Below are 72,089 nucleotides of genomic sequence, written 5' to 3'. Positions count from 1 at the left end.
TAATTTCCCAACGTGGTTGTTCCAGTCCAACACTGCTAACGACCGTCTCAGAAAATACGCCTCTTTTCCATACCGAATTCTTTTATCGAGATAAATTAGACATGCATTATTATATGATTCAACGTAAAAAGAATCACGTGCGTTCGTAAAGTCACTAGGATTTTTATATACCGTGCTCGGTTTTATAAATTTTTCCAACATATTTGCGGCTCTGTTATCTTTTATGATTTTCACTTTGGGGACATAACCGCGTGCCTTACATTTAGAACCGGGGAAGCAGAGAGAATGATCGTTTTCGGAATGACGAACTACGTTCACAAGGCTGTCTTGCAGAAGCTGGGGGTTTGGATTACAGTTCGCCATGGCCCAGTACAAATGGTTCCGAATAGGTGCCCTCTAATCCGACAGTTATTGTAACATTCCACTTGATAAAAATCCTAAATACAGACTGATATTAGCGGAATAATGTTTACCAACTTTTTCGGATGACGACATAAGAATTTTATGATTTCGGTCGCATTGAATTACCATTTCAAGGACGTGCCCCTTATATTTGTGATTTGAAATTTTTAATGGGCGATTGCATATAGAAGAATGGTGTTGTACTAATTGAAAAACTGGTTCTTCTGACCAGGCAGAAACCCTCTCCGACCTGTCATAAATTCTTCGTACGCGACGTCATTTCAAGAACTGATTCTCTGGTGCAATTGGGAAGCGAAAGCCGTATAAATATGGAAGCGTCAAGTTCTTGACTTCAGTTTTTGCTCAACAAAGGGTTAAAAAACCCATCACGTCGAGACAGGGAAGCATTACTCGTACAGGTCCATGAACGAGGAAAGTGCCTTCCGGAATTGCACGCGACTTGGAATGTCCTTCAGGTGTTCCGGATGGGAATTTCACTCCTGGACGGAGGAGGGGAGAAACGAATGTTTCCGAACGGCGAGACGGAAACCCGGGAGGACCATGGAGGCTACACGATTCCTTCGGGAGAGGTGATGCCAATCGGAAATGACCGTCGAAAGTGGAGCAAGGGCACCAGAAGCGCGATGCACGACACAGTTGACAATGACAAGCCTCTTCAGACGGCGGTGCGCAATAATGGTGTTCCACTTATAGTTATGAAGAACCCTCGTCATGGAGGTACTCCACGCGAAGCCAACGCTGGCAGCGAAGCGGAGGTCTTGGCGCTGGATTTTTTCGACTGCGTGGGAAGCCCCTGGTCACTCCACTTGCTAATTGTATCTAGGTCAGATGGTATAGTGTTGCAGTCTTGCGACGAGAACATCGTCCTGGAGAGGGCTACATCATCCGCAAAAACATATATCTTAGAGATGACGTTGTCTCCAATGTCATTGATGTAGATGATGATGATGATGATAGGTCCCAGGACCGAGCCCTGTGGGACCCCAGACGATGCTGGGAGCCAATCGGAAGTGGCACCGGGCAGAACAACCCTAAATTCCCTATTTTCAAGGTAAGCAGAGAGCCAGTTTAGCGTGTGACCCCGGACCCCATAAGAGTGGAGCTTGGCCTTGAGAATCTCGTGGGGGACCGAATCAAATACTTTGCGGAAGTCAAGGAAGATGATGTCGGCACGGCCAGCCTGCTCAAGGCCAGATGTCCAATCCTCGACGCAGCAAAGGAGCTGGGTTTCGGTGCTGAAGCCACTCCTGAAGCCGTGCTGGAACGGATTCATCGGATTGTGCTGGATGAAATGCGTAGAAATGGCAGACGCACATACATGCTCATCGACTTTCAGAACAATTGGGCGGTACTCAGTAGGATCGGATTTATCTCCACCCTTGCGTATTGGCGTGACGTTAGCCCGACTCCAATCACACGGAATAGCACCGGCGTCATAAGACAGCTGGAATATGGTCGCAAGCGGAGCCGCTAATGCATCGGTGCACTGGCGCATTACAATTGACTGGATGCCATCAGGGCCAGGGGCTTTATGCGGTTTGACTTTGGTCAACAGCTGGTGTATTCCTTGGACTGAGAATATAATATGATTGCTGGCATGGGCGGCGCAAGAGGCGCCAAGAGTGGAACTACGGCTACATCATACGTCGGAAAAGTACGCCGGAAGGTAGACGCCAGGAGATTGGCTTTGTCTACTGCTGTGGTGAACGTCGTTCCAGAGCTGGAGAGATCGGGAACTCCCACTGACTTCGCCTTCTTGGAGACTAGCTGGTAGAACTTTTTCCTGTGGGTTGAGATATCCGACGCTACTTGGTCAATATGATGGGTGCGCGCAGCTCGGAGTGCAAATTTGACCATAGCACGATGCCGACTGAAGGCTTGTACATTGACAGCAGACGGGTACTTCCGGGAGTGGTTGTACCTACGCTTTGTGATGCGCATCAGACGTCTGAAGTAAGAGCCTACCCACGGGAGTTTATGCATCGGGGAGGTGGATATCAGAGAGCGAGCGTGTCATGGACGCAAAGTCGGCCTTGTTTAAGTCAGTGACAGATCGAGGAGGATTCCTTGGTAGGGGGCGGACCCCACGAATATTGAGCAGGAGAAAATCATGGTCACGGATGTGCGGAAGATGGGCGACAGTTTCAAGAATGTTGTCATCAGAAACCAGAACGAGGTCAAGGATGTGGGCAGCAGAATCACGTACCCTGGTGGCCTCAGTGACACGCTGGCTGAGGTGAGAGGCCAGGAGATTATGTAGAAAGCTCGTTGCCACTGACGCGGAAATTGTGTGCATAACCCAGTCAATATTGGGAAAGTTAAAGTCGCCGGTGATGATGAGATCGGACTTCCCCCCGGCAAGAGATCCAAGGAGGGAATTAAGTCTCTTGGTGTACGTGAGGGTGGCTGACGGTGGCCGATAAATGCATGAGGAGCCGATGGTCACCCGGGCGGCGACCGTTTCGACTTCAGTCTTCAGGTCCAATGGGTAGGACTTGAGCTCCTTGTGGACGGCCAGGCAATCACCACCTCCGTGTAAGTTCCTGTCTTTCCGGCCATTTTTGGAAAATGTTGTACAACCTCGATGCGTGGACCGATCCAAGATACTTAGCTATGAATAGTAGAGAATTGACCCGGAACAATTTGAACACTGTGTTTCATCGGAGGCAAATTATGCCCAAATGTGTTTTAAAATGTGTAAGGAATAGGTATCCTAATCAAGACGGGGTGGACTCACAAATGGCAGTCATTTTTAACATGTTTTTATTGAATAATTGTAGTAAACCAATTGTACTAATTAAATAAAATTTAGCTGCTATTCAAATTGTGTTCCTTTCAATATCTTAATTCGATATTTTATTTAATAGTGAAACGTCCAAAACGATTTAAATTTACATTAAAATATTTTTAAAATTCCAAATTTTTAGGAAATGATCCTTTTATACGTCGAAATATCAAACGGATACACTTTAAAAAAATAAGTAAAATTGCAATAATAAAATATATATATTTTCATGTTTTATTTTAGAACTAAGAATATAAAATTCTCGCACAATATTACAATCTAGAGTTTCTAGACTCGCCCTTTCTTTTTCCGATTTAACTCCTTGCGAAATACGGGGTGAAAATCTTAACCTGCCCAGCATATGGCTGCGCTAACAAGTTATCATGTTATTTGTACACGAATTGCTATATCCTTTGCGACAAGTTAATTTGGTAGTGCAGTTAACGCAAAAGAGCGCGGGAGAGATAAGCCGATAATTGGCGAGAGCGGGACGGTCACCGTGCGTCCGAGATAAATAGAGGGGTCAGAAGGGGTAGCCACATACCCGCCTGAACCCTTTTTTCCAGATTCAAAGTGAAACTAGGCCTTTAATTAGCCGACTGAAAAGCTAACTAACATTTAAATCTACGCCTACATTTTAAGAGACTTATTTTGTACTCCTTTACCAAACTTATTTTATTTCTCCATTTGGGAGCGACCTAAATTTTTGAGCCCTTTCACTTGGCCTTCTCGAGTTTTAATTTCCACATGTGTTGAGTCCGTTGAAGACCCACAAATTCGACCCCTTCTACCTGTCCGTCAATGTAGATAAGCCCTTCCCGTCAAAACCTCCAGCAAAGAGGCGAAAGTCCAAAGTCGAGTAAAATAAAACTGAATTAGATATAATAAAATTGAATTAGATTAATAACCATGTCAGGTATTTGGAATTAGGTGCGTTTAGTTGCAAATCAGGCCCTGAACATTGAGTTAAAATTTCAAAGCTCTAGAGCTAACCGTTCTCGAGTTTTTATGAACATGACATTTACAAATAACTAAATAAATAAATCTATATAAATAAAATCTGACGTTTGTATATATCTATGGCTACGTTCAGTAGCTTGCAACAAATTAAGCGTTGCAGTATTTCGGAACCGGTTTTATACTGTACGCTTTTTTCCATTTCCGGTGTGACGTAGCGTTGCTGAACCGTTGCTGAAACATTTGAACCTGCTCTACCAGCTGGTTTCTTCGTTGTTAAACGGAATCGTGACGTCACAGCACGCGGGAAGGCTAGCTGCGGACGATACAGCAGACGATATTTTATAAAAATTACAACAATCGTAAGAAAGCGTTCAACAAGACAGGATAAAAAGTCTCAACGGAATCAACGCAAACGTAAAACGGTATAAGACCGTTAAGCTTCACTGAACGTAGCCTATATATATTGGTTTGTCACCTTCTATGCACGCCCAAGATAATTGTCCGATTCGCACGAAATTTGGCCTGAGGCATTGTGGCCCCTGCCGTTAGGTTTTAGGGGTGTCTTGAGATTGCTTACCTTTGTAGTTTTTGAACACGGGACCAATAACCGGGGACCCCAAGACCGAAACCCGTGACCTCACGCTGTCAAGAGACGCGGGTATTAAGAGACACGGGAGTTTATCTCTCTGGCTCTAATCAAGGATCCTTTATGACATAAAGGATCCTTGCTCTAATTGCCTCACTTAGCTGCTGCATGCACGGACTGTAAATTTACAGTCCGTGCTGCATGGCACGACCTTCGACTCTTTTCGCTTGCGTTCGTTCTCTTTTCTCAGCCCCCCCCCCCCTCCCCATCTGTGTCACGCAGACACCTTTGCCCGGACCGTATTCATTCCATGCAGCTTCGCAAGGACAGCCACTTAAAACTGCGGGAATTAATTTAGAAAACCCATGCTTTATGTGGCGTGTTCAAGAGTTGGAGCTGCAAATAACCTGTACATACTTACTCAAAACGGATAAACTAAAAATATTGTGTACAAAAACGCTTTATCATAATTACATCTTAAACTAATCAAAGAAATCAAATATATGTTAATATTACAAGATATGATATTTTGGACTATTAAACGTTTGCAATTTTAATAAAATGCCTATTTACTATTTAAAAATAATTTAATTTGCATATTTAAAGTAAACCCCAATTTACTCAACTAGCTGAAAGCACGGCCGGAGGCCGGGCTTCTCAGCTAGTAAATAAATAAATAAAAGGACAAACTTTAAGACTTATAGTTGTGGGCGAGGGGCTAACCACTCTCTGAAAATCTGTACACCGATTACCAATGAGTACAGCCTTTGGTAGTGCTAAATCTGTACTCATTTACGTAATCATTTTAGTGCAGTCAAAGGTACAGGCTTGTACACCGATTACGGGGAGTGGTTAGCCACTCGGTTGTGGGTTGCTCTGTATATTAAACAAACTTACTACATCAGGAGGATTGTGTGTATTCATTTTTACGGCCCCAAATGATCATTAAATTATACATACTATATTTTGAAAGCTTATATTTCAATCTACAATATGGAAAATTTAAAAAAGTGAGTATTAAGCCTGATTCCCACTTAGCGCGAAATTTAGTTTTCGTGAGACGAATTGACGGTCGCGGATAAAATTTACTACGGCAAAAATTAAATTCGTCGCGAAAATATAGTCGTTAGTTTTCTTCGTAGACAACATTTAAAAACTACAAAGAATTTGGAGCTAAAAATTTAGTTTTCTCACTAAAATTATATATGTTAATAACCTGTACATTTTCATCAAAATTGGTTATGGTGCCGAGGGGAACTTTTTCCAAAAACGGACGATTTGACGTGGAATTACCCAATTCCAAAATTCGATGGTTTAGTAAAATAGTATACACATTAAATTATCAGTTTGTTTACACATAAATGTTTCCGGTTAAATCGGAACAATTAAACCATAAAGATCAAGTGAAAGTGTTAAACAACCATAGCGTTACTGGAACAAGGGGAGGGCTAACAGTACAAACAAATAACACTTATACATGCCACCATATATAACATAATAAAAATATGTATGATTATTATAAAAAGCATACTAAACTGATTTCCAGAGTTTTGCCCTAATTCACGTTTCTTTCAGCACCGAGACCCATAGTGCCTAAAATATGTTCAGGCCGAAATATATATTACGACTACTACCCAATGTTCTGTCAGGAAATTCGTATTAACATTTTAGAAAGTGTCATACTGGTTATGTTACTTATGATACCTCTGTAGCTAATCACTATACAACGATGAATATTAAAAATATAAATGTAACAATAATGTATCTACATCTGCCTAGATATTTTTGATGTTAGAGTATACAAATCGTTGTGAAAATAATACGTAAAATAATTAGTCGAGTAGAAACTGATTAAAAAAAGAATAGACAAATCGATGAGAAAAATAAAATATTTTCAATGTAGGCTCGCCACCCGGTGAGCGATTTTTGAAGAAAAAACCAGCCCATTGCTCAACGTGATCAAATCCGTGGTCTACGAGCTTTCAAAATTGAAAAAGCTTCCAAGCCGCTAGAGGCAGTATCGCGTAGAAGTGAGCAGGCTAGCCCGTCGATCGGCCGATCTTGCTCACCGCGTCGTGAGAGCTTTCATCTGAACAAAGCGCGACGCCGCTAGAGGGAGTATCGCGTAAAAGTGAGCAGGCTATCCCGTCGATCGGCTGATCTTGCTCACCGCGTCGTGAGAGCTTTCATCTGAACAAACCGCGACGCCGCTAGAGGGAGTATCGCGTAAAAGTGAGCAGGCTAGCCCGTCGATCGGCTGATCTTGCTCACCGCGTCGTGAGAGCTTTCATCTGAACAAACCGCGACGCCGCTAGAGGGAGTATCACTTAAAAGTGAAAAGACTAGCCCGTCGATCGGCTGATCTTGCTCACCGCGTCGTGAGAGCTTTCATCTGAACAAACCGCGACGCCGCTAGAGGGAGTATCGCGTAAAAGTGAGCAGGCTAGCCCGTCGATCGGCTGATCTTGCTCACCGCGTCGTGAGAGCTTTCATCTGAACAAACCGCGACGCCGCTAGAGGGAGTATCACTTAAAAGTGAAAAGACTAGCCCGTCGATCGGCTGATCTTGCTCACCGCGTCGTGAGAGCTTTCATCTGAACAAACCGCGACGCCGCTAGAGGGAGTATCGCGTAAAAGTGAGCAGGCTAGCCCGTCGATCGGCCGATCTTGCTCACCGCGTCGTGAGAGCTTTCATCTGAACAAAGCGCGACGCCGCTAGAGGGAGTATCGCGTAAAAGTGAGCAGGCTATCCCGTCGATCGGCTGATCTTGCTCACCGCGTCGTGAGAGCTTTCATCTGAACAAACCGCGACGCCGCTAGAGGGAGTATCGCGTAAAAGTGAGCAGGCTAGCCCGTCGATCGGCTGATCTTGCTCACCGCGTCGTGAGAGCTTTCATCTGAACAAACCGCGACGCCGCTAGAGGGAGTATCACTTAAAAGTGAAAAGACTAGCCCGTCGATCGGCTGATCTTGCTCACCGCGTCGTGAGAGCTTTCATCTGAACAAACCGCGACGCCGCTAGAGGGAGTATCGCGTAAAAGTGAGCAGGCTAGCCCGTCGATCGGCTGATCTTGCTCACCGCGTCGTGAGAGCTTTCATCTGAACAAACCGCGACGCCGCTAGAGGGAGTATCACTTAAAAGTGAAAAGACTAGCCCGTCGATCGGCTGATCTTGCTCACCGCGTCGTGAGAGCTTTCATCTGAACAAACCGCGACGCCGCTAGAGGGAGTATCGCGTAAAAGTGAGCAGGCTAGCCCGTCGATCGGCTGATCTTGCTCACCGCGTCGTGAGAGCTTTCATCTGAACAAACCGCGACGCCGCTAGAGGGAGTATCGCGTAAAAGTGAAAAGACTAGCCCGTCGATCGGCTGATCTTGCTCACCGCGTCGTGAGAGCTTTCATCTGAACAAACCGCGACGCCGCTAGAGGGAGTATCGCGTAAAAGTGAGCAGGCTAGCCCGTCGATCGGCTGATCTTGCTCACCGCGTCGTGAGAGCTTTCATCTGAACAAACCGCGACGCCGCTAGAGGGAGTATCGCGTAAAAGTGAAAAGACTAGCCCGTCGATCGGCTGATCTTGCTCACCGCGTCGTGAGAGCTTTCATCTGAACAAACCGCGACGCCGCTAGAGGGAGTATCGCGTAAAAGTGAGCAGGCTAGCCGTCGATCGGCTGATCTTGCTCACCGCGTCGTGAGAGCTTTCATCTGAACAAACCGCGACGCCGCTAGAGGGAGTATCGCGTAAAAGTGAAAAGACTAGCCCGTCGATCGGCTGATCTTGCTCACCGCGTCGTGAGAGCTTTCATCTGAACAAACCGCGACGCCGCTAGAGGGAGTATCGCGTAAAAGTGAGCAGGCTAGCCCGTCGATCGGCTGATCTTGCTCACCGCGTCGTGAGAGCTTTCATCTGAACAAACCGCGACGCCGCTAGAGGGAGTATCGCGTAAAAGTGAGCAGGCTAGCCCGTCGATCGGCTGATCTTGCTCACCGCGTCGTGAGAGCTTTCATCTGAACAAACCGCGACGCCGCTAGAGGGAGTATCGCGTAAAAGTGAAAAGACTAGCCCGTCGATCGGCTGATCTTGCTCACCGCGTCGTGAGAGCTTTCATCTGAACAAACCGCGACGCCGCTAGAGGGAGTATCGCGTAAAAGTGAGCAGGCTAGCCCGTCGATCGGCTGATCTTGCTCACCGCGTCGTGAGAGCTTTCATCTGAACAAACCGCGACGCCGCTAGAGGGAGTATCGCGTAAAAGTGAAAAGACTAGCCCGTCGATCGGCTGATCTTGCTCACCGCGTCGTGAGAGCTTTCATCTGAACAAACCGCGACGCCGCTAGAGGGAGTATCGCGTAAAAGTGAGCAGGCTAGCCCGTCGATCGGCTGATCTTGCTCACCGCGTCGTGAGAGCTTTCATCTGAACAAACCGCGACGCCGCTAGAGGGAGTATCGCGTAAAAGTGAAAAGACTAGCCCGTCGATCGGCTGATCTTGCTCACCGCGTCGTGAGAGCTTTCATCTGAACAAACCGCGACGCCGCTAGAGGGAGTATCGCGTAAAAGTGAGCAGGCTAGCCCGTCGATCGGCTGATCTTGCTCACCGCGTCGTGAGAGCTTTCATCTGAACAAACCGCGACGCCGCTAGAGGGAGTATCGCGTAAAAGTGAAAAGACTAGCCCGTCGATCGGCTGATCTTGCTCACCGCGTCGTGAGAGCTTTCATCTGAACAAACCGCGACGCCGCTAGAGGGAGTATCGCGTAAAAGTGAGCAGGCTAGCCCGTCGATCGGCTGATCTTGCTCACCGCGTCGTGAGAGCTTTCATCTGAACAAACCGCGACGCCGCTAGAGGGAGTATCGCGTAAAAGTGAAAAGACTAGCCCGTCGATCGGCTGATCTTGCTCACCGCGTCGTGAGAGCTTTCATCTGAACAAACCGCGACGCCGCTAGAGGGAGTATCGCGTAAAAGTGAGCAGGCTAGCCCGTCGATCGGCTGATCTTGCTCACCGCGTCGTGAGAGCTTTCATCTGAACAAACCGCGACGCCGCTAGAGGGAGTATCGCGTAAAAGTGAAAAGACTAGCCCGTCGATCGGCTGATCTTGCTCACCGCGTCGTGAGAGCTTTCATCTGAACAAACCGCGACGCCGCTAGAGGGAGTATCGCGTAAAAGTGAGCAGGCTAGCCCGTCGATCGGCTGATCTTGCTCACCGCGTCGTGAGAGCTTTCATCTGAACAAACCGCGACGCCGCTAGAGGGAGTATCGCGTAAAAGTGAAAAGACTAGCCCGTCGATCGGCGGATCTCTCTCACCGCGTCGTGAACATTCAACCGCTGAAAAGAAAACTCGGCGCTCGCCTTGAGCTTGCTCAGTTGCAGAGAGATAACATATTATCGCCTGCGTTGAGATCAGGTTCCCTTGAATGCTCACGGAAAAAAATTCTGAGCGTTCACTTTGGAAAGCTGCTCAACATTTTTGCCCACCTCTGCTCCCTGGCGGCCATTAAGTGAGGGAAGGGGGAGCACTTAGGACGGCGAAAAACAAAGGCGATTCTTATCTTCGCCGACCGAGTGGGTTCAAGAAAAGGGCTCCACACAACTTTATCTCAAACCTGGAGAGGGGTTATTCTACTACTTTTCCTCCCCGTATACAATAACTCTATTTAATTCAAAAATTTCGTTGCAGCAATTGGCATTGCGACATACATTCAGCCCATTTTAGTATCATTTAAATAATCTTTTAACATACCTTAACCTTGGATTAATAACAAAAGCTAAACAATAATAATTCATCATACTTTTTTATCCTAAGCTCGTATAAGTCATAACTTATGCCCCTGCAGCACAAAAGAATTGTTTCAGAGTCGGGCCGACGTCGACGAATTATTAAAAATCTGTGGTCGGCCGACTGTCGGCCGACCGTACTATTTTGAGTCGAAATGTCCTACCCGAAAAAGGGTCGGCCGACGGTCGGCCTACCTTTAACGTTTGACTGTATGCCAACTTAAAAAAGTAATCCCATGTAGCAATTTGAGGTCGGGCCGACGTCGACAAAAAAGGTCGATCAGCATGGTCGGCCGACAGTTGGCCGACCTTCCTTTTTTTAGTCGAAATGTCCTAGCCGCATATGGGGCCGACAAATATTGTCCTAGTAGAATAATGGTCGGACGGTCGGCTAGAAAATTTTACTTAATATGGATATATAACCGACTCTTAAATGACTACTGGCCGAATCTGAAATAACTCTGAGCCGACTTCAAGTAGACAGTTTAGCGACTCCGAAACGACGTTGGGCCGACGACCAATTTAACCGTATTTCCGACTCGACCTAAAAAATGTACCAATTTGATTTCCTAAAAAATATTTAGCTGTGTTTGTATTGGTAACATCTTTTTCTAAGTTTGTAAACATGAATCAACGATTTATCGTAATTTCAGATTCAATCCAAACAGTTTAAGAGGCATAAAATGTTTTAGCAGTGCTCGCAGAACATTCCCTCGATTTGAATTAACAATGTATTTCCCTAAAATATTTAATTACACGAATATGGCCTACTTGAGTTAAGAGATTTTTGAAAAAGCAAACATTTTCAGGCTGAATATATGATCTTTTTCGACAAAATAGAGTAAAGAAAAGAAATTATTTAAAAAACTGTTTTAATTTGTTTTATTAAATCGCTAATTTTCACAGTTCTGCGCGATTAATTTAAAAATAAACTGTTGGATATAAGTCGACCATTAGTCGTGTTATAAATGTGCAATGGCTTTTTCAAGTCACGACTGCAATTACAATTTAAGGTCCACGTTCGGACTCTAATTAATAGTTGCATGATAAGACTTATTGGGTCGGTAAGTGGTCCAATCTATTAGGTCACCATACCGACTTTAAAAGGGATAAAAAACGTACTTAACTGCAATTATCGCAAAAACGTTTACGACTTTTAGAGTCGGCATCTGGACTAGGACCGAAAAGCGACTTTACGACCAAAGCCCGAGCCTAAATCAACTCTCTGTAATTAAGGCGCGGCGTTACAGGGTTAACAGACTTACCAAAGATTGTCAAAACACGTGGAATAAAAGTGACTACTCATATTTTATTCTACGTGTTGGCTGGGTTCGAGTAACAATCTTTTAAACATTGGCGGCTATTTTCCAAGATGGCGGACAATCCTACTAGAATTGATTCCGGTGTCTTGGTTTTTCGTATAAACCCTCTAGCATCAGAATCGATACGCAATAGAAATACGCAATTTTAGGCAGTCGGCCCGACGACGTTTTGGAGTCGGTTAACCATCACATTAATAGTCGTTATAGAGTCACGGTTTGAAATTGGGTCGACTGTGGCCCAACGTCGTTCTGGAGTAAGAAACAGGTACATTTTTAGTCGGCACAGAGTCATGCTTTAAAGGCCGGCCGACCATAACTCCCTAGGGCATTTCGACTGAAAGACCAAAGGTCGGCCGACCGACGGCCAGCCTAGCCATTTGAGGGCTTTGTCCGACGTCGGCCCGAATTAAATGTGCTACAGGGCATAATAAGAAAGTTTGTTTCTTATTTACTATCTGAATTTCGTTACTCTTATAAATTAATAATAAAACTTAGTAAGGCCGTTTTTGAGTCGGCAAGTAGTCCAAAATATATGGTCACCATACCGACCTTAAAAGGGATCAAAAGCGTACTTACGCGAAATTATCTCAAAAAGGTTTAAGACTTTTAGAGTCGGCATTTGGACCAGGACCGAAAAGCGACTATTCGACTAAAGCCCGACCCTAAATCGACTCTTTGTGCTACAGGGGTGGAAGCCAGGGATTTTGGATTAAAAATATAACTTTATATTATTAATCCAAGCTGAAGCATTAAAGCAATGTTTATAGCCAAGGCTTACGCTGAGCTAAGAGTAGTACGGACTTCGAGTAGTGTCTAATCCTTCTTGGTAGTGCGAACTTCACCAAATAATATTATTCGGGTGCCGCCACCATGCAGATGTTGGACAAAATTCTGGAGTCACCTCTACAACATATAGTTTCCTATCTATATACGAAGTTATTTTATCTGTGGCGTAAGCCAACCCTACTCGATAATTCAGTCGTCGCAATCCCCTCCAGATAGTATGTGTAGTTGCATTCCTTGAACAGACTCTCAATTTATGATCTCAGGGTAATAGGAATAGCCTTGGAGGAAAGACATTCTCACAGTTTAGACCTATCGACGCTGTCATAAGCTTTCCTCAGATCCAGGAAAGCAATTTCCAGGCGTAGAGCCATTTTCATGGTCAATTCAATTAACTGCATGATGACAAACAAATGATCGCCTATTCGTCGGTCCTTTCGAAAACCTCCTTGGGGCTCACAAATTATTTTATTTTCCCCAGAAAGTTAGTACGGCGATTCTTCAGTAACATTGCATACAACTTATACATTACTGAGGTGACAGCAATGGGGTGGTAGGAGTCGAGCTCCAGAGTATTTTTGCCTTTCCGTTTGTAGATTAGAGTCACTCGTGCACAAAGCCAGGATAGTGGCGCCACTTTACTTCTCTTAATAGAATTCAATATATACTACACAGAGACAGGCGAGCGTTAGGACCCAGAGCTTTCAGACTTTCAGAGTAGACTCCGTCCGGGCCTGCTGCCTTCCCCGTTTTTAAAGTACCAAGCACCTTATTCAATTCCATAACTGATAATTCATCGTCACAAAGGGGATCTTTCGCTTCAGTGCCTGAGCAGCTAGTTGAGGGGGCCGGAGTAGTGCGGCTGAGTAGTTCATTCTCTAGATATTTGATATACTCTGTGGTTCTCAGAGCAACCGCCTTCTTTTCCCACAAGAGGGACCCATTCTTCACTCTAACTCATTTAAAAGCCCCCTGCTTCCTAATTTTTTTCACGAACCGCCAGAACTTCTTTCCTTTGTCTTTGGCTGCCCTTTCGATATCCCGTTCCATTTTTAAGTTCACCAGTCTAATTTCACGTGATACTACGGATTTCGCGTTGGCTTTTGCGGCTTTATAGGCAGCCAGAGGTCTCGTACAGAGTTAGTATCTGCTCCTCTAGCAACAGCTAGTCTGTGGGTCTTTGCTGCCCTTTTTCTAAGTTTGATTGCTTCCCCAACTGACTTGTTCCACCACTTCTTTTTTCAGTATCTTATTCTTAATGAGCGGGGCTGGCTGTCTCTTTTTTAACGTGCTATCCATTAACTTTAGCAGTAATTGAACGAAATTCTCATACGACTGATCACTCGTTCCCATAGCCTCTTCAATGGCCAACTGGAATAGTTTCATATTTTCTTCATTATCCAATTCCCAAAAAGTCCTTGAGTTGGGTTCCAGGGCGAGGCAATTGGATTTTGTAACTTCAACTTGTGGTGACTCACGAATTGCCTCCAAAAATAGATGGTTATGGTCGCTACCTACACTCTTTACACCAAGCTCATCGATTTACATTTTCGTAAAGAAATTTACTAATTCTTCGCTGTAGAGAATGTAGTCTACTGTTGTACGATATCCATCATTGTTCCATGTATACATTCCACTACAAATTGGAGCCAAGATACCCATTATTAGGCCGAAACTTTCAGCAAACAGCTTCACCTGCCAGCCCTTTGGATCTTCCTTCCCACACTCCGCAATATGGGCATCGAAATCGCCCATTATACAGACTTTGTAACCGTTCATGACTGCTTCTGTGACGTCCCTACTGAGGCATTCATAGATAAGACTGTCCAACGTTTTGGCTGCTGTAGAAATTACCACAGCAAAATACACTAGAGCAAAAATAATATTTGGCAAATTTTCAAAGTGGTCCGTTTTGTGTAGCATAAGGGGCTCAGAAACACCCTGTATATTCAGGTAGCCAAAACTGAAAAAAAGGGATGTTTTTGTTTTCTGGCGACGCCTTTTCCCTCTCTTCCTATTTTTTCTCTGAACCAATTTTTTTGCTACAGAAACTTCAAACACTATGATCTCGGTCCACAGGGTCATTCACAGACATATTAACATTTCCGAAAAAGCTATTTACATATTTACGAAGCCCCCCCCCACCCGGAAAAAGTCTATCGCCCCCCGGAGCTTCCCCTTATTCCAACGCCACTGCCAGGCGTGCATGGAGTGCTACGCTCGCCACTGGATACCGGCACCCACGGATATCTGGGAAACCCCCCTAAGAAAATTCTCTGAAAGAAACACTGGTCCTCCTGCACTCGCATTGGTTGCTGGGAGGAGTCTTTTCCGTGTCCTTGGGTGGCATTACCGGAAGGGCCTGATTCCCAGAATTCAGGCCCACCTTCAGGTTTTTTTTTGCATTGGGACCCTTAGCAGTAGCTTTTGGGAAGGCCCTCCGCTTTTTCCATAGAAGCATTCGATAAAACATCCTCTGCTCCAAGGATCGATCGGGGGCCAGCTGAACTTTACTGAATTCTAAGACTTGATTAGTCTTCAACTTAGGAGCTGCTTGTAGTATGACCTGTCGAGATTCGTGGCTATCCAAACAAATGAGTACCGGTTTCTCCTTTCTTTCTGTGCCTCTGCCAATGCGCGTACAGGTTTTGACGGAAAAAGATAAATTATCCTCTATATAGTTCCAGATTCTTTCTTAGCCAGTTTTCTGCCCCTTCTGGCATGTTCATGTCTTCAAAATCCACTCCGAAGGCCACTAAGTTTTCTATTGGGGCCTCATTCGGTTTTTGGCCAGCAATCTCCAGACTTGACTTGTGTGCAGAGTAGCAATCAATTTATTTTGTTCTTCAACCTTTAGCTGGAGGGAATCCAGCTTACTAGCCAGAAGTGCAGCGTTCTGTTTCTGGACTACGGCCTCTACTTTACATAGGTTATGTTCTTTTTTAATATCTTTAAAACGCTTATCAAATGCCACATCTCTGGCCTCCCGCATATTAGCTACAAAGCTCTGCATATTCTGAGATGATAGATTGAAACCGGGTAAATCGATATTGTTTCAACATATTACAATTAAAGATTTTGTACAAATGCGATGTTTAAATAGTACGAAACGCTCTTCTATCACACGTTTAAAGAAGAGTAAAAAATTCGCCATTTTGGAAAATGACGACCAAAATTATAAAAAAGCTATATATTCACATACTGAGTAATACCATAAGTAACATAACACCGTAAGTATGACACTTCCTATTCTCCCAATGATAAATTTCTTAATGATAGTACCATTCGTCGTGATCTCGAATTTCGAAATCTATTTTTCGATCGAGAACTGGATTTCAAATGCTTACAGAATAGACCCCCAGTAGCAAACGGGAGTCGGTCTTGGGTCAGAACGTCGTCTTAGGTCCATGACCAAAAGCCGACCCAAGATTAAAGATAAAACGAGCGGGCGAACGCCGTGATCGAAGAAATGACTAAAAATCTTTCTCTTCACAGCTTTCGACTGACTTATTTTTCTTTAATTCTTAAACATCACTCGTCTGGTTCTAACACCTTTAAGTAATTTTTGGGTCGAAAATAAGTGTTATTACCAAGTCGGCCCACCGATGTTTCGGGGTACATACGACGGACATTTAGAGTCGGCAGATTCTGAAGTCGAACATACGACGTCGGGCCGACCCTAAATCAAGTAGGACATTTCGACCATAAATAGTGCAGTGGGCCAACGTCCACCCGACTGCGCGAATTACGTCTGCCGCCGACCAGTGTTACTGCTAGGTATTTTCTGAATGTACCTTTATAGAATACGGAAACGTACTTTTTGTACTTTTGCTATAAAAAACAGGGCGCCACCTATTTCTGTATATTTTTAAAGCCAACAAGTTTTAATAAATGGCGCTTAACTTTATTTATCCCAGAAATGTTTAAATTTTAAATTGAAATGTGGTACAATAGAAATGAGACTAGAAGCAGGATTAGTTTGTATTGAGATGTACGAGTTAGAAGGCTGCCATGAGAGTGGAATTGCCAGTAATCTTCGTGGGAGCACGCCATCTATTTAAAAAAAATTAAAGTTTCAATCTTTTTTAGATGGCGCACTCCTTTGTGGATGAGTAGCGATTCCACTCTCATGGCAGCCTTCTAGCTTGCCTGTTTTCCTTGAGATTACCGGATAGCGTAGCGGTTCTAGTCTCATTTCGATTTCTAGACTATGGTTCACTTGATCGCCTCACTGGTCTAAATGCTGTTCCAACTAGTCTAGATATTACGGAATCAACCCTCCCAAAAAGGTTTCTTCCACTCTATTGTGTATACATCTACTTCATAGTTATCTTGTGCCCATAAAATTCATTCCTATTTACAAACGTCAAGATAACTTGCAAGTTTAAATTTAGTTTGCTTCGTCACTCGTGACTTTCGGTTTCGTCGCGCAGAAAAGAACGCTAGGTTTTTTTTTTACTAACTTAGTGCCCTCTGGAGGTAGTAATTTTATGCAAATACCAAATAATTGGATAAATTTGGATTAGAATCGACAAAATCAAATTATTTTTTAAATAGTCGGTTTTCAAAGTTCACTATCTGGTATTCTAGAATTTTAAAAACTAGAATTCGATTTGTCGGTGCGAATAGTTTAGCCTAAAAATTACCAAATAATTTGGTCAAATCGAGTAAGGAAACGTACTAAAATCCTCCTTAAAACTTTAAAAATGTACTTTAAAATTTGTAGTTGGTTATTTCAAATCGTACCGAAAAAGTAAAAATGTTTAAAATATTTTCATTGATAATATCATCAAATGACGCATTAATTTCAGGTAGAGATTCTGAATCAGAACTTGTATGAGGTTTCAATTCCAAATTTCTTCAAACTTAATTTGGCATTTCAGTAAATCAGGAGTCTCAGAACTCTCAGAACAGCTTGTAATGTATTAAGTACCTGATTGTATCATAGACATAATAAAAGGATAAACCCCCGATTTTACAGGGGGGGCTCGCACGCTAGGAAGAACTAGCAGAAGCGGAGGAAAGCGCCTGGAAAACACCACCTATGGGAAACTAGTAAAACTATAAAATGTCACGTGGCTTAACGAAGTTAACGATGGCGTGCCAGGCAGGGTCGAGAATCATATGTTCTTTCGTAAAGAGTTTATAACACTAAAATTTTATTTCAAGTCATGAATAAGTAGATTGATTTAGTGGAAACGTATACGAAAGGTATGTAAATGTTTAATTATATACATTAATATCTTTGGTTTAAAATAATTCATTTGGACAAATAATGATAACTACAAACAAAGTCATTGTTGGTTGGGTGCCAATCATCGCGATTCACAGCTTTTATCCACTTTGAAAGCGTTTCAGGTTTAGAGAAAGGAAACCTATAGTTTAAAATAATTATAGGCCCACGTTTATTATAAATAATTACAAACTGTTACAACCTATGGAAAGAAACATTTGTGCTCGGATTTATAATTTTGGCCATGAAAAAAAAAGCACAACTTTTAACCATTTTGAAAAAAAAAATAAAAAATTTCGCGTAAAAGTAACCGTCACACTTTTTGCGTCTAGTTAGGCTTAACCATTGAGTTGGGAATAATACTATCTAGAGCCCCATTTCAAATTTTCCCCATAGGCTTTAACACAGCATTAGTGAAGATACGAACGAAAATCATGGAAGGGTTATCAACTACGACAAAAGCCACCTATGAGCGAAAAATGCAACTATTTAAATGAAAAATTCTTTGATGGCCCCTGCCGCCACCTATTAGCGACTTTGTGAACTATTATTATTTTAACTTTTGAATTGAAGAGGGAAAGCGACGCGTTTTTAAGAAAAATTTTGAAAACGCGTCTTTTTAAATTAAAGTCATGTATATCTGAAAACTCTTTATTAACACAATAAAGGTTTCTTTTGTGAGTTATTTACTATTTTGTAATAGATTTTGAGTGAAAATTTAAGCACAATGGGTAGGAAATGCGCAGTTTCGTCTTGCGAAAATATAATGGAAGAAACAAAAAAGTTTCTTGGCATAAGTAGGAGCAGCACTAATATTCCAAAAAAATAGAAGACATTTTTATTCTAAATTATTCAAAATTACAATAAGGTTTCCAGGTAAAGTGAATCCTTTGTTGCAAAAATGGCTCAAAGCCATTGGAAGATCCAACTGGGTTCCAAACGCAACAGATGCAGTTTGCGGTGACTTCAGGAAAATCACCACTTTTAAAATGCTTACAAACACCGCAACACCTTCACTTTTCTTAAATACAAATTTTAGAGCTGGCATGGTACTATATAAGAAGAAAATAAATTATTAGACCATTACTTAGATAACTTTTTACAGAAAACGTACAGTAGAAAGTGGGGTGGCGGAGTCGTTAGCACTTTCGCCTCGCAGCAAGAGAAGCCGGGTTCGATCCCAGCTAGTGACCCTGGGTGAAAATCCGGTGCTACTCCTTCTGCGTAAAGTTTGTAAGTTCTCTTCCCACGGGTTAAAGGGCATTTCCCCCGAGATCTTCGGTTTCCCCTTCCCATAAAAACTTGCTGAGGTTAACGGTAATAGTTAGTGTATTATTTATATTCTTTACTTATATTAATTATTTATTTATTTATAATCATTATTTATTTATTTATTTATAATCATTATGTATTTATTTATTTATTTATAATCATTATTTATTTATTTATTTATAATCATTATTTATTTATTTATAATCATTATTTATTTATTTATAATCATTATTTATTTATTTATTTATTTATAATCATTATTTATTTATTTATTTATTTATTTATAATCATTATTTATTTATTTATAATCATTATTTATTTATTTATAATCATTATTTATTTATTTATTTATTTATAATCATTATTTTTTTTTTTTTTAAGCTAGACTAAACCAAGAGTCTAGCGTTTATTTTCCAACAAAGTGTACAAAGCACGAATTAAAATTCGGTAACAATTTACAATCGCATTTTGATTACAACTTTCTTTCCATCCAAGCTGCAAATTCCCACATTTAGCAGTTGATTAAAATTTAGTTTCTCATTTTTTTTGTAAAATTCATACTCTGTTAAACAGCATAGTAGTAATTTCTTATTAAAATAAGATTTTAACATTTCTAGGGCATCTACATCTTTAACATTCATTCGTGTGTGATAACTAAAATATATTGCTAATTTGGAAATTAAAACTAAAATTAAAGTGACCTTAAAATTTAAAACATTTTCATCAACATGGAACCAATATAGTTTTCTTGACAAAGTAAAATTTAAATTAAATTTTGAAACAAAATTTTCCAATTCTTTTAAAAATATTTGTGTAATTTCACAATTAAAGTATATATGGGGGATATCGCCAAGTTCTTTTTCACAAAAGGGACAACAATCACTAACATTAAAAAGTTTTTTTGCCAAGATTGGAGTGGTTATGTTTCCCATAACCGTTCTCCATAAAATATTGTTTTCTTTAGGGAACAGAGCTGGGTGCCAAACGGCGTTTAAACGAGGAGTAATTTTTTTTATTTGAGTGAATGTTTTAAAAATTTTGGTTAGTATATTTTGAGATTTTGGCATTAAATATTCATTAAATTGAGATTTTGAGACTCTACTTAGGGGCGTTAGAGTATTTAAAATAAGTATTTCTAAGTTTGGAATTAAACTATTTGCGTCACCATTTAAATCATTTGGATCATTTTCTATTTCAAATTCTCTTTCTATAATATTTTTAATTTTTTTGTATTGGTTACTCAATGAACGTTCAGTTGAGGCCCTTAGATCTTTATCAATAAAGGGGTTTTTAAAATTCATAGTGTTAATATCAAAAATATCTCGAATTAATCGATAACCAGGGGTTTTCCACTTTGGGTGGTAAAAATCCAATTTAAAAAAAGGGTTATATAGTATTGGTAATGTTAAAATTTGGTTAAGTTTCTGAGGTTTTTTCAATTTTATGGGAATTGTGTGCCAAAAATTAAACAAGTCCGCGTAATATTTTGGCAGGAAATCGTAGTTAAGATTCATGTCTGTAAAACCCAAAATTTCGTAGCTAAATCCATAAACACTGGTTTTTTTCAAGTAGTAAGCTACAAATTGAATTTCCGCCGGGTGGCCTTTGTTTTGTAACAGTCTATTTAGTTTTGAGAAGGCAAAGCTCTTCCACTTTAAAGCCAGTGTTTGTAGACCGAGACCCCCATTTCTGATCTTTTGTTTTACGTCTTCCGCATTTAGCCAATGTTTCTCTTCTTGCCAAATTGCGTCCACACACTTACTCGCTAGTAGTTCCGATAAATTTAGTGGAAAAAATAATATAGGCAGAAAGTAATAAAATTTGCTTAAAATAAAGTTGCACAACTGAGTTCGATTTTTATACGATAAAGTTTTCGATATTAAAGCGACATGATTTAAATTTTCAGTGATGTCTTTACTAATTTTTTCCGCGTGATTTTTTAAAATTTCCGTTTCCGTAGTAAAGGTGACACCAAGACTTTTTAAGCTGTCTTTGCTCCAATTAATATTGAGTGGCGTATCTGTTCTGTGTTTCCAACTCCCTAGCCACAGGCCGTTGCTCTTTTCAACGTTAAATTTCGCATTGCTTACAGCGCTATATTGTTCGCATTCTCGATTTAAAATACCGAAACCTTCATTTGTCGTTATTAAAGAGCCTACGTCATCAGCAAATGACATCACTGATAGCGAATTTTGTAAAAAGGGCAGACTTATGGAATGGTCAATTAAATTTTTGCGTAAGTGGCACAAAAATGGCTCTATAGAAATATTAAACAAGAAACTTGACAAGGGATCACCCTGACGAATTCCTTTTGCTACCTTGAATTTTGCCGATAGAGTGTTATTAATTTTTATACAAGCTTCAGCATTTGAATATACAGATTTTATAAAATTTTTAATTAAGTCGCCGTAACCGATATGGTCTAGTATTTTATATAAGTAACTGTGCTTTACACGATCAAACGCTTTGGCTTGATCTAACGACACAATAGCCAAAGGCTCGCTCGAATTTAAATTATAGTGATGTATAATATCTCTCATGATATTTAAATTTGACATAATATTACGTTCTGGTATACCATATGTTTGATCTGGGTGTATTATGTTGCTTATAGTTTTACATATTCTGTTGGCTATTAATTTTGATATAATTTTAAAATCTACATTAAGTAGGGAAATCGGTCTCCAATTATTTAATAATTTAGGATCTCCGATTTTATAAAGAAGGACGATTAAAGCGATAGTAAAAGAGCTAGGTATTTCCTGTAGAGTTAAAATCGTATTAAAAACTCTAAAAAGCTGAAAGCCAATTAGGGGCCAAAAATGTGAGTAGAACTCATTCGTAAGTCCGTCTTTACCCGGTGACTTATTATTTGGTAAAGCTTTCACTATGTTGTCTAGTTCTATTTTCAATATAGGGTTGTTACTCTCATTGCATTCTTCTCGCGAGAGTTGGGGTAAAATTTTTACATAATCATCGCAGTTATTAGTCTCTTCGTCGGAAAAAAAATTTCTATAAAAATTCGTAACTTCCGTAAAAAGTTCTTTTTGTGTAGTGGTGCAATCTCCATTCGGTTTTTTAACACTTTTGATGGTATTTATTGTTTTATTTTTCTCTTGTCTCAATAACTCCTTTGATGGATATTTACTCGCGACATTTCTTTCTATATCAATTCTGGTGAGTATGCCCTCAGCTTTAGTGTTTTCGATTTCTTCTAGTCTCTTTGAAAGTATAATTTTTTCATTTTCAGGTAAGTTTGGTTGATTTAAAAGTTTATTCGATATTTGTGTCGCTTCACAGGTTTCATCTACTCGGGTTTTATACGTGTATTCTTTCGTGGCGCATTTTATTTTGAATTTTGTTTTCTCCCACCAGGGTAAGAGATTTGATTCATCCTCGGGTAATTCTTGTACACAGTTTTTCCAGAGATGCTTTAGTGTGTTTTCATAGTGAATGTCGTTTAGTAGGGAGTTGTTAAAGCACCAGGTGTCGCTTATTTTACGATTTATAATTAAAGGGGCTACGGTTAATTTTAACATTATTGAGTTATGGTCGGAACTGCTTCCTCCGAAGACCATTTCCACATCTTCCACCATTGGCCAAATTGTAGGGGAGACATAAAAGCGATCGAGACGCGCCTGATGACTTGAGTCCGAGCTACTTTGCCATGTCATATCTTTACCCTCAGGGTATAATGTTCGGTAGACATCGAGTAATTTGAATCTGTTTACCAGCTTGAATAAAGTTTGTCGTACCACACTCCTCGCTTCTGCGGTATTTATGCGATCAATGTTTGGCTCTAGTGTACAGTTGAAATCACCCAATAAAATAATGTTTCATATATTATTATTTTCTATGTGTGTTAAAATTTGATTAATCAGATTTATGGCTTCAGTATTGGACTGGGGCATATAAATATTGTAGATATACAAATTAAAATTTGTATTCACGAAATTTAAAATCGAGCATTGCAGAAAGCCTTTGATTAAAACTTCCGTTTCAAATTGTATACCGTTTCGTGATAGAAAATTTTTATGATAAATTGTCGAAACACCCGCCCTATGGTTTGAAAGGCTGCTTGAATCATGTTGGAAATCCTTATTAATAATATCTGTGTTAATACTCTTTTTTAAGAAAGTTTCTTGCCAAAAGGCAAGGACTGAGCCCGTCGTTTTTATGAGATTACATTCTTTTATAAATTCTGTGTTTTTATTTACTCCTCTTATATTGTGCGTTATTATTTTCAGCGCCATGTACTTCTTTTAAAAAAAAATCCTAGTTATTTACTTCTGGTTTTAGTTTTTTCGTAGGTTTTCTATTAGTGTTTTTAATCGGGTTTTTTCTGCTTGGTCTTTTTCATCAATAAGTGCTTTTGCTATCAATTGCACCAGAGCTTTTAAATCAGTTGTATAATTTATAGCGAATTGTTTTGGTTGTTTTTTAAATTTCACTTTTTCCAGGAATTCTTGAAATTTGGATGGCGTTAGTGCATTTTGATTTTGATTTAAGCCTGAAATTATGGTTTTTGGTTTTTTTACGGCGTCTTTATCTAGATTAATAATTCCAGGGGGTGTTTCATGATCGGACGCTGGACGTTTATTATTTGTTGAGGTGGTTTGTCTATTTGGTATGGGGGTGTCTGACCAATTTATACTGGTGTTCGGCGAGTGGGTTTTTCCAGGAGTGGATATAATTTTCTTTGCTTGGGTATTTTTTGGTGTAGAAGAACAGCTATTTTCAGTAGGGCTAGAGTTTTTATTTTCGGTTTCTGGATTAGCGATGTCAGCGTACGTGTTTGATTTATCTAAATTAATTTCCTCAGTATTTGCTCTATTTTCTAGATTCTGGTTTTCTTTTTCTGAGTTTTCACGATCGTAAGCCTTCTTTTTATAACAATAATCCATGGTGTGACCCTTTTTATTACAGAAAGTGCACATTTTGCTATGCGCTTTTTCAAAAAAGATAAAATGCGATTGGTTATTTAATCTAAAATTGATTTTTTCAGGTAACTCCCCTTCTAGTAGAACAAAGACTTGTCTCTTGTAATTATATATTGAGTGGCCTAATAATTCTTCTTGTTCTTTTGTTATATTTACATAGACATCGGTGATTTCCGAGGTTATTTTTCCATATTTAGATATAATAGATTTTAGATACTCATTAGTTACTTCAGGAAATACATTTGATATAAAAATTTTTTCGGAGGATTTGGTGGTTTTTTCTACATTTATTTGCATATTGTTGATCTCGAAGCCCGACATCGCTAGTTCTTCGGCCATCTCTGGGGTTCTTAGGTACGCCATAACGCGACCTTTCGAAATACGACCGCAATGGATAGTATTGCACTTACCCACTACGGCGGTGATTGCTATCGCATATTCGACAGCAGTTATTTCAGGGATAGCGTTGAAAACCACAGCGTGCTCCCTGGTTAACGCTGGTGGTCTCGGTCTTTGGTATTTGCCTTTGTCCGGTGGGTCTTTTCCTGGTCGGACAACTTCGTCCGCAACTTTCGAATTGGACATTTGTCCCGATTTAATAAAATTTAAAGTGAACTTTTAAAATTTAGATAAAATTAATTTAAAATTTAAAAACACTTTACTGAAAAATAAAACCTTATGCGGCAGATAAGATTTTAGGCAACAAACATTTATTTATAATCATTATTTATTTATTTATTTATAATCATTATTTATTTATTTATTTATTTATAATCATTATTTATTTATTTATTTTTTTTTTTATTTTTTTTCTTTTTTTTATTTTTTATTTTTTTTTTTTACAAGTATTTTACATTTCAATTTTTTTTTTTTTTAACAAAGAAAAGTTTCACATATGAAAATTTACAACCACCTTTTGGCCCTCCAATCTGCAGACGCCGCTTGTTAACAGTTCATTAAATACAGCTTTTTCATTTTTTTTGTAAAACTCTAATTCGGTTAAACACACTAGTAGTAGTTTCTTGTTGAAGTACAATTTCAACAACTCTAGGGGGTTTGATTCTCTTTTGTTCATTAAATTTTGATAATTAAAATATACAGACAGTTTGGTAATACTAATAAAAATGGTAGTTATTTTAAAAAATGGGATTTTTTCCTCTGTATACAACCAATAAAACTTATCTTCTAAATTAAATGACGGGTTAAAATTATGTATAAATAAAACCAAGGCTTCTAAGAATTTCTGAGTTATTACACAACTTATTAATATTATTAATTTATTATTATTATTTATTTATTTATTTATAATCATTATTTATTTATTTATTTATAATCATTATTTATTTATTTATTTATAATCATTATTTATTTATTTATTTATTTATAATCATTATTTATTTATTTATAATCATTATTTATTTATTTATTTATAATCATTATTTATTTATTTATTTATTTATAATCATTATTTATTTATTTATAATCATTATTTATTTATTTATTTATTTATAATCATTATTTATTTATTTATTTATAATCATTATTTATTTATTTATTTATTTATTTATAATCATTATTTATTTATTTATTTATTTATTTATAATCATTATTTATTTATTTATTTATAATCATTATTTATTTATTTATTTATTTATAATCATTATTTATTTATTTATTTATAATCATTATTTATTTATTTATTTATAATCATTATTTATTTATTTATTTATAATCATTATTTATTTATTTATTTATAATCATTATTTATTTATTTATTTATAATCATTATTTATTTATTTATTTATAATCATTATTTATTTATTTATTTATAATCATTATTTATTTATTTATTTATAATCATTATTTATTTATTTATTTATTTATAATCATTATTTATTTATTTATTTATAATAATTATTTATTTATTTATTTATTTATAATCATTATTTATTTATTTATTTATAATCATTATTTATTTATTTATTTATAATCATTATTTATTTATTTATTTATAATCATTATTTATTTATTTATTTATTTATTTATAATCATTATTTATTTATTTATTTATTTATTTTTTTTTATTTTTTTTTTTTTTGGTTTAAGCCTACTTGTCAACGCAGGTAAGCGTTTAATGAACTCTTAAATTACAAGTATTTTTTTTTTTAACAAAGAAAAGTTTCACATATGAAAATTTACAACCACCTTTTGGCCCTCCAATCTGCAGACGCCGCTTGTTAACAGTTCATTAAATACAGCTTTTTCATTTTTTTTGTAAAACTCTAATTCGGTTAAACACACTAGTAGCAGTTTCTTGTTGAAGTACAATTTCAACAACTCTAGGGGGTTTGATTCTCTTTTGTTCATTAAATTTTGATAATTAAAATATACAGACAGTTTGGTAATACTAATAAAAATGGTAGTTATTTTAAAAAATGGGATTTTTTCCTCTGTATACAACCAATAAAACTTATCTTCTAAATTAAATGACGGGTTAAAATTATGTATAAATAAAACCAAGGCTTCTAAGAATTTCTGAGTTATTACACAACTGAAAAATATATGATTAAGATCCCCTCGGTGATCATCGCAAAGCGGGCACATTGGGCTAACACCAAACAGTTTTTCAGCCAAGGTAGGGGTAGTAATATTTTGAGTAACCATTTTCCATAAGACGTTATTTTCTTTGGCGAACAAGCCGGGATACCAAACATGATTTATCTTGTAATTAATATTTTCGCTGGTTGTAAACAGTTTTAGTATTCTCCTTTCCAAATTTTCTGATCGCGGTTGTAGGTATTCTTTAAAGCAAGTTTTATCTATTTCTGTTAACGGTTTAATTTTATTGTTAATGTTAATTTCGAATTTATGATTAAAATTCACGGTTTCGTTACGCGCGACTCCTAAGTTTTCGAGATCGAATTGTTCCCGAAATATTTTTGTAATTTGATGGAATTGTTTATTTAACGCACGTTCCGTTTGGGCTCTTAAGCCCTTATTAATAAAAGGGTTCTTGAACCTCATTTCTTTTCTATCGAAAATATCGCTCAAAAAGCGGTAGCCTGGTGTCTTCCATTTCGGGTGATAGAAATTTAAAACGATAAAAGGATTGTATAGTATCGGTAGATTTAAAATTTCACTTAAAATTATGGGTTTTTTTAGTCGCACCGGACACGTGCGCCAAAAATCGAAAATGTCTACATAATATTTTGGAAGAAAATCGTAAGTTAGAACAATTTCTTGTAAACCTAATACTTCGTAACCGAATGTATAAACATTTGTCTTTTTCAGATAGTGGACGACAAAATCATACTCTAAAGGGTGGCATCTATCGTTGAGCAAATTTTGTAGTTTTGAAAAGGCGAAACACTTCCATCGGGAGAGCAGTGTTTGAAGGCCGAGACCCCCGTAAATGGTTTTCTGTTGTATGTCACTCATATTCATCCAATGTTTTTCTTTATACCAGATTATTTCGATACATTTTTTAAATAACGCCTCTGACAAATTTTTCGGTAAATTTATAATCGGTAGAACGTAGTAAAGTTTGCTAAGAAGAATATTACATAATTGCGTTCGGGTTTTAAATGAAAACCTTTCAGCCATTGGGACGGCGTTATTTATTTCGTTTGAGATTTCTTGTTCCAACTTGGTTACGTGATCGTTTAATATTTCTTGTTTAGTCGTAAACGTTACGCCCAGAATTTTAATATTATCGTTACTCCATTTAACGTTAATTAGATTGTCGGTTCGTTTTCTCCAGGCACCCAGCCAAAGACCGTTGCTTTTTTCGATGTTGAATTTCGCGTTGCTAACTTCGCTATATTTCAGACATTCGCTATTTAAAATTTCAAAGCCTTTGTTGGTTGTTATAAACGAGCTTAGGTCGTCAGCGAAAGACATTACAGTCAGTGGATGTCGAAGAAAAGGTAGGCAAATCGAGTGTTCTCTTAGATTTTTTCGTAAATGGCACAAAAAAGGTTCAATTGAAAGATTGAATAAGAAACTTGATAGTGGGTCACCCTGGCGGATGCCCTTTTTTACTTTAAATTTAGCTGATAGGATGTTATTTATTTTTACGCACGCTTCGGCATTCATATAAACGTTTTGAACGAAGTTAAAAAAATTTGAGCCAAAACCTATATGGTTTAGGATTTCGAATAGGTAGGTATGTTTCACTCGATCAAATGCTTTGGCTTGATCTAGTGAAATTAAAGCGGCACCCTCGTTTGAATTAAAGCTATAATGGTGAATAACGTCTCTCGTGATATTCAAGTTTGATAAAATATTCCTTCCAGGTATCGCCGATGTTTGGTCGGGGTGTATAATTTTATTTATTTTTAGACGAATTCTGTTTGATAAAACTTTAGATAAGATCTTAAAGTCCACATTTAGAAGGGAGATGGGTCTCCAATTTTTTAATAATTTCGGATCCCCGTTTTTAAAAATAAGTACGATTATGGCGATTGAAAAGGAACTTGGTATATTGGAAGAGTTTAAAATTGATAGAAAAATATTTAAAATCATTGGACCAATAATGGGCCAGAAATAGGTGTAAAACTCGTTAGTGAGTCCATCTTTACCCGGAGACTTGTTTTTCGGTAGGTCCTTTATGACGTTGTCAAGCTCATTTTTTGTTAGTACAGCGTCGCATTCATTAGAATCGTCTTGGGTTAACTTAGGTAAGATATCAATATACTCCTTGGAGTCTTTAGTGTCTTCATCGTCGTAGAACGTACTGTAGTATCTTACTACCTCTGTAAATAATTCTTTTTCCGTTGTTGTTTCGACCCCATTTTCAGTTTTAATACTTTGAATTTTATTTATGGTTTTATTTTTTTCTTCCCTTAGTAACTCCTTAGACGGATACTTAGTCGCGACACTATTATTTATTTTTACTCTGGTAAGTATACCTTCAGCTTTTATATTTTCTATCTCTTCTAATCGTTTTAATAGTTGAATTTTTTCATTTTCAGATATGTTGTGATTGCGCATTAATTTTTCTTTGATTTGGTTGGCTTCGTCAATTGTATTTACTCTGGATTTGTAAGTGTATTCTTTGGTGATGCATTTTATAAGATGTTTTGTTTTTTCCCACCAGGGAAGAATTTTTTCAGTGTCGTCCGGGCATTGCTCCAGGCGTCTTTTCCAGAAATTTTTAAAAATGTTTTCATAATGTTCGTCTCTAAGTAAAGAATTATTGAAGCACCATGTGTCGCTAAGGTTACGGTTTGAAGTTGGAGTTGGCATGTTGAGTTCCAACATTAAGGGCAAATGGTCTGAATTGCTTCCGCCATAGACGGTCTTTATATCTCCCACCAACGGCCAGACGGATGGGGAGACATAAACACGGTCGTGACGAGCTTTTTGATCTGGAGCTGAACTGCTTTGCCACGTCATTTGGGTACCATCAGGGTTTATAGTTCTATAGACATCCAATAATTTAAATTTTCCAATTAGTTCAATTAGTTTTTGGAGTAACGGTATTCGTTTTTCTATCGTGTTTTCTCTGTCTAGTTTAAAATTTGCTGTACAATTAAAATCTCCCAAGTAAAATGATATTAAAAACATTGTTTTGATCGATATGCTTGTTAATGTTATTTAGTACATCTATAGCTGCCGTGTTTGACTGCGTAATATATACATTATAGATAAATAGTTTAAAATTTTCATTTGTAAAATCTAAAGTACAACATTGTAGAAAACCTTGAACTAATTCTTCAATTTTGATGTCTACGGAATTTTGATTTATAAAACTAAGTTCGTGTATTGTAGCCACTCCAGCTTTATGATTTGTTATTCCGCTATAAGTGTGATTATAAATGTTCTGTAGATAGTTCGTAGTTTGAGTTTTTAAAAACGTTTCTTGCCAAAAGGCTAAAGCAGTTTTAGTATTTTTTATGAGATTGCATTCTTTAATAAATTCTAAAGTATTGTTGAGTCCTCTTGTATTATGCGTTATTATTTTCAAACCCATTTTTTTTTAAATAAAATACCAAATTTGATTTTTGTTTTTTACTTTTTTAAATTTTCTATTAATAATTTTAATCTAGTTTTTTCTGTGGATTCATTTTCGGTTTTTAAGTGAACTTTAATTTGGTCTACTAGAGCGATTAAATCTGTCGTGTATTTTATAGCAGTTTGTTTAGGCGCTTTTTTTGCTTTAATTTCTTCAAGGAATTCTTCGAATAGTGTTTTAGGTAGGGGACCTTTTTCTGTATGACGTGGTTTATTATTTTCTAGTGATGTCGTTCTGATTCTCTTGGCAGAGGTCGAACTTATATTTCCCGGCGAGTGTGTGTTTTTTGGCGCGCTTCTCTTTTGGGTTTGACTGAGGGGTTGGCTCGTTGACGAGTTTTTTTCATTCGACATATTAATTTGTTCACTTTCATTAACCCAATCGATCTTATCTTGGTTTGGTTTTTTAACAGGAGTAGATGATGAATTTTCTACCGCGCTATTAAAAGCGTCATTACTTGGTAGGCTATTATCTAGGTTTGCCGAGGCACGTTCTGGGTTTGCCATATCAGCGTATGTTTTTTTAGAAGAAGTTAAATTTTTTTCATTATTAGGCCTATCTTCGATTATCGATTTTTCCGCTTGATTTTGGTCGTGCGCTTTTTTCCTATAACAGGTCTCTATCGTATGGCCTTTTTTGTTACAAAATTCGCATTGTTTGCTTCCAGCTATTTCAAGAAAAATCGTATACCCCTGGTTCTCGTACCTAAAATTTATGCGCTCTGGTAATTGCGTTTCTAACAGGACAAAGGCTTGTTTCTTATAACTGAATAAAGGTTTACTTATAAATTCATCTTCTTCGTTATTTGCATTACTGTAAATTTCCGTGATTTCTGATGTTAATTTTCCGAATCTAGATATCTGCTGTTTTAATAATTCGTTTGGAATCTCAGGCATAACTTGCGAAATAATGATTTTGTCTGACGATTTAGTTACCCTTTCTACATTTACTTGCATGTTATTAATTTCAAAACCTGTTAAAGCGAGCTCTTCGGCCAATTCGGGTGTACTCAAATAGGCCTGAACTCTGCCTCTTGATATTCTGCCGCAATATATGGTATTATCCTTACCGATTACGGTATTGATGGCAATAGCATATTTAATCGCTGAGATCTCTGGTACGGAGTTAAAAACCACCGCATGTTCCCTGGTCACTACTGGTGGTCTTGGTCTTGGTTGACGTGGTCTGTCTGGTGGGTCATTATTTGAGGGAAAAACCCTCGAAGAATCTGCTACCCGCGACATTAACGGTCGCGACTTCAGGTAAATTTGAAGAAATTTAAACTTACACTGAGAAAAACTCGGCGAGGCCTAAAACGCGAAAAGCGAAAAGCGAGCACCAACCGAAAACACGGAGAGAAAAAAAACGCACGTCTTAACTCGACAAGAGCTAGACGTGATTTATTTATTTATTTATAATCATTATTTATTTATTTATTTATTTATAATCATTATTTATTTATTTATTTATAATCATTATTTATTTATTTATAATCATTATTTATTTATTTATTTATTTTTTTTTTGGGATTTAAGCCCACCAGTAAACACCTGGTGGACATTTATTTAACGCAAATAAAAGTTACAAATGATTTTGATTCACAATTTCACATTTTTCGTAACATTACGATGCTTTCGCTTTCGCGGGTACATATCCCGGTGTTAACAAATTCCAAGAAAGTACATTGATCATCTTTTTTGTAAAATTCAAAGGAGGTAAGGGCACACAGATATACCTTTTTATTAAAATAGTTTTTAAGGCTGGTTAGCGGGTCTAAAAGTTTTTCAAAATACCAAGTAAAAGATTATATTATGCCCGAAACAAATGTTTTACGAAATAGAATTTTAAAACTTTTTAACATGACCGACAACTTTTACTTTCGACTAACCCCCTTATGGTACCCTTGTTTTTTCGCCAAGGAAAATAACATTCTTTGGCGAATTAATATGGGAAATGTAACAACACCTATTTTAGCGAAAAAACTTTTTGGCCTCAGTGATACGTGTCCTTTCTGTGAAAAAAACCCCGGTGATTTAATCCACATATTTATCAACTGTACTATAACTCAAACTTTTTTTAATACATTCTCACAATATATACACGATTTTAATCCTAATTTTACCCTGGAAAATAAGATATATTGGCTTTATAAAAGCGATGAAATACCTTTTTACAAATTGACTTGTATCCTAATCAACGTTCTTAAACTGGCCCTGTATTATACATATCACACCTGTATGAATGAAAAACTTTTAGACCCGCTAACCAGCCTTAAAAACTATTTTAATAAAAAGGTATATCTGTGTGCCCTTACCTCCTTTGAATTTTACAAAAAAGATGATCAATGTACTTTCTTGGAATTTGTTAACACCGGGATATGTACCCGCGAAAGCGAAAGCATCGTAATGTTACGAAAAATGTGAAATTGTGAATCAAAATCATTTGTAACTTTTATTTGCGTTAAATAAATGTCCACCAGGTGTTTACTGGTGGGCTTAAATCCCAAAAAAAATAAAATAAAAAAAAATAAATAAATAAATAAATAATGATTATAAATAAATAAATAAATAATGATTATAAATAAATAAATAAATAAATAATGATTATAAATAAATAAATAAATAATGATTATAAATAAATAAATAAATAAATAAATAATGATTATAAATAAATAAATAAATAAATAAATAAATAATGATTATAAATAAATAAATAAATAAATAAATAATGATTATAAATAAATAAATAAATAAATAAATAATGATTATAAATAAATAAATAAATAATGATTATAAATAAATAAATAAATAATGATTATAAATAAATAAATAAATAATGATTATAAATAAATAAATAAATAATGATTATAAATAAATAAATAAATAATGATTATAAATAAATAAATAAATAATGATTATAAATAAATAAATAAATAATGATTATAAATAAATAAATAAATAATGATTATAAATAAATAAATAAATAAATAATGATTATAAATAAATAAATAAATAATGATTATAAATAAATAAATAATGATTATAAATAAATAAATAAATAATGATTATAAATAAATAAATAAATAATGATTATAAATAAATAAATAAATAATGATTATAAATAAATAAATAAATAATGATTATAAATAAATAAATAAATAATGATTATAAATAAATAAATAAATAATGATTATAAATAAATAAATAAATAATGATTATAAATAAATAAATAAATAATGATTATAAATAAATAAATAAATAAATAATGATTATAAATAAGTTAAAAAATTTTGAGCCAAAACCTATATGGTTTAGGATTTCGAACAGGTAGGTATGTAAGTTCTCTTCCCACGGGTTGAATGGACCTTCGAATGGGCGGAGTGGTTAGCACTTTCGCCTCTCAGCAAGAGGAGCCGGGTTCAATCCCAGCTTGTGGCACTGGGTGAAAACTCGGAACAACTCCTTCCGCGTTGAGTTTGCCAGTTCTCTCCCCACTGGTATAAAGAGGGTTTTCCCCCGAGATCTTCAGTTTCCCCTTCCCATAAAAACTTGCTGAGGTTAACGGTAATAGTTAGTGTATAATTTATATTCTTTACTTATTTTAATTATTTATTTATTTATAATCATTATTTATTTATTTATTTATAATCATTATTTATTTATTTATTTATTTATAATCATTATTTATTTATTTATTTATAATCATTATTTATTTATTTATTTATAATCATTATTTATTTATTTATTTATAATCATTATTTATTTATTTATTTATAATCATTATTTATTTATTTATTTATAATCATTATTTATTTATTTATTTATTTATAATCATTATTTATTTATTTATTTATTTATTTATAATCATTATTTATTTATTTATTTATAATCATTATTTATTTATTTATTTATAATCATTATTTATTTATTTATTTATAATCATTATTTATTTATTTATTTATAATCATTATTTATTTATTTATTTATAATCATTATTTATTTATAATCATTATTTATTTATTTATTTATTTATAATCATTATTTATTTATTTATTTATTTATTTATAATCATTATTTATTTATTTATTTATAATCATTATTTATTTATTTATTTATAATCATTATTTATTTATTTATTTATAATCATTATTTATTTATTTATTTATTTATAATCATTATTTATTTTATTTTTTATTTTTTATTTTTGGTTTAAGCCTACCTGTCAACGCAGGTAAGCGTTTAATGAACTCTTAAATTACAAGTATTTTACATTTCATTTTTTTTTTTTTAACAAAGAAAAGTTTCACATATGAAAATTTACAACCACTTTTTGGCCCTCCAATCTGCAGACGCCGCTTGTTAACAGTTCATTAAATACAGCTTTTTAATTTTTTTTGTAAAACTCTAATTCGGTTAAACACACTAGTAGCAGTTTCTTGTTGAAGTACAATTTCAACAACTCTAGGGGGTTTGATTCTCTTTTGTTCATTAAATTTTGATAATTAAAATATACAGACAGTTTGGTAATACTAATAAAAATGGTAGTTATTTTAAAAAATGGGATTTTTTCCTCTGTATACAACCAATAAAACTTATCTTCTAAATTAAATGACGGGTTAAAATTATGTATAAATAAAACCAAGGCTTCTAAGAATTTCTGAGTTATTACACAACTGAAAAATATATGATTAAGATCTCCTCGGTGATCATCGCAAAGCGGGCACATTGGGCTAACACCAAACAGTTTTTCAGCCAAGGTAGGGGTAGTAATATTTTGAGTAACCATTTTCCATAAGACGTTATTTTCTTTGGCGAACAAGCCGGGATACCAAACATGATTTATCTTGTAATTAATATTTTCGCTGGTTGTAAACAATTTTAGTATTCTCTTTTCCAAATTTTCTGATCGCGGTTGTAGGTACTCTTTAAAGCAAGTTTTATCTATTTCTGTTAACGGTTTAATTTTATTGTTAATGTTAATTTCGAATTTATGATTAAAATTCACAGTTTCGTTACGCGCGACTCCTAAGTTTTCGAGATCGAATTGTTCCCGAAATATTTTTGTAATTTGATGGAATTGTTTATTTAACGCACGTTCCGTTTGGGCTCTTAAGCCCTTATTAATATTATTAATTTATTATTATTATTTATTTATTTATTTATAATCATTATTTATTTATTTATTTATTTATAATCATTATTTATTTATTTATTTATAATCATTATTTATTTATTTATTTATAATCATTATTTATTTATTTATTTATTTATAATCATTATTTATTTATTTATTTATAATCATTATTTATTTATTTATTTATTTATAATCATTATTTATTTATTTTTTTATTTTTTTATTTATTTATTTATAATCATTATTTATTTATTTAATAATAATAATAATAATCATCTAGGCTAATACCCAAGGCACCACCTTAGGCCTAAGTCATCAAGCGACTTTTGAAGCCATTAATTCAGGTGGCCGGGTTACAATGCGTAGGAGGGTGGTGGCAAGCCCTGCATGCCACGAGATCGAGCCAACAGCTCTCTACACTAACTATTACCGTTATTTATTTATAATCATTATTTATTTATTTTTTTTTATTATTTTTTTTTTTTGGGTTTAAGCCTACCTGTCAACGCAGGTAAGCGTTTAATGAACTCTTAAATTACAAGTATTTTTTGGTATTTGGTTTTTTTTGGGGTTTTTTTTTTACAATTTAAGCTTGACGACAATTTCTTTTCCGGTATAGCTACATATACCCGAACTTAGAAATTCCATAAATATAAGTTTTTCATTTTTCTTAAAAAATTCCAATTCCGTCATTATACATAGGAACAATTTCTTATTAAAATAAACTTTTAACATGGATAGAGGATTTAAGTTTTTTTCGTTCATGCGGGTATGGTAGGAATAGTATATGGCGAGTTTACAAATATTGATTAAAATACAAACAATTTTAAAATAAGGGGTATTGTCGGCTATATAAAACCAGTATAATTGATTATTAAATTTAAAACTGGGATCAAAATTTTTAATCAATTCTTCAACTTCATTTAAAAATAGTCGGGTATATTCACAATTAAAAAATAAATGTGTGTAATCACCGGGGAATTTCTCGCACAACGGACACTCTGGGCTTAAACCATATAGCTTGGCTGCTAGTATTGGAGTTGCAATGTTCCCAAGCGCGATTCTCCAAAGAGTGTTGCACTCCTTTGAGAAAAAACATGAGAGCCAAATAGGGCTGAGACGGTAAATTAGTTCATCATTTTTTCCGTTTGTAATCTTTGTAATTCTTTTTTTTAAGTTTTCGGATGGCGGGAGTAGAAAGTCTTTGATTTTTTCTATGGAGAGTTCTTGGAATGGGACGTATTCATTTTTTAATCGTGCTTCAAAAATTTCTTCTGAACTTAAGGATGTATCGTTTATATCACTGGTTTCTAAGTTCTCAAACACTGCGAAATGTGTCTTACACAAGCTAATGAGTTTATAAAACTGATTTGTGAGGCAACGTTCAGTTTGTGCCCTCAGGCCTTTGTTTATAAAAGGATTTTAAAACCGAAGTTCATTAATATTAAAAATGTCACCAATCAAACGATAATTAGGGGTTTTCCATTTAGGGTGATTAAAATCTAATGTGAAAAAAGGGTTGTAAACAATAGGTAACCTTAAAATATCTCTTAAGTTAGATGGTTTTTTTAGCCGTATAGGAATTGTCTTCCAAAAATCGAAAAGTCTTGAATAATATTTGGGCAGAAAATCGTAATTTAATTCAACTCTGGCTAGTCCGAAGACTTCGTAACTAAGGTTGTAATTGTTGGATTTTCTTACGTAGTTTGCAACAAAGGCATTCTCGACCGGGTGACCCTTACCTTCTATTAAGCGTTGTAGCTTACAAAAAGCAAAGTTTTGCCAGCGAATTACCAAATTTTGTAATCCAAAGCCGCCGTATATAGGCTTTTGAAGAATATCTTGTAAGTTAAGCCAATGTCTTTAGCCACACCAAATGACTTTGGCACAAGCTCGAGATAGCTTTTCTGAGAGTTCGGTTGGTAAAATTAGAGCCGGTAGAATGTAAAATAATTTACTAAGGATTATATTGCACAGTTGGGCCTGGCCTTGTAGGATAGTGTGCGGGCGGTGTGTGTTGCATTACTTAGGCTGTCCAGAATTTCTTCGCCAACTGTATCGACGTGATCCTTTAAAGTATCTTGATCTGTAGTGAACTTAACGCCTAATATTTTAATGCTAGTGTTACTCCATTTTACATTTATTGGTGCATCCTATCTATTCTTCCAGCCGCCAAGCCAGAGGCCATTGCTTTTTGCGAAATTAAATTTCGCGTTGCTGACTATGCTGTATTTGTTGCATTCTTTGTTCAGAATTCGTAGGCCATCATTGGTAGAAATGAAATTGTTCAGATCATCGGCGAAGGACATCACCGTTAGGGGGCGTGGTAAAAATGGCAGAATTATAGAGTGATCACGTAGTTCTTGGCGAAGGTGGCAAAGAAATGGTTCTAGGGACAGATTAAATAGGATGCTTGACAAGGGATCTCCTTGACGGATCCCTTCCGCGACCTTGATTTTGGAGGATAGGGTATTGTTTACTTTGATTCTCGTTTCGGCATTCCTATAGACAGCTTGAACGAAGTTATTGATTTTTTCCCCGAAGCCAACATGTTTTAAAATTTCGAAGTATGTTTAACTCTGTCGAACGCCTTAGCCTGATCCAACGATATTATAGCGAGATTATCGCTGGAGTTGTAGCTGTAGTAGTAAATTACATCCCTGGTAACATTTATATTAGATGAAATGTTTCTTTCGGAAGTGCTTGATGTCTGGTCAGGGTCAATAATTTTTTGTATTTTTTTCTGAATTCGATTCGCCAGACATTTACATAATATTTTAAAATCAACGTTTAGTAAAGCAATTGGCCTCCAGTTCTGTAATAATTTTGGGTCACCATTTTTGTATAAAAGAATAATAATTGCTAAGGTAAAATAACTTGGTAAGGATTTTAGGTTTAAGATAATGGAGTATATTTTAAAAACTACAGGACCAATAATCGGCCAGAAGTGTACATAAAACTCATTTGTCAACCCATCTTTTCCTGGGGATTTATTTTTAGGTAAGATTCCGATGACTTGGTCGACTTCAGATTTTGAAAGAGTGCTATTACATTCATTGGTGTCTGCTTCCGTTAACTGTGGTAGAATACGTATATAGTCTTTGGGATCTTCGGTCGGTTCGTCTGCAAATAACCTTTTGTAGTATTTAACGACCTCTGTGAACAGTTCTTCTTGTGTGGCTGTTTCGTCTCCCTTTTCGGTTTTGACGCTTGTTAAATTATTAATACTTTTATTGTTTTCTTCTTTTAACAATTCCTTCGATGGGTATTTCGTGGTTACAGCATTTAGGATCTTGTTTCTGGTGAGTAGTCCCTCCACTTTTTTATTTTCGATTTCTTCTAGTCTTTTAAGTAATTGTATTTTTTTATTTTCAGGTATGTCAGGTTCACGCATTAATTTAGTGATAATCTCTCTCGCTTCATCAATTTGGTGGGCTTTCGATTTGTAGGTATATTCTTTAGTGGCGCATTTAATTTCGAATTTGGTTTTTTCCCACCAAGGGAGTATATTTTACGGCGCATTGTTTTGGTGCTTTTTTTGCTTTAACCTCTACTAAGAATTCTTCGAGTTTTTTTGTGATAGGAAACCTTTCTTTGGGCTGCTGGAGTTTTTTAGAGATGCTTTTTTCTGGGTTTGCAGGACCAGGGGGTGATTTGGAAATAGGCGCCGGACGTTTATTATTGTTTGTTTGACTTAAAGAGGTATTTATAGAATTGGCGGTAGTAGAAGTGTTTGAAATTGGTTGACTATTTACAGGAGATGTCCAATCGGGTGTATTTTTTTTTATTATTCTTTTTTGGTGTAGAGGAGGATCCCTCGATGGCGGGAAAATCCGAGCTTTTATTTAACGACTTTTCTACTTCCGGGTTAGCAACCTCGGCGTATGTAGGCTCTTTATTAGACTGGTCTTCAATATTTGGTCTATTTCCTGTAGGTTCATTTTCCCTTATCGCTTTTTCTCTGTCCTGGGCCTTTTTTGATAACAGTTTTCAATGTTATGTCATTATTTATTTATTTATTTATAATCATTATTTATTTATTTATAATCATTATTTATTTATTTATAATCATTATTTATTTATTTATAATCATTATTTATTTATTTATAATCATTATTTATTTATTTATAATCATTATTTATTTATTTATAATCATTATTTATTTATTTATAATCATTATTTATTTATTTATTTATAATCATTATTTATTTATTTATTTATAATCATTATTTATTTATTTATTTATAATAATTATTTATTTATTTATAATAATTATTTATTTATTTATAATAATTATTTATTTATTTATTTATAATAATTATTTATTTATTTATTTATAATAATTATTTATTTATTTATTTATTTATAATAATTATTTATTTATTTATTTATAATAATTATTTATTTATTTATTTATAATAATTATTTATTTATTTATATTAATTATTTATTTTCCCTTATCGCTTTTTCTCTGTCCTGGGCCTTTTTTTGATAACAGTTTTCAATGTTATGTCATTATTTATTTATTTATTTATAATCATTATTTATTTATTTATAATCATTACTTATTTATTTATAATAATTATTTATTTATTTATTTATAATAATTATTTATTTATTTATAATAATTATTTATTTATTTATTTATAATAATTATTTATTTATTTATTTATAATAATTATTTATTTATTTATTTATAATAATTATTTATTTATTTATTTATAATAATTATTTATTTATTTATATTAATTATTTATTTATAATCATTATTTATTTATTTATATTAATTATTTATTTATTTTTTATTTTTTTTTTTAATATAGCCTACCCAACAATTAGGTAAGCGTTTATTAGAAAACAACAATGGTTACACAAAGTTTGCACACATCGTTTTCTCTATAACTTTAAAAGCATAACAATTTTTTCATTTTCGAGACTACATATTCCGGTACTTAAAAATTCACAAAACATTGAAACGTCATCTTTTCTATGAAATTCAAATTCGGTAAGGATACATAAGTACATTTTTTTTTTAAAGTAGTTTTTTAACATTAATAAGGGACTTTTCTGTTTTTTTGTTCATACAATTTTGGTAAGTGTAATAAATTGCAAGTTTACAAATATTAAGGAATCTTTTCCGTTTTGTACAACCAGTACATTATGTTTTTTAAATTAAAATTTACATTAAAATTTTGTATATAATTTAAAATGAATTCTAAAAATTCTTGAGTGGTTTGACAATCGAAAAACATGTGTATCAACTCGCCAGGGTAATTTTCGCACAATGGACAGACGCTGTTTACATTAAATCATTTATTTGCTAAAATTGGTGTCGTAATGTTAGCCATCGTAATTCTCCAAAGAATGTTGTTTTCTTTGAAGAAAAAACACGAGTACCAAATTGGGCTTAAACGATACGAAAAATTTTCAGTTGTACTAAATTTTCTTTTAATTCTATTTTGTAAAGCTTCTGAATTTGGTGCTAGATCGGTTTTAAATTGTGTTTTCGATATCTTTGAGACTGGTACCATTACGTTATTAATTTCCATTTCAAGGACAAATTCACTTGTTTGTGGTAACTTATTATCCGGATCGTTTATAGTATTTATACCGAACTGATCAGTTGGTGCACGGAGTCCTTTATTTACAAATGGGTTATAAAAACTTGATGTTGCAATATTAAAAATGTCACTAATTACTTGAAAACCAGGCGTTTTCCATTTAGGGTGGTAAAAGTCCAAATCGTAGAAAGGATTGTTTAGAACTGGAAGTCTTAAGATCAACTCGATGTTTGTTGGTTTCTTCAGGCGAACTGGTACAGTGTGCCAGAACGTGAAAAGGTAGACGTAATATCTTGGTATAAAGTCGTATTTCAGGGGTATTTTTTTCATTGCTAAGATGGCATAGCTGAATCGATATATATTGGTTTGCTTGAGATAGTTTTCTACGAAAGCGCCTTCAACTGGGTGAAATTTCCCGTCGAATAGTCGTAGTAGTTTTGTGAACGCGAAAGCTTTCCACTGATTCGCTAGGGACTGTAACCCGAAACCGCCGATAGATGGTGGTTGAGTCAAGTCGTGTGAGTTTAACCAATGTCTTTCATTGGCCCATAGCAGATTAACGGAAGCGCGGAAAATTGTATCTGATAGCTGTGAAGGCAAGGACAACGCTGGTAAGATATAGTATAATTTGCACAGAATAATGTTGCAGAGCCGCGCTCTGGACTTGTAAGGTAGCTTCTCTGCTATATTAGACGCGTTTTTTAAATCTTGCACAACTTCGATTCCTATTTTTTCAGCGTGGGAATTTAAAGTATCATTATCCGTCGTAAACTTAACGCCTAAGATATTAATTTCTTGGTTGCTCCAAACGACATGAAGAGGAGAATCGACCCTATTCCTCCAGCTCCCTAGCCAAAGGCCGTTACTTTTCGCCAAATTAAATTTGGCGTTGCTCACTGAGCTGTATTTTGCGCATTCTTCATTTAAGACTTCGAAGCCTTTTTCCTCGGTGATGAATGAATTTGAGTCATCGGCAAATGACAACACTGTCAATGGCCTTGGGGTAAAAGGTCATTTAACGGCGTATTTTGCTGCAAAGGAAAGGCTCCATGGACAAATTGAATAGGTAGCTTGAGAGAGGATCGCCTTGTCTAATCCCCTTCGCGACTTTGACTTTCGACGAAAGCGTGTTCTCTATTTTTATTCTCGCTTCAGCTGAAGAATAAACGCCTTTAATATACTTGGATATTTTATTACCAAACCCAACGTGATCTAGAATCTTAAACAGGTAGGAGTGTTTCACGCGATCAAACGCCTTCGCCTGATCGAGAGAAATAATGGCTAGACTATCGTTTGCGTTGAAGCTATAGTGGCTTGCCACCACCCTCCTACGCATTGTAACCCGGCCACCTGAATTAAAGGCTTCAAAAGTCGCTTGATGACTTAGGCCTAAGGTGGTGCCTTGGGTATTAGCCTAGCTGATTATTATTTATTTATTATTATCTCTTAAAATGTTTAAATTCGAGTGAATGCTGCGTCCAGGGATACTTGAGGTTTGGTCATGATCGATTATCTTTCCGATGTGTTTGCGAATTCTATTCGCGAGTACTTTTGATAAAAGTTTAAAGTCTGAGTTTAAAAGTGATATTGGTCTCCAGTTTTCTAAAAGCTTCGGGTCGCCTTTTTTATACAAAAGTATAATTATGGCAATAGTAAAAGAGCTGGGTATATAGTTTAAATTTAAAATCGATAAAAATATGTAAAAAAGTGTGTCGCCGATAATAAGCCAAAAAAATTTATAAAACTCGTTAGTAAGTCCGTCTTTACCTGGAGACTTATTTTTCGGTAAGCTTTGTATTACATTATCAACTTCTGACTTTAGAATTTGACTATTCGATTCATTTTTTTCCTCAACGTTTAATTGCGGCAATATATTTATGTACTCCTGACATTCTTCGGTTTTTTCGTCGGCGAACAGATTTGTATAGTATCTGACAACCTCTTTAAATAACTCGGCCTGGGTAATTGTTACGTCGCCGTTTTCAGTCCTAACGCTGTAAATGTTGTTTACAGTTTTGTACTTTTCCTGTCTAAGAAGCTCTTTGGAGGGGTACTTCGCAGCGGCTGCACTATCTATTTTCAACCGTGTAATGATGTCTTCCACTTTTATATTCTCGAGTTCTTCCAACCTCTTTATAGTCAGTTGCAGGCTAAGAAAGACAAAATATATAGTACAGTCGGCGCAAGGATACCTCAGATCATTTCCGGCCAGTCGACCGCGCGTAATTTAAATTTGACCACTTTACGGTCAATTTCAAATTTCGTGAGTTTCATCGTTTTTTCGCGCCATCTAGTAACCGAAATAGGAATCTATTTTTTAATTTCATGTTATCATGAGTTTCATTACTGAATGCAGCTAAAGAAGGTTCGATAATTGAAGCTCCAAATATTTTAAATAGCCCAAGAGGTTTCTATAAAAAGCATGATAAAGGTTTATTGTTAACAGGTAAAGATAAAAATATAATTTTAAACGTCTATAGCTCATTAAGACAACGTTACCCCCAAGAAAGCGTGGTAACTATTTTAAAAGAAACTGCCGATTTAACTGGTAAGACGTAGAAATAAATTTACAAAATTAAATAATTATACATACTATTTTAAATTTAAGAATGATAGGAATGCCTTATCTTTTAAATTTGCTCGCCACCACAATTATGAAATTAAAAAATAAAGATTCCAATTTCGGTCTCTAGATGGCGCTAAAAGACGACAAAAAGAGCAAAATTCGAATTTGACCGTAAAACGGCCAAATTCAAATTTCGCGCGGTGGAATGACCGGAAACAATCTGAGGCATCCTTGCGCCGATTGTACTATATATTTTGTCTTTCTTAGCCTGCAACTCACTATAGTAAATTTATTTTTTCGTTTTCCGATAAATTAAGATTTTGAGTAAGATTGTCGGATATTTGTTTTGTTTCGCACGTAAGATTGACTCTGGACTGGTAGGTGTATTCTTTAGTGATTTCTTTGATTAAAAATTTGGTTTTTTCCCACCAGGGGAGCAGGTCTTCGTCAGTTTGTGGCGTGTCACGTTATTCACGTAAGCGTTTTTCCAAAAATAATTAAAAATACTGACAAATTTCTTGTCCTTTAAGAGTGAGTTATTAAAACACCAAGTATCGGATATGTTTCGATTATTGTTGCATTGGTCTATTTCTAGTTCTAGTATTATTGGTTCGTGATCGGAACTAGTTTTGTCTGGAAACCACTTGAAACTTTTTAACATTCGGCCAAATTGAAGGGGATACGTAAAAACGGTCCAGACGAGCTTGCTTGTTTGGGTCGGAGGCGCGCTGCCACGTCATATCTTTGCCGTTCGGGTTTAATGTTCGGTAAACGTCCATTAGTTTGTACTTGTTTATTATTTGTACTAGCTTGTTCATCACTGGAATTCTCTTCTCTTTAGTGTTTAGCCTGTCTAGTTTAATATCCACTGTACAGCTAAAATCTGCTAATAAAATTATATTTACAGCGTTATTGCTTTCAATATGATCTAAAATTTTCTCTAAAGCTTGTAGGGCTCCGGAGTTTGATTGCGGAATATAGATGTTGTAGATAAAAAGTTTAAAATTTAAGTTTGCATAAGTTAAAATGCAGCATTGTATAAAACCTTGAACGATGTTTTGTATTACAATCGTTACGCCATTGTGTGTTATATATTTGTTATTGTAAATTGTAGTTACGCCTCCCTGGTGGTTTGTTAGACCACTAAAATTATACGTATATCTATTTTGAAGGACTTCAGGAGCTGGATTTCCGAACAACAAAGTTTCTTGCCAGAAGACTAACGCCGCTGACGACTGACTAATTATATTACACTCTTTTATAAATTTATTGGTTTTATTTAACCCTCTGGTATTATGGCTCATTATTTTAACTCCCATTTTAAAGCTTACTTTCTTTCATTTACTTTTGGTTTTAATTTTTTTGTAAATTTTCTATTAGCGGTTTTAACCTTGTTTTTTCCGCTTTATCTTTTTCGGTGGAAAGTTTCTTTTTTATTTGGTCAACTAATTCCTTAAAATTTGTCGTATATTTTGCTGCAAATTGTTTTGCTACTTTTTTGAATTTTACTCCTTCTAGGAACTCCTGAAATTTCTTTGGTGATAATTTACTTTGGTTAGCATTTATTGATGTTGGTTGTGTTCTTTGTTTTTTTAGCGTGTTGTCGTCAAGATTTATTGTTCCTGGTGGTGTTTGGTCTTCGGGTGCTGGGCGTTTATTATTTGTTTGTGATGTCTTCGTTGGTTCTGTACTAGTAGGAGTATTTAGATTCAGTTGGTCTATTAAATTACCTTGGCCTCTATTTGGAACATTGGTGTCTGCCCAATTTATACTGTTGTTTCCCAAATCGGTGTTTTTAGGAGTAGATGTATGGTTCTCGAGAACGGGGAAATCTTCTGTATAATTTACTTGAGACGGAGACTTATTTTTTTCCTGTAATGTGTTTATTTCTGGGTCTGTAACAGCTGCGTAGGTATTAGTTTCGGAAATCTGATTTTCTAAATTTTTTGGTCTAGTTTCTTCAATCCCCCTTTCTTCTGAGTTTATTTTTTCGTTGGCTATTTTTTCATTGTCTACGGCCTTTTTTTTGTAACAATTTTCGATATTATGTCCCCGTTTATCGCAATAGGTGCAGTGTTTTGTAGTGGCTTTTTCGAAATAAATAGTATGAGATTGGCCTTGAAATTTAAAATTGGTGCTTGCTGGTAGATCTTTTTCTAATAGTAAATAGACCTGCCTTTTTAACGTAAAAAGAGGTCCTCCTAGTCTTGGTTCCTTTTCTGTGGTAGGTTATATGTAAATGTCTGTTATGTCTGACGTAACTTTGGAAAATCTAGTTAATTGAGACTTGAGATCAGAGATGGGCAAAAAATAATTTGGCGAATAACGAATAAATTTTTTTCGTGTCAGTTGTTATTTATAAATAACGTTACAATTAATTTATTTAGAGAAAAATATTTTAAATAAATGTAGGAAAATATTTTTTAATAAAATAAGTTTATAAATAAAAAGGTCAAATATCTGTTTTATTAAATCATTTTGAAATAAATGCATTTTGCAAATAAAGAAGACTGCAATATTTTGTCATCGGATATTTCGGGTTGGCGTAGTTTACAAATAGATCGTCAAAAATAGCATCCGTTTATTTTTTATTTAGTAGATAACGAATTATTTGAGAGGGCTAGACTCAAGGAAAATAACTGAATATATGTCCAATTTGTAAGAAAATACAATACAAATTCCAAAGACTTAAAGTTAATTCTGGTGTCAGAGACGAAATACAATTTTCAACACTATTTTTATTTTAACAAAGAGTATCAATATTACCCAGCAATGGTGGTCACTATTTAATGGCACAGCGAAGTTACAGCAGACCTGTCGGAGGGGAGGCAGCGACATGTGAGCGAGGACCCTTCTCACAACACACATGTTTTGCGAAGGAATAAATGAGGGGCCCGAATAAGTGCCTCAAAGTACGGGAACCCCAAAAAGTGCCGGACCTCAATAAGTGCCGCTAAGTAAGGGGACCCCTAAAAGTGCCCTTAGGTGTGGGGACCACAAAACGTGTCGCTAACGAGGAGACTACCCGAGGTGATAATCACCGATTTTGTTGAAACTAGGTAGGTACGTAGACCTTATGGTAACAAGAAATTTCACCAAATGAAAAGTTGCAATGGGCATTAGTTTTGCCATGGCAACCTAAAATGTTTTTGACAACACAGTATGTATATTTTCCCATTGAAAATGACATGGGAATCTGAGCACTTCTAAAAAATAATGATAATAATTCTAATTAAAATTATTAATTTTGATCAAATTCAAACAACTAAATTCTTTTTTATTAATTTTGATAAAATTCATTTATTACCGTCGATTTGGCGATTAGTTGGTAAATACAACGTTTTATTTTTATATTTCGCTTTTCTCCATTTTTACCGATTCTAATCAATTTTGATCAAATTGACCAAAATTCATCAAAATATCATAAAATTAATTTCATTTGACAAATTTTGATCTATTTTTTTGGTTTTGAAAATTTTCACAGGACCCTTAGAAGCGCTCAGATTCCCATGTTATTTCAATGGGAAAATATACATACTGTGTTGTCAAAAACATTTTCGGTTGCCATGGCAAAACTAATGCCCATTGCAACTTTTCATTTGGTGAAATTTCATGTTACCATAAGGCTACATACCCACCTAGTTTCAACAAAATCGGTGATTATCACCTCGGGTAGTCTCCTCGTAAGTGCAAGGCCCTAGACGCTCGCCTGCTCTAGCGCCGGCCCTATAGCTACACCACTGTAGCTATTAATTATTTAATTAATGCTACTAATTTTTACTTGAAACCATCATTTACCTTTACTATATACACAAAGATACGTGAATTTGGTTTTCACGCGATAATATGACATTCCAAGATTGAAACTCGTAGATCACGAGAAAAGGATTGTAGCAGCACTTGGCGGAATAAGGGGGAGGACTGACCGCCTCGGGTGCCAGGGTAGCTCGGGGTATCATTTACCCAAGGCAAAAAGTACGGAAGGGCAGTAAATTAATATAAACATTAATCTAATACTGCCGATCCCATAATTTACGTAGCATCTTCCAAACAGTGGCGTAGACCCAGGGAACGCGGGGGGGGCTTTTCATTTTCACAAACTAGGGGGCCCTTTCGTTTTAAGTATTTTTACAAGAAAATCTTGTAAAAATGGAGAAACTGGGTTACGGGACGAACAAAAGACAGGCTTTAAACAATACTAAAATTCAATCTCACTCAATATCCTACGGTAGAAATCGTAAAAAAATATCTAAAGGTAGCTTTTGAATATAATATTTTAATTTTCAAATTTTAATAAATGAAATTCGCGGTTTTTAATTTAAATAGACATATAATATATTGCATTCCGTTTACTACGACACTACCAATACTTTATAACAAATACATTTTTTTATAAAGGGGCCTTTTGATAACCTACGGGGGGCTCGAAATTTGTCATTACGCCACTGCGTCCAAAGCTTCTAACTGGAGGTGCTTTCTCGGTGGCATTAGCGTTAAATGTTGCCATTATCAAGAAGTCAAATATCCCGCAACAGTTTAGTGCGATAAGCATTTTTTACGAACCTTGCGTTTACTCGATTAACTAAAACAAAGAGAACAAAGGTCTCCTTAATCCTTATTCGTTATTTAAATTAAAGAAAATATTTCAATTTTTTTATTCCGCGAAAAAAATGACTGAAAATATTTTGTAAAAAAACAATTTACCAAATGAATGTTCATGAAATATTCGTAAAATATTATTTTCCAGATAATAGTCGAAAATATTATTTTTTAAATTATTTACCAAATAAGACCATGACAAAATATTTGTTTAATTGCCAAATAACTATACCTAAAATATTTAGCCCTGTCAATCGACGAATAAATATGATTAGATATTTTGTTATTTAGTAATTTATTCGTTATTCGCCAAATAATTTTTTGCCCATCTCTGCTTGAGATACTCGTTGGGGATTTCGGGCATGACATTGGATATTATTATTTTTTCAGATGACTTCGTTAAACGCTCGACATTTACTTGGGTGTTATTAATTTCAAAACCCGTCATGGCTACTTGCTCAGCCATTTCGGGGGTTCTAAGATAAGCTAGGGCAAGCTAGGGCACGTCCTCGAGAGATACGGCCGAAGTAAATTGTATTTGACTTACCGATTACGTCATTGATAGCTATGGCGTAATCGATGGAAGATATTTCTGGTTCGGAATTGAAGACAACTGCATGTTCACGAGTCATAGCAGGGGCCTTCGGTCTTATATATTGTTGCCTTGGCTTGTCCGGCGGGTCCTTTCCTTGGCGGACGTCACCATTCTCTTTTATGGATTGCGACATAGTCGCATCCAAGGGTTAAAATTCAATAAGAAATTGTGTAGAACGAAAACTGGCACAAAAAAAGCTCTAAAAGACCTTTATGCGGCAAAAGCACTCGGGAAGCACGGAGCGAAAAAGGCACGTCTTTAACTCGACGAGAGCAAGACGTTTATTATTTATTTATATTATTTATTTATATATAAGCATTATTTATTTATTTATATTAATTATTATTTATTTATAATCATTATTTATTTATTTATAATCATTATTTATTTATTTATATTCATTATTATTTATTTGTATTCATTTTTTACATACTTTATTTTGTTTTAGTGCAATTTAATCTTTTAAAATACTCTAAATTATTTCAAAATGAAATATGATTTACCAAGAAACTTCGTTGTTTTGTTTTTTAGCTTTAAATTATAATAGTTCACAAAGTCGCTAATAGGTGGCGGCAGGGGCCATCGAAGAATTTTTCATTTAAATAGTTGCATTTTTCGCTCATAGGTGGCTTTTGTCGTAGTTGATAACCCTTCCATGATTTTCGTTCCTATCTTCACTAATGCCGTGTTAAAGCCTATGGGGAAAATTTGAACTGGGGCTCTAGATAGTATTATTCCCAACTCAATGGGCTTAACTTGAACTTCGCGCTTGATATCAATTTCAGTAGCCAATAGCTGGCGCAAAGCTCTAGTGATAATAATATTTTTTGCGACTGGCAGGTGGCGAATTTTCGACCGTTTCCCCCGCGTCTGCTTTTTCTTACTGGCGTGTAATAAAGGCTTGCCAAGTTGCCAACCCAAGCGCCGGGGGTCTATCCTATTTATTATGTCCTAGGATTGTACTGTGATATTTTTGTGATGTCAAATTAAAGTTAACTATTTTTAACAATTAAGAAAAAAATATTTACAAATACTAATACGTTAGATTTAACCTGGGAGGGCTTTGTGTTATTGTGTAAACAAAATTTTCTAATATTAGGACAAATACATTGAGCTGGAAAAAAGTAAAAGAGCAAGGGGTCACTGGTCCCAAGGACCACTTAAATAAATATAAATGTAGGGGTCCGAAGGTCACAAGGACCAGTTTAAAAAAACTTATTTCCAAGCCTGCTGTTTGCGGGAAGCACGTACACTAATTTCGCATATAGTGATCAGAGCCTCGGACAAGAAACACATAAATGCAACCTCAGACACTAATTACGCATAGCATAAGTAACATAAGAAACATAAGTATGGCACTTCCTATTCACCCAATGCAATTTTTTTAATGATAGTCTGTTTTGCCAATGACAACGTAAACCAATATGTACCGACGGACTGACAACTCTCGGTGAACTGCTCCTAGTATTTGGAGGAGGCCCGGAAAATCCATAGAAATCTCATAAGTAACTAGAATGCTGCCGCCTACGGCTGAGCTTGTCGCCAGTTCGTTCTGAACCTTCAGCCAATGAGAGGCCGTAGAGTGTTTCCGCCAAGGAGGATAATAATCCTCCTTGGTTCCGCTACTATCGTGGGAGCTAGGTGGCATCATTCTCTCTGGTGACATTAAATTCTTGGCAGAACCACCCTTTGAGCTCTGATTAGCTGAGATCTGGCTATCGTCTGCTACAGCGTTTGGTCCATTTGCCAGTTACACGGCAGCATTCTAGTTACCTATGAGATTTCTATGGGAAAATCGCCGACGGGCAACTTCTCTACTCCAATAAGGGTCCGCCGGCAGCCTTTTCGACGGACCAGCTTTCAGTGGTATAAATAACGCTTACTTTTTGAAACTAATGAAAATTTTTTCAATCGGAAGATAAAAATAACCATTATAAACACTGACTCCATTTCAGAAGTTACTTTTTTTTTAATTTCAAACCTTTAAGCGCGTGTATACGCTCGTATTTCTCGCCATAAACTAATCAAATATTTTGCCAACGAAAAGAGTAGGAAGGGACGATTAATGAGTTTCCCGTTCAAAGACTTCTGATTTAATAATAATAATAATAATAATAATAATCAGCTAGGCTAATACCCAAGGCACCACCTTAGGCCTAAGTCATCATGCGACTTTTAAAGCCCTTAATTCAGGTGGCCGGGTTACAATGCGTAGGAGGGTGGTGGCAAGCCCTGCATGCCACGCGTTCGAGCCAACAGCTCCCTACACTAACTATTACCGTTAACCTCAACGACAGACTATCGTTAACCGGATTCTTTGTGTCCCATACTTATATTTATTATATTACTTATGCGCATAGTTTATTTACTTATTTTATTTACACGGAAAAGACAGCTAAGCCAGAGAAGGGCCAAGTCTTAGATGCGATGTGATTAGAGCCTCGGACAAGAATCACATAAATGCAACTATGAACTACTTTAATTTACCGTTGATTGATTCTCTCCTGTTTTTGGGGCTTTCCCCATTGCCTAATCATTTTCTAGTTTATTTTTTTTCCCTTTTTCCAGTAAAATAAACTTATATTATATTGTTCAAACGTCTGGCAACGCTACAGATTATATTAAACGCGGGAGCCGGCTGGGAGTAGGGGCGTACTCCTGTAATCCCAAGCGTCTGGGAGGCAGAGTTTGTGGTTGTGGATGGCCGTGTGAGGACGACCACCAATCTCCCAACGGGTGGTCGGGGTACTTCCGCCGTGGGTGTCCCCTCCCTTGTCCCCACGTATCCCCCCGTTGGCGTGGCCGTTAGCCCGTTACACATATCCAAAGATAATCTAGACTACGTACCCTAGATTGGAAACGCGGCGAGATTCCAGACCTACGGGCTCCCGTCTAACAATGCGATTCCCTAGTTGCGGGGAGCAATGTAATAGCGTGGGGGTAAAAAGTCTGAAAAATTCAGTTCGGTTCAGTTTTAAATCTCGTATCCGCGGTCGGTGCTGGCTGCTGGCAGTCTAAACAAAAAATTCGGGACTGGAGGACGAGGCGCGAGGGTTCGACCGTTCGACTAAGTTTGATTTGAAGCGTAAACTTTCTTTATTTTACTGATTGGATTTCAAAGGTATTTGTTTTAAGTTATATTTACCAGATATAATATTAAACTAAGGTTTATTTTATTTTACCAAGGTGTAAACTAAATATGGGAAAATCTTGCCAATTCAAGAGTTGTAAGAACTATCACAAATCATCTTTAATCATAAGTTGGGTTAAATTGAAATTGTAGCGAAGTTTATTAATACGTTGGTGCCTTCAATTGTAAATATGGACAAGTAATGTAATGCTTCATTTGTTATCATTTTTATTGGATTTGCCTTAATTTTTTTTCTAACCAAAGCTGTTTTAAAAGAATAAAAATATAGAAAAACATTTGAAATTAAGGTAAATCAGGAGATTCATTGGGCAAAGATATTACTTTTGAAGCGTTTTTTTAAAGTTTACCCCTGAAATTATATTTAAAACCAACTATTTATGACTACATCGATGATAATTAAAATTGTAACCATTCGGCTTTTTAGATTTTGGTGGTTTCTTTGGACGATCCTAATTTACCGCCTACATACGAATATATACTTACTAACTCCGTATTTTCCTTGGCGCACTTTCCAACGACGGAATATATCATTTATATAAGAAACACAAAACTTCAAAAACTTTATACCTTACAGCTAATATTAAACATTATGTCCTGAGCCATTGCCAATATTATACCGAGAATTTCAAGAAATGCAAGAATTGATATGCGAAAGTTATAAATAATACGTTAATATTAAGTATGTTTCAAATATTAAAACAAAAAATTACCAAAAAACATTAACATTTGTTTTCGTCTCTCCCTTTATTTAATTTTTTTGAATTTTTTGGTTTTGCGTCTTTCTGTAGCGATGCTCAAACAAAAGCCCACCTGAGGCTTATTGAGCAATTATTTTTGTCATAAATAAATTCGTTAACATTTGTAAATAACCAAACTTGGTTTTTCTCAAGAACCAAGTGGAAAACGAGAACCAAACTTGGTACCCGACTAGACACCACGCCAGGGCCGGCGGATAATGTGGGTATGGTGGGTAGAAGTACCCACCCGGAATTGATGTCATCAAAGTCGGTACTATGGGGATAGAGCCACGGCCATTGTCACAGAATAGCTAGGTTTCCACAATTTTCCAGGGACTACGTATTTTTCCTATCCCCTCCTTGATTAAGTTAATTCATTCAGTATAAAAACTGCAGAAGTAAATTTGTAAAATAGGTTATTAAATATTAGTTTTTAATTCTAATGAGACAAGCGTGAATAGTAAAATGCAGTCTTCCCAAAAGGGCAAATCACAACTTAAGCATAGACCTTTGACAAGTCTTTTCATTTCCTTCGCGTCCATCCCCTTTCTATTTCTGAAAATACGGTAAAGACTGACTTCTATCGGGAAGTGATGCGGAAGTTAAATACAACACTATCTTTATCTCATGCTTTAAATATCGGTGCTGTTGAAAACTATGCACGCGGCACTGCCCCGATTGAAATAGATTAAAGTAAATCATCAAAATCAAAATTTAAAAATACATAAAATGACAAAAGCATAATTTTCATAAGTGTATTTAAACGTTAATGTTTGTCGTCATTAGTCTCTTTGTATCAAACATTTATATAAAATAGTTATTAGCTACCTCCCGTTGTGAAGTAGGAATTATAAGCGCATATGCATACACTATAAATTTTAGAAGGTAAACGATACTAAATGTATATTACATATATGATATTGAGTTGATTATTTGGTTAGTAGTGGGCTCTAATGTAAGTGTTCAAAAAATAAGTAACTGATTCTCCCTAAACTGCTTATTTAACACCAAAGCCATAAAGTCTCCATTTATTTTTTAAATAATTGTAATTTAAATAATCGGTGCCTAATTTTAAGGAACGAAGTCTTCTACCACAAATTGGGGTAGTAAAAGTACCCACAGTTGTCAGTTCTACGTTTTATAACGTTGTCTCTACCTTTCTATATAATTGAGTTTAAATATTAGTACTCAGATCCTTCAAACATCGTTACACGTAGCCATATGAATTTTAATAGCTACATGAAATCACGCGTCAAAATATTTGAAAAAATTGTTGAATCAGTTCATTTCCGAAAATGCAAAGCGCAGTACAGTTTTTGCATTGCGCAATTAATACTATGTAATAATAAATTTGAATAATACTGAATTTTTGTAGTTTTTACCTCTATCAATTTCTCTTAATTAGTATTATATAGGCCTATCTTTTTATGTAGGATAACCCAATAAATCCGCCCCCCCCCTTCTTCTGACTACCCACCCGAGATTAACACGATCCGCCGGCCCTGTACCACGCCCCTGTAGACGAATCGACCACGTTTTTCGTGGCTGTACGCCTAATAGTTAAGCTAATCGAATTATACTAACTGGCCTGTATCTATTTCGTTAACACGGAGATTTACAAAGGCATGAGTTGGAAAATTACCGAACTCGTTTTTCCCAAGAACCAAGTGGAAAACCAGAACCAAACTTGGTATTCGACTAGATACCATGCCCCTGTAGACGTATCGTTAACGTTTTGCGTGTTTGTACGCCTAATAGTTAAACTAAAAGAAATTTACTAACTGGCCCACATCTCATTTCGTTAACATCGAGATTTCCATAGGGCCGAGTTGATAAATTATCAAACTTGGTTTTTCCCAAGAACCAAGTGGAAAACCAGAACCAAACTTGGTATTCGACTAGATACCATGCCCCTGAAGACGTATCAACCGCGTTTTGCGTAGTTGTACGCCTAATAGTTAAGCTTATCGAATTATACTAACTGGCCCGCATCTCATTTCGTTAACACGGAGATTTTCATAGGCATGAGTTGGTAACTTAGCAAACTGGGTTTTCCCCAAGAACCAAGTGGAAAACCAGAACCAAACTTGGTAATCGACTAGATACCATGCCCCTGTAGACGTATCAATCGCGTTTTGCGTGGTTGTACGCCTAATAGTTAAGCTAATCGAATTTTACTAACTGGCCTCCATCTATTTTGTTTACACGGAGATTTACATAGGCATGAGTTGGTAAATTACCGAACTCGTTTTTCCCAAGAACCAAGTGGAAAACCAGAACCAAACTTGGTATTCAACTAGATACCATGCCCCTGTAGACGTATCGTTAACGTTTTGCGTGGTTGTACGCCTAATAGTTAAACTAAAAGAAATTTACTAACTGGCCCGCATCTCATTTCGCTAACATAAGGATTTCCATAGGGCCGAGTTGGTAAATTACCAAACTTGGTTTTTCCCAAGAACCAAGTGGAAAACCAGAACCAAACTTGGTATCCGACTAGATACCATGCCCTGTAGACGGATCAATCGCGTTTTGCGTGGTTGTACGCCTAATAGTTAAGCCGTTTGAAATTTACTAACTGGCCTGCTTCTTATTTCGTTTACACGCAGAACCAAACTTGGTATCCTCTATTATTTTTTCCGAATCTTTCTGTTAGCTTCATTGTTTTCTTGATATTGATAAATCAGTATTTAAAATTAATTTCTGTAATATTTGTTTCATTCGATTAAAAAAAAATTATAGCTATTTCGATTCACTTTGTTTAAAATTTTATAACTCTAATTTTTTTAGTTGTTTAATTATGACTTTTTATTGACGAATCGGTATTATTCCAGTTTTGTTTAAAAATAGTTAAAAAAAACATTTGGTTAAAGAATTCAACACCAATTTCGCTTCATGTGAAAGTAAAATTTTATTTCTTTTGAAATACTGGATTTTAAAATCTGAATAAAAGTTAAATCGTGTATAGCTAACCTTATGGCTTTGACGTTTACTAACATATTTTACAACCTAGAGAGATTGATTAATATTTTCCATTATTTCTACGTCTAATTGGTTTAATAGGATTCAATTGTCCATTTCGGTGTCATCAATTCGATCATGTACAATATCGTCATTTGTTACGATTTGTTTTGAGAGTTGGGCTTTCCCTGCCCTCCTTATAAAGGTTTGGAAACGTTTTGTTTTATTTAAATCCAGACTTCTTTAGACGGCATTTTAGAAAATTTTATCCGGGAAGGGGGGTTTTGTGACCCCTATGCCTTCCCCTTTTGTGAGTGAGGGATACCATGAAATACCGTCAAACGTTACGTCTCGAATTCGACTTTCGGGAGTCAAGAATGCGAACATGTCACCACCAATTATTGAAACAGGGTTAGGAAACGCAGTTGTGAACACTGTACCTTCTTCAAATGTTTGAGCTTCGATGGAAGTTAAAATGTCTTGAATATGCTTTTGAGACAACAGGGCCCCCACTCCAATCTTCAAATTTTTCATAGGAAAAATAGGATTATATTTCTAAAAATATAGGACTTTATATGACTATTTTTTAGGATTTTATAGGACTAAATATGCTATTTCATTTACTAACTTTATGCATTTAAAAAACAAAATCTATATTTAGTGAAATAAGGCTTTGATTTTCACTTGAAAAATAGAAACTATTTAACCATTTTATCACAAAAATATACTAGTAGCTAACCATGTTAACAATGACAAAAGTATAGACTAGAATGACTTTGTATAGGAATTTAGCCTATAGCTAAATCTAGAAATTTAACAGAGTGGCGGGATTTGAAATGGGCAAAATATCAAAATTATAGGATTTTATAGGACTTTTCGGGGATTTTGCTAAAAATATAGGATGTTATAGGACATTTTTGAAAATATAGGATTTTATAGGAATTATAGGACCTCTGGGGGCCCTGAGACAATGTACGCCTGACTTTCGTTCGAAAAGCACCTTCTATTTTATTGCTAAATGTAGGTACACTGTTAGCATTTGGGTTGTTTAGAGCCATTTCCACGGATTTTACGTTCGCAATTACTTCTGACTCATTTTCAATGTAATTATTACTTTCATTGTTCAAACTTAGAAGTTCAGGCAGTTCCACTAAATTACCTACGCTTTGATTAGTCGTTACGTCGAAAACCATTTTGGTTTGATTTTCGTCACCATTTTTATTACTGGTTGATTGATCGAATTCAGGCATTTGGCCTTTCTCAACGTCACTATCAGGTGTTTCAATACTCCTTTTTGGCCAGATAATGGGGCGGAAAAGGGGAAGGGACGTGAGCATGCGCCAAACACATCCTTGTTTCTTTTAGACGCCATATTTGAAATCGCGCCAGCTATTTTGTATGGGAAAAATTCAGGGGTAACTTCGAAACACAAATTATTAAATGAAATGGTTTGGTGCAGCATCTTTGGTTGTAAAAGTATTTATGGAGCTCAAGGAATTATATTTAATCGCTTTCCAAAGAAGATAACTCGCCTTTGGGCAAGAATAAAACACGGAAACAATTGGAGCCCAACGCCGAGTTTGCGGGTTTGTAGCAGACATTTTCGGAGCTTAGGATACTGACTGGATTCCAACGCTAAATTTACCATCTAGTATAATAATACGACTCCAATCAAAACGTGAATTAGTGGGGAAAAAGCGAGGGGATGATCACTCCGCGTAATCGGTGTACAGAGCCGTACCTTTGACTGTACTAATGGGATTACGCGTAATCTTTGAAGTCCCTGCTTTTGGCAGTGGTAATCTAAGTGTAATCTGGTGTACAGACTTTCTAAGAGTGGTTAGCCCCTCGGGAAAAAGGCAGCTAGATAAGAATAAATATGAAATTGGTTAGTTACGATATATTAAATGAAATTGGTTCCTAAACTTAAGCCTTTTTAGTAACTTAAATTTCTAGAGATTATTCGATTATGACTTCTTTCTAGGAAGAGTATAAAGTTTTTATGAATGAATTGGTTCACCAGCAAAGACTTTCACTACATTTTCATAATAATTACATGTCACTTGTAGAGATATAACCATAGAAGATAATATGGAAAACTATTCTAAAGAAGTTGAAAACTCGTTCCACCGTTCACAACCACAAGATAGTATTAAAAAGACAACCATATCACCAATAGAGAATTTGCATGAAAATTTTATCCATAAATGAATGGAAATGTGCCTACGGAAGTTAACCTACTACCCGAGGCTTTTCGATTAAAGTTTTGTTCTAAAGGAAGCCAGACAGACTACATGAACCTGAATTTGAGAACCGAATTTTACGAGAGATATTAGAGCACTGAGAGAGGAAACAAGGAAGATTTGGGGAGTAGAAAAAATAAGAGGCAACGATGAAATGACAAAGTTTTATTATTATTTTAAAAAAGGAAGCTTTTTATTGTGAATTAATTTATCGCTGTCATGATGAGACTGAAAGTCCAATTCGAGTCTTAAATTTATTCCGAGTCTACAATTGCAGTTGAGCCCAAGCTGAGCCTTATATTAGACAGAATCATTCCAAAAATTAAATCATGTTTAAAATTTGTACCAATGTAATTAAACATTTTTAAATATTACGAAGTAATTAACTAATTTTCTTCAAAAATGTTTTTTAAATTTCTAGATTTGTTGGTTTCTAACTTACAACAGGAGCAGTTTAATATTTACCAACAATATACCATAGAAAAATAGAATATATTTTACATTTCCATTTCACAAAATCAATGTTAGAAATCTCACAATTCTAATCTGAGTCAAATATTAATGTATAAAAAAAACTAAAAGAGCTTAGAAAGGAACTTTGTTTTAGCTGTATAATTTAATATCACATTAAAATTATTTTTAAATTTCCTATAAAAATAAAATACAGGAGTTTAGAATTTTCAATCTCTTAAAACTTAAATCCTTAGTAATCCTAATGAAGTGGTTTGAGTAAACCATATCAGTTAATTTTCCACTCTGGTGTACCTTTCCATGTAAAAGAGTAGCGCACCTACATGACTCTGATGTTATAATATACAAAAAATATATAAACCATTAGAAAAATTTTAGAACTTGCTAATAAGTTACAGAAAATATAAGAACACAATTATACTTAATAAGCGATAACCAAATCGCAAGCCCCACCACAAATAGTTCTATAAAAATTGTCAAGTCCGAGGCGTACCAGCCCGGGTTCAGGGGTACATTTTGAACCGTGTGCCAAAAACACTCCTATCTTTAAAATATCAAGTACCATAACCACAAGGTAACTGACGAATATCATAGATGGGTAACATCTTGATTTGATGTAATATAATATCGTTCGCTTCAAGATGGGCCACTGCTTTTTCAAAACCTTTGAAATGTTTATTGCTGTTGTTGTCAATGATCAATTTTTCATATAATTGTAAATTTCAACAGATGTAATTTGTAGTAGAGTTGAAGGAAGGGTACGGGTTTTCCAGTAGAATATTTTATCTGGTTGTAGAGCATCTTTCCCGCATAAATCTATTCATTAAAGATAGAAAATGTTTAATGACTTAAGTTATTAAAACCTAGCAGTATTTTTTTTAAATCAACTTAGCTTGGAAAAACTTATGAACACCACTACCTAGCAAAATTTCAGGCTTGTTCTTTTTGGATTCCTTTGATGGCCGCCATTTTGTGCGGGATTTTTTCTCTATGGGAAAAAGCGTAGGTGACGAACTTGTGTCATGTGATACTGAAATCACTGTAAAGAGGAAAACAGGGCCTAAAATAGTGGGCAGTTCTAAAATCGGATTTGGGCAATGCTATTTATTTGTACGCAACTATTGTTGTTTTATTTAACAAGTTGTTAAAAGTAAAATAATTCCAAGGTTCCAACTGCTTTTACAGCACCGTTATATTTTTTGGTCAATTCTAAAAAAAACTTTTTTTAGCCCCTGGAGGAAAACTAAGATTCAGAGGAGGCATATTTCCGTAAATAATGAATAATAGAATTTAACGCGTTAAATGCTCGTGCGTATTTTTCAAAATTAAAATTATTTTTTACGGGACGTAGACTTAAAGGGGAAGCGCAAAGCTATAACCAGCAACAAACAAAGGCGAATGGGTTATGAAAAACTAAATTTTTTCGCGAAACCCGCGTCAAAAAATATTAAGCGGTTGTTTTTAAATTATTTTTTAAAATTTTCTTCTTTTCACTTCTGAGCGACTGATTTCGCGACGAACAACGATGTCAGGCTTAGCGGCGGCCGTGTAATCAGGGGGTAGAAACGTACGCGAAATGCGTTGTCTCATGCGATTCCCTAGTGGGAGAGATGGGGGTGGAAGTTTAGTCTGAAAAGTTTCAGCGGGTTCGTCTGCTTCGGTATCTGGACCTCGTTCGGGCCTCGGGCTAAAAAGGATCACGCTTATTGTCAAAAGAAACAACCCAAATCTTAAATCTAGTATTAAAATTTTAATTATCATCGATATAGTCATAAATTGTTTGTTTTAAATATAATTTCAGGGGTACACCTTGGTAAAATAAAATAAACCTTAGTTTAATATTATATCTGGTTAATGTAACTTAAAACAAATACCTTTGAAATCCAATCAGTAAAATAACGAAAATTTACGATTCAAATCTTGGTCGAACCCTCGGGCCTCGTCCTCCAGTCCAGATTTTTTTGTTTAGACAGCCAGCACCGACCACGAATACGAGATTTAAAACTGAACCGAACTGAATTTTTCAGACTTTTTACGCCCCCGCTATTACATCCAATCTAGGGTACGTAGTCTAGATTATCTTTGGTGTAATAGAGTAATATCGGCGTGACGTATGCCACGTCACCCATGCTTTTTCCTATAGATAAAAAACTGCCCTCAAAATTGACGGATTTTGAAATGACGTTTTAGCGCGCGACATTACAGGTACATGTGTTGGGCACACAGCCTTCTTTGCGTGCTTTTTTGACCATAACATGTAGAGGTATTTTCACGCGCAAAATTAATATTAAAAGCCGTCAATATTAAACTATGCAAATATTGCCAAATTTGTTCTTACTTTCTCCGTCGAGTATCTCTGCGTGGAAGCGGTTGAGAATGACGTTAGAGATTATAAAATGGCGCTGATTTTACAGCGATTTAGATTGACATCGAAACGGAAATAACTATTTTGAAGCGCTTAGACTTATTTGGCAGATAAATGAATGTGTTTTTTATATTAATTATGGCCTCGGTTGACTTTTACACAGCAAATAAGCCAATATCTGGAAAAGCTTGGCGCTTTCCCTTTTACATTGTGGTCAATTTTTTATTTCTAATATATCTGGCCATGGGTCGAAATTTAAAATTCGCGCTTCCTCTTGACTCTTGACACGGAGTAGGCGTGTATAAAAATTGGTGTTAATTTGTTCGATGGATATAGAGATTTGCTATCAATTAATAATAATAATATTAATCAGCGAGGCCGTCTTTACGTATGGGCAAAGTGGGCAAAGTCACTTTGCCAAAGTGGGCAATGCCCAAGGGCCCGACAGTTCTTGGGGGTGTTGCAGAAAAAATAATATTCACGTTTTATGTTAGTTAAGCCAAAAACATTTTGCATTATAATTTCGTTATATCAAAAGGGCACTCTGATTGTTTATTATAATTTCGTTACATGATTTCTACTTGACTTAAAAAACTATTCTCATACAAATCATTGAAATGTTAGTGTTACACTGACATTATACCACTTGAGTGAGTTACTCCTAAGTCCTGTAGTATTGTCCAAACGAACAATTTCGTTCGTCGTGTATCTTGCTTAGTACAAATACCTAAGCAATCAAGGTGTCTACCAAATAGGCTTGGAAATAACGGCGCAGGCGCGTAAAAACGTTTTGGATCATTAAAGGGATCGGCAACCTGTTTGCGAGAAATTTTTTCAAAGTTGAGTATAGTGGGCGCGAAGCTACGCAGAAGGAATGATTAGCATAGTAAAATTTAAGGACTTCTAAATTCAAATGTGCAAGCTTGGATGCTGAATTTGACAGGCTTTTCGCGTCTCTTCTAAAACAAATTGGCACCCTTTCCAAACCAATTCGTGGCCCCTTTCTAATTTGAAGGGGGCACATTGTACCCCTGTACCCCCCGTTCCTAAGCCACTGTAACGGTGGTCTTCCTGTAAAAAAAAAACAGTTTATTAATTGCCTGCACCAATTTATTTATCAAACAATTTGGGGTTTACTGGTCCCCGGGACTAGTGTTTTAATTAATTTTTTTCTCCAAAAATTTAACGGTCTGGATCTAGGGGTGGGTACTGTTTAGAACGTTAATTTTGTGCCCCCCCCCCCCCCCATCACACGTTTTACTATTTGTAGATTGCGTTTTGGTGAACTTCAAAAATTTAGGGGGCTAATTGTTCCCCCTCCCCCAATAAAAAGTGCCAGGGGCCCCACATCATGTAAAGCCGGCTTTGTAAGTTATCACTACAGGCCTAAGTCATCTTGCGACGTGTAAGGCCTTTTAACCAGTGGCCGGATTATACAACATAGGAGGGCGATGGTCACCCCTCATTCCACGCGAGCTAGCCGACAGGTCCCTACACCTATTATTACCGTTAACCTGAGCAATTTTTTATGCGAGGGGAAAACCCATAGACATAATAAAGAAATAGACACCTTACGCGGAGTTTGATTTGCCAAAAATATACGGGAGCGATAACTAGCAGACAACCGGTATTTGTTCCGTATTCCTGTGGTACCACGTTTAAGCGACGCCTGTCGATTAGGCGAGAAAATACAAAATCATCACGTGATACGTCACACATGTTCGTGTTTGTAATCTTTTAGGTACTCTGACGTGATTCGCGAATATTTTGGCTGTGAGAATTTAAAATAAGGTAAATTTTTATTATAATTTTTAAATAAGTCAGTTAATTCTTTCAAAACCCAAATAAAAAGCAGCAGATGATCTTATAATTAAAAACAAAAAATTCTATTTGCGAAATGATATTTTGTCAAAGGCTTAAGTAACTATCCGGTTTGTTGTGGAACTTGTGGTTATGGCTTGTTATGGGAATATTCTGAGATTCTAAATTGTAAACAAAAGTAAATGGAATTTCGATGAAAAGAATGATTCTACTAAAGGTATGTAGCTATTGTCCTTGAAAAAAAATTAGCTTTGACAATTTAAGTCTGATGGCTTGACCCTTCATTTCTAGATTTTTGTCCTTCGCTAATTTGTGGAGTCTGAGCTTGCAATATAAATTAATAATTTTCTGAATGATGATGTTCGATTCCAACTTCAGGATCAAACATGTTCGTGGTGATCTGGTAAGATGTCCATGCCAACAATATTTTGTAATACAGCAAGTTCTAGTTCTTAGACTACATTTCTTTTATAGAGAGAGGAATATCTCTTCATAACAACTAAACAAAATTGGCTAAAAACCAAGGAGATCTTACTCAAATTATAATAACATAATTAAACATTGGTCAAAATTTAAAGGTGAGAAGTTAGCATCACCGGTTTTTTCTATTTCACTTTCAACTGGATGTAATTTCATTAAATTAAATAAAAAAATTATTTTGACTATTTTTACTTGTTTTAATTCTATGGAAACCAAACCAGAGTTGGAATGGCTTTTGGTGTGACGCACCTTTTGCCATTTACAATTTGTATATCCCGTTTTAAAAAGTGATCATTACAAATTAAATCATGATTTGAATGTGTCGCGATTTACAGCAATTGTCCATTGAGAAAGTATTGTAGGTTTCATTATAAAAAGATTTTAAATAAGAATGAATATTCATCGAAATAATATGATAATTTAATCCTACTTATGGAATGAAACCTTTTCCGGTATTGTTTTACTTGTTATTGCAATGCGTAAAAACACTAAAATTAACCTTTTTTTACCAAATAAAAACAAGATTTTTAGTAGAAAACACTTTTTCTATAACTTTTTAATAAAAAAAATCATCAAAACGAATTATGAAACATGTTAGCTAACATAAAAGTACTACCCGTTTATCAAATTCACCCCTAAAGTTTTTGCGTCTGATTTTAAACCGGATAAATATTCCTAAGCGTTAGGTACTACATGGCCTAGGTCAAGCTTCACTACTCCTCGTAACGTCTCTGTCATGGCTTCCACAAGCCTTTGCTTCGTAACGGAGACAATTCCTTGTGGAAGGCAGGACGGATGATAGTAGACGGATACGAAACAGAGAGCCAGTGGGCGCCTAGTCCAAAGCGCCACTTAAGTTTAGTGGCGCTTTATAAGTTGGAATAAACTATCATATTATTTCAATGAATATTCATTCTTATTTAAAAATCTTTTTAGAACTAAAGGTTTCCCTTATCTAAACCTACAATACTTTCTCAATGGACAATTGCTGTAAATCGCGACACATTCAAATCATGATTTAATTTGTAATGATAACTTTTTAGAACAGGATATACAAATTGTAAATGGCAAAAGGTGGGTCACACCAAAATCCATTCCAACTCTGGTTTGGTTTCCATAGAATTAAAACAAGTAAAAATAGTCAAAATAATTTTTTTATTTAATTTAATGAAATTACATCCAGTTGAAAGTGAAATAGAAAAAACCGGTGATGCTAACTTCTCACCTTTAAATTTTGACCAATGTTTAATTATGTTATTATAATTTGAGTAAGATCTCCTTGGTTTTTAGCCAATTTTGTTTAGTTGTTATGAAGAGATATTCCTCTCTCTATAAAAGAAATGTAGTCTAAGAACTAGAACTTGCTGTATTACAAAATATTGTTGGCATGGACATCTTACCAGATCACCACGAACATGTTTGATCCTGAAGTTGGAATCGAACATCATCATTCAGAAAATTATTAATTTATATTGCAAGCTCAGACTCCACAAATTAGCGAAGGACAAAAATCTAGAAATGAAGGGTCAAGCCATCAGACTTAAATTGTCAAAGCTAATTTTTTTCATCGAAATTCCATTTACTTTTGTTTACAATTTAGAATCTCAGAATATTCCCATAACAAGCCATAACCACAAGTTCCACAACAAACCGGATAGTTACTTAAGCCTTTGACAAAATATCATTTCGCAAATATAATTTTTTGTTTTTAATTATAAGATCATCTGCTGCTTTTTATTTGGGTTTTGAAAGAATTAATTGACTTATTTAAAAATTATAATAAAAATTTACCTTATTTTAAATTCTCACAGCCAAAATATTCGCGAATCACGTCAGAGTACCTAAAAGATTACAAACACGAACATGTGTGACGTGTCACGTGATGATTTTGTATTTTCTCGCCTAATCGACAGGCGTCGCTTAAACGTGGTACCACAGGAATACGGAACAAATACCGGTTGTCTGCTCGTTATCGCTCCCGTATTAAACCCCCGTAGAATCTTGGGTCTATTTCTTTATTATGTCTATGGGAAAACCCCTTAAACCAGGGGGAAAAGAACTTTACGCAGGAGTACAAAATCCGTTTGAGTCGCCCAATGACGATCTTAGCTTGCTATGCTCCAATAATTTAAATTTAATCACAATAGTAAATTTTTTTGGTGTGCAAAACTATTTGAAAATATAATTGGTACTTTATTTTTTACGTAATTCTTGAAATAGTTTCATAGAAACAACAGAAATATTAAATGTTTTCATTTGAATGATTTTAAAGTATCACTATAAGCTGTCAAACTTTATGTTAATGATCGATTTTCAAATAATAAAAATATAAATTCTAACTTCTTATACTCGTTTTTAAATTTAAAAATCTTACATTTAAAATCAAAATATTTACCTTTCGAGAATAACAGGGGGTAGTTTCAGTGGCGTAGGCAGGATTTTGTTTCGGGGAGGGTACACAATGAAATAAAATAAAACAAATTTTTTTACATACAATCATACGTTTCGGGGGGGGGCACGTGCCCCCTGTGCCCCCTCTGGCTATGCTACTGGGTATTTATGTAAGTAAGGGAGTTCCCCCCCCCCCATTGGCAATACCTTTGACTGTATTAAGTTTCCACCTCAATTTCTTTCCCTCGTCTCCTCTTTGAATGATTTCTTATTACGCCACTGATACAGTGTTTGATTTAAAACTTTTAAAATAGAACTGCATCGCGTAGATAGAGGTTTTCCGCTCAGGCGGTAACCGAACCTTTTCAATTTACGTCAACAAGACACATAAAAATCTGTAATTCATGAGCGAATCACCTCCATAACTACGCCATTGTTACATATTGAAACTATTGATTCATTTCATAATGTTCATTTGCAGTGAGATATTTCAATCAAATTTTAGTGGGAGATAACACCCCCATTGAAATATGTGGTGCTTACGAGGGTTTCAGTATTCCACGTAAGTTTAAAGAAATTTTATTTTATGACTTCTATAGATTGTTTTTTATACATTATACCAATTTCAATATTTATGAAATTTTTAAAAGATTTATTTATTTAAAATATAAAATTTAGTAAAACTTATGGGTCATTCCATGACAAAACGACCTAGTTTTTTTTAATTTTAACACCCGACCCCTTTCGATTTCGCCAAAATTTTGTATACAAGGTTTTTTGGGCCTAGGAAAACGATTTTGACAGTTTCATAACGATCGGTTCAGCCGTTTACGAGATACAGCATACGCGTTTTTTCAAAAGTTCGCCTTGACCCCCTAAATGTTTTCTAGTATATCTTATGACATAATTATCGCAAAATCACATGTAATACCTCATTTTAAAGACAATGCGCACCCTAATATGAATATTTAATCAGAGTTGTCATTTGACGTAAATGTCATTAAAATCTGGGCCTTTAAATAATTTGACCTTTGACCTTGCCCAGACACCTCAGTCGTAGGTCAACGATTTTAGCATTTTTAAAATTCCCACTATCGAATACATAATAATCACTCAAAATCTCAAAGTAATATTTGTAGTTTTCGAGATATTAATTTTTGAAATTTACCCCACCACACACAAAATGAAATACCAAAACCATTTATTTTTATAGTTTACACACCAATTAATTTTTTATTTACACAAAACAGCTTAAACTTCTTTATACATGGAAAAGGCTTTGGTAATTTTATTTTTATCGTGTTCTTTGATTTGATAGCCTTTCGAATTTGGTAAACCTACAAGAATTTTAATTGCACATAGAACATTTTCACTTGACACCCAACTGCTATCGATCCTTCTGGGCCATGTGTATTTGTCCGAAATACCAGGGGGACGCAAAAAGTTTACAAAGAAGTCTCCAAACTCTTCTGATACTTCCTCAATTAATCCAACGTAAAGTTGGCCTTTGTAGACGCTGGCTACCAAATTTCCCACTTTAAAGTTTTCAGCCTCTTGATTTCGAGTATCTGACAATTCTAAAGTCGAAACCTTAACTGTGGTTAGCGAATCGTCATTAGATAACGGAGAAACCATGATTTCATTTAACGATTTCGGAACGAATTTATGAAACCCTCGAGTTCCTTTTACTGTTATGGCTTTAGAAAACCTTTCTTTTAAAAGTTCCTTTTGTCGCTCAATTTCTTCGTTTTTAACATAGATGAACTTGATATTTTCGAAGTTTGATAGGCAGAAATTAAACATATCTGTTGGAGTCAAAATCTGTCCAGTCACTGGTCGCTGAAGACTGACTCTTGCTGTTTTACGCTTCACTGTTCCGCCAATTCCGTCACAAGGTCCCTTGCCATGAGATGTGGCAAAAAAATGCCATTCAGCGTCCAAACCAAAATCTTGTTTGTGGCAACAGAGATTAGAAAAGTTGTATTTGTTTTTATACTGTCCAGCACATCCATCCGTAAAATAAATTAGCTTTCTAACATTAGGAACATGTGTTTTTATATTTGGAATTAGATAAGTTAAAAAACTGTGAACAGTATTGGTTGTATGTGTTCTGGTATCACTGATAATACAAAAATTTAAGTGGTTAAGTTCTCCGTTTTCGACTACCCTGAAGTAGATTACGAAGGGATGCACTGTCGCTTGAGAATTGTCCCAATGGAACCCTTGTGCTTCGTCTTGAATTACGAAGGAATAGTTCTCCGCAAAATCACCGAGAACAATTACGTCACCAGGTTTTAGAGTTTTTTTGAGGTTTTTAAGATAATTAGATTGCGACTTAGATGTGTAATGATGACGCGTTAGTTCAAGTAGTTTAATGGCCAAAGAGTCGAAAAAGTTTTCAACACTCTCGCTCAAGGTCATGAGCTTTGTGCTGTCAGTTGTCACCCATTGCATGAACTTTATATTTTCAAAATCTTCTAAAAGGTTCGTCAAATATTCATTTTCAAGTAGACCATTTTTCCCAGGACAGTCCTTGCACACCCTCATCATACAATTCCTGTTTTGAGTGTCACACACGGTGAGCGCCATGAAATCGATATCACATTTTAAAGGACAAGGAGACGGTAGAGCTGATATCATTAGCTTGACATTTTGGTGATAGGTGCAGACACACACTGAATGTGTACCTGACGAACCTGCTAATACACACCAAGGTGGTCGTGGATAACAAAATGACGAAAATCCTAACGTCAAATCATGCTCTTCCTTGAATTTGTTATAGAGCTCTCTCAGGTTCAGCAGTACAAGCCTCTTTTGATTATGTTTTTTTTGACCTGTCTCGTGGTTTCTAACTGACACAAACTCCTTTTGTCCAGGTGTCATACGACTGTTATCGTCATTTTCGTAAAATTCAACGACCTTTGATTTAACGTCTTCGGTCAATATTAATCCCTTCGATTGTTTCTCTGGTAGCGAAAGAATTCCTTGACTAGATTTAAGATTCCTGCTTCGTTTGACCATGTATTCTGGTGCTCCAAATTCCTCCATTGTGCGTTGTATTCCAAATGGTGACAAGGTCAGGATCTGAAGCTTTTCGCCGTATGATGTCTTGGAGTTATTGAATTTATCTCTCAGTTCGTTCAAAATATTCTCATATAATCGATGTTCTTCGAGCTTTCTAAAAACATCGTCCGTAACCATATTATCGTCTGTTTCATCAAGAGAAATTTCCATTGACTCTTCTAATTTGCGTTTCAATGAATTGTTCACAGCGTTTAACTTAGTCCTGCTTAGAATTGTTTTTTGGCGAGATGACAAACCTTCTGTACAAAAGTTAAAAAATATATGTATTTATATATGTATACATATATAAATTCTTTCAAATTGAATATATTTCTTACTTCTTTTAACAGGAGATTCTCCCAAGTTTATTAGAGTTTCGTTAACTGCCACTAAAGCTATAGCTTTGTCGTCTTGCGTCGCATCTCCCGATGAACAAGGTTGACTAAATGAAAAAGAATCGCTTTCTTGTGATTCTTGTGCAGTGTGAACTTCTGAAACGTCCAACTGTATTTGGAGTTCATCCTTTACTTTTTTTCCAGCAGACATAAAACACTGGATGCACAACTTATTTCCAGCGATAACTTCAATTCCTCGTAACTTTAATTTTTTGAACAAATCCAATGAAATAGTTTTTAGTCCACTCTTTCTTTCAGCGTCGTGAGTCCCAAAAGGATTCATACACTTCTTTTGACTCGTTGAATACCTTTTCATAAAAAGTTCTTCATGGTGACGACATATGTTTCTTATTTTGGACATAGGTATAGCTGTTCGGCTGCTAAGAACTAATTTGTCATCCTCGGACAGATGGTTGTTGATACCAACTGTTTTCGAAAGTGTTTGCAAATGACATTTACTACTGTCTCTCCGTCTCCAAAACGAACAATTTCGATCCATTTCAGGGCTTTGTTCGAGAATATACAGTTAAATAAATTCTATTTCGCTACTCAATTATCGCTGTTAATATATTTAACTACTCAATTATAACTATTATATATTAAAAAGATATTAAAACATTTTTACGTTATTAAAAACGTAATCGATATGACTAAGAGCAATATTGGGTTTTCTTGAGATATCTAGCACATTTCCATTTTAGGGTGCAGTAAGATACGCTACAATAATATTGAACGCCAGACTATACTAAGGACAAGCAATTTAGTGATGTCTTCTGTCTACAGATAACATGCAAAACTAAAAATAATATGTAAATAACTCAACTTAATTTAAGAATTAGTGTATTTGATATTCTAAACTCAAAATTACCAAAATAATAATATTTTTAATTTATTTAGTAGGTCAACTAGTTTCGTGTATAAAATAGCATTTTCATTAATTTGAGGGGTAAATTTCAAAAATTAATATCTCGAAAACTACAAATATTACTTTGAGATTTTGAGTGATTATTATGTATTCGATAGTGGGAATTTTAAAAATGCTAAAATCGTTGACCTACGACTGAGGTGTCTGGGCAAGGTCAAAGGTCAAATTATTTAAAGGCCCAGATTTTAATGACATTTACGTCAAATGACAACTCTGATTAAATATTCATATTAGGGTGCGCATTGTCTTTAAAATGAGGTATTACATGTGATTTTGCGATAATTATGTCTTAAGATATAGTAGAAAACATTTAGGGGGTCAAGGCGTACTTTTGAAAAAACGCGTATGCTGTATCTCGTAAACGGCTGAACCGATCGTTATGAAACTGTCAAAATCGTTTTCCTAGGCCCAAAAAACCCTGTATACAAAATTTGGGCAAAATCGAAAGGGGTCGGGTGTTCTGTGGCAGGCGTTTTGTCATGGAATGACCCGAAGACGTTAAATCAAAGGTCGTTGAATTTTACGAAAATGACGATAACAGTCGTATGACACCTGGACAAAAGGAGTTTGTGTCAGTTAGAAACCACGAGACAGGTCAAAAAAAACATAATCAAAAGAGGCTTGTACTGCTGAACCTGAGAGAGCTCTATAACAAATTCAAGGAAGAGCATGATTTGACGTTAGGATTTTCGTCATTTTGTTATCCACGACCACCTTGGTGTGTATTAGCAGGTTCGTCAGGTACACATTCAGTGTGTGTCTGCACCTATCACCAAAATGTCAAGCTAATGATATCAGCTCTACCGTCTCCTTGTCCTTTAAAATGTGATATCGATTTCATGGCGCTCACCGTGTGTGACACTCAAAACAGGAATTGTATGATGAGGGTGTGCAAGGACTGTCCTGGGAAAAATGGTCTACTTGAAAATGAATATTTGACGAACCTTTTAGAAGATTTTGAAAATATAAAGTTCATGCAATGGGTGACAACTGACAGCACAAAGCTCATGACCTTGAGCGAGAGTGTTGAAAACTTTTTCGACTCTTTGGCCATTAAACTACTTGAACTAACGCGTCATCATTACACATCTAAGTCGCAATCTAATTATCTTAAAAACCTCAAAAAAACTCTAAAACCTGGTGACGTAATTGTTCTCGGTGATTTTGCGGAGAACTATTCCTTCGTAATTCAAGACGAAGCACAAGGGTTCCATTGGGACAATTCTCAAGCGACAGTGCATCCCTTCGTAATCTACTTCAGGGTAGTCGAAAACGGAGAACTTAACCACTTAAATTTTTGTATTATCAGTGATACCAGAACACATACAACCAATACTGTTCACAGTTTTTTAACTTATCTAATTCCAAATATAAAAACACATGTTCCTAATGTTAGAAAGCTAATTTATTTTACGGATGGATGTGCTGGACAGTATAAAAACAAATACAACTTTTCTAATCTCTGTTGCCACAAACAAGATTTTGGTTTGGACGCTGAATGGCATTTTTTTGCCACATCTCATGGCAAGGGACCTTGTGACGGAATTGGCGGAACAGTGAAGCGTAAAACAGCAAGAGTCAGTCTTCAGCGACCAGTGACTGGACAGATTTTGACTCCAACAGATGTTTAATTTCTGCCTATCAAACTTCGAAAATATCAAGTTCATCTATGTTAAAAACGAAGAAATTGAGCGACAAAAGGAACTTTTAAAAGAAAGGTTTTCTAAAGCCATAACAGTAAAAGGAACTCGAGGGTTTCATAAATTCGTTCCGAAATCGTTAAATGAAATCATGGTTTCTCCGTTATCTAATGACGATTCGCTAACCACAGTTAAGGTTTCGACTTTAGAATTGTCAGATACTCGAAATCAAGAGGCTGAAAACTTTAAAGTGGGAAATTTGGTAGCCAGCGTCTACAAAGGCCAACTTTACGTTGGATTAATTGAGGAAGTATCAGAAGAGTTTGGAGACTTCTTTGTAAACTTTTTGCGTCCCCCTGGTATTTCGGACAAATACACATGGCCCAGAAGGATCGATAGCAGTTGGGTGTCAAGTGAAAATGTTCTATGTGCAATTGAAATTCTTGTAGGTTTACCAAATTCGAAAGGCTATCAAATCAAAGAACACGATAAAAATAAAATTACCAAAGCCTTTTCCATGTATAAAGAAGTTTAAGCTGTTTTGTGTAAATAAAAAATTAATTGGTGTGTAAACTATAAAAATAAATGGTTTTGGTATTTCATTTTGTGTGTGGTGGGGTAAATTTCAAAAATTAATATCTCGAAAACTACAAATATTACTTTGAGATTTTGAGTGATTATTATGTATTCGATAGTGGGAATTTTAAAAATGCTAAAATCGTTGACCTACGACTGAGGTGTCTGGGCAAGGTCAAAGGTCAAATTATTTAAAGGCCCAGATTTTAATGACATTTACGTCAAATGACAACTCTGATTAAATATTCATATTAGGGTGCGCATTGTCTTTAAAATGAGGTATTACATGTGATTTTGCGATAATTATGTCTTAAGATATAGTAGA

The sequence above is a fragment of the Leiobunum rupestre genome, chromosome 5 (assembly GCF_980474605.1).
Source record: "Leiobunum rupestre chromosome 5, qqLeiRupe1.1.hap1, whole genome shotgun sequence".
NCBI classification, from domain to species: Eukaryota; Metazoa; Arthropoda; class Arachnida; order Opiliones; family Sclerosomatidae; genus Leiobunum; species Leiobunum rupestre.
Note: the sequence above shows the minus strand (reverse complement) of the source record.